Source organism: Silene latifolia, chromosome 11 (assembly GCF_048544455.1).
Source record: "Silene latifolia isolate original U9 population chromosome 11, ASM4854445v1, whole genome shotgun sequence".
Classification (NCBI taxonomy): domain Eukaryota; kingdom Viridiplantae; phylum Streptophyta; class Magnoliopsida; order Caryophyllales; family Caryophyllaceae; genus Silene; species Silene latifolia.
In genome coordinates this window covers 101,595,696-101,667,784 of record NC_133536.1, presented here as the reverse complement: position 1 = coordinate 101,667,784, position 72,089 = coordinate 101,595,696, and the positions used below count along the sequence as shown (strand labels likewise).

The 72,089-nt window shown below is 39.7% G+C and overlaps 2 protein-coding genes and 1 long non-coding RNA gene across 3 annotated transcripts; 1 reads left to right on the top strand and 2 right to left on the bottom strand.

Moving 5' to 3' along the window:
* Positions 1-17,797: 17,797 nt before the first annotated feature.
* LOC141613731 (uncharacterized) lies at positions 17,798-24,069 on the bottom strand. The gene is made up of 7 exons (XM_074432477.1): positions 23,935-24,069; positions 19,128-19,306; positions 18,877-19,000; positions 18,653-18,779; positions 18,399-18,559; positions 18,182-18,298; positions 17,798-18,079 (listed from the first exon to the last, which is right to left on the bottom strand). Exons 2-7 carry the CDS (start codon positions 19,151-19,153, stop codon positions 17,798-17,800), a joined length of 837 nt encoding a protein of 278 aa, XP_074288578.1. The 5' UTR covers positions 19,154-19,306; positions 23,935-24,069.
* A 9,312-nt stretch (positions 24,070-33,381) lies between these two features.
* LOC141611832 (defective in cullin neddylation protein AAR3) lies at positions 33,382-44,248 on the top strand. Its single transcript, XM_074430470.1, has 9 exons — positions 33,382-33,665; positions 36,978-37,110; positions 38,659-38,710; positions 38,849-38,924; positions 39,078-39,160; positions 39,413-39,509; positions 40,315-40,360; positions 42,131-42,225; positions 43,762-44,248. Exons 1-9 carry the CDS (start codon positions 33,605-33,607, stop codon positions 44,058-44,060), a joined length of 942 nt encoding a protein of 313 aa, XP_074286571.1. The 5' UTR covers positions 33,382-33,604; the 3' UTR covers positions 44,061-44,248.
* A 371-nt stretch (positions 44,249-44,619) lies between these two features.
* LOC141614999 (uncharacterized) lies at positions 44,620-46,811 on the bottom strand. Its single transcript, XR_012529532.1, has 3 exons — positions 46,079-46,811; positions 45,852-45,957; positions 44,620-45,272 (listed from the first exon to the last, which is right to left on the bottom strand). It is a non-coding gene; the product is annotated as an uncharacterized LOC141614999 (long non-coding RNA).
* Positions 46,812-72,089: the final 25,278 nt, after the last annotated feature.

Genomic DNA, 72,089 nt, shown 5'->3' with positions numbered 1-72,089 from the left:
AAGATACATAACAAGATACGAAAATCTTGCGTCAGATAGAAAAGTACTCGATCGAGGACTTTAGAACTCCTCAATCGAGTAATTCCTAGCAAAAACCTCTCGATCGAGGACTTTAGGTAATCGATCGAACACTATCAAAAAGGCACCATTCGATCGAGGACATTAGGTACTCGATCGAACAAGATAGTACTCGATCGAGTACTTTACAGCACATAATTCCTACTTCGCGCACTGAACTTCAAACGGCCGCCATTTCTTCGTTACTTGGGCAAACATAGCGTTTCCGGTGGCGTTGGAAAGCTAATAGGACAAGCTTTCATCTTCAATTAGAATCACTTGAAAATCCATTGTAGAACTCGAGATATGGCTCTTTAAAGTTGGAACTAGCAATATGAAGCTCTTCCTTTGCTCGCCTAGCTACCTTACTTCTATGCGCATCTCAAAATAGTAGTCTCCAAGCTCCGACTCAATTCATCTCCTAAATGCATGCATAGGAACATGTTTTAGGCTTGATTACGCTCCTCTCCGGTTCATACCTGCAAATAATACAAGAGAAACCAAAGTAGACAATTCGGGGGACATTTGTAGCTAAACACTACACAAAATGCATAGAGATACGTGCAAATATGGTACAATAAGTCTATATAAAATGCACGCATCAAAATTCCCCAAACCAAACCTTTGCTTGTCCCAAAGCAAACTAAATGCAACTAACTAATGGAACGGAGTAAAGCTCAGAGCTAGCTACAAATCGTCCACCTAAACCAATTTAGTGCAGCAAACTAACACTTATAACAAAAACTGTCAAATGCAAACGAGTTGTAAGATGTTTATAATAACGCTGAACGTCGACCTTGCAAGACCTCTAATGATGGACTCTCATGGGTCACTCTTCTCTCATGAAGCAAAGGGTAAGCAATTAAATGTAAGAGAGAAAGAAAAATAGTCACTCACCTAAACTACGACCCACATAAACATGCATGCAACTAATATGATAGACAATTCTAACTACCATACACATACATTCCAACCAATCAATGTCTGTCACAGCCGAGGGCTTACAAAAATATGGTTTAGTGAGGTAATGGGTAAGAAAAGGCAAAATATTTTTGGAAATGTGAGGGTATAGGCGGCCAAGCTAGTACCTGAACAGAACCAAATAGAAAAATATCCATCTCTAATCCATCAAAATTAAGCATAGTGCCCTTTAATTGGCATACAAACTCACCAAACCAAAGTAGTACTCCTCATAAGATAAAAATAATGCGTAGGAGAAAAACCGTTCTTATTCAACCTCTTTTTTTTCTTTTCTTCTTTTTTCACGGTTTTTTTTTTTCATTTTTTTTCTTTTCGAATTCTCCTTTTTTTTCAATTTCCGCATCCTCCTTCTTCCTTTTCTACCAACTCCAAATTAATATAATACAACCAAACTCGGATCAATAGACAAAATACCGCAAAAGCATACATTAAACTAGCTTGACGTGGCAGGCTAAATTTGGGTGTAGTTAAGGGTCAAAAGGCAAATTTGGCTAAATGTAGAGTTTATGGGTAAAAATGGAAGAAAAGGAAATGTAAGCACCTCCCTACATGTGACACCAACCACTAACCTGAATGTATGCAGGTAATAAGCAACTGAATTTCATACTTGTGCAAATTAATGTAACATGTTATGCAAGGAGTAACTACTCACAATCCTACATGAAACTGGTCATAAATGAAACCAGTTATACGGCTCTAAATCTTAGAAATTATAAGTAGTTTGCCAAAATTATCAGGTCAAGTCTATTTGTTCAGCTGAATTTCAACATTAACTCGTAGATATGCAGAAGACAAAGCTAAAAGATATTAATTTATGCAAGGCTTAAGCAAAGTGACAAATCATAGTGCAATATCATCATCGAAATCTACCGTTCCGACTCGACCTATATGCAAAAGTAAACATGAAATTTTTGAGTTTAATAAATTTTTTTAATTTTTGTGAGATTTTTGAATTTTTATAAAAATAAACAACAATGCATACAGAAATTAAACGTGATAACAGAAATGCAGTAAAAACGACATGCAGACATAGATATGGATGCATAACCTCCCCAAACCAAACCGTACAATGCCCTCATTGTACCCAAAAATAGGGAAAGGAAATGCAAACTAAAAAAGAGAGAGTGAAGATGCGGAAAACTCACAAGAATACGCGAAGTAGAGACGTCCCCAAACCAGCCAGCAACATGGGAGGTCGCAAACAGCTCCATAACAGCGTCATTGGAAGTAAATCAAGCCAACTTACTCGATGGTACTCGATCGAGAGGATTTAGTACTCGATCGAGGAACAGGAGCTACAAAAGTGGTCAATCGAGGAAAGGGAAATAACTCGATCGAATGGTCACCATCTGTGGTTCCTCAATCGAGAAGATAAGTGTTCGATCGAGGGAGTTAAAAACTCGATCGAGTAGAATATTACTCGATCGAGAGCTCCCTATTACACAACTCTTAGGCGTCAATAAAACACCAGCAAAAACGCAAATATCAGCCACAAATACGACCAAAAACCAAGTCTAAATTGTTCATAGTCTATGGTTCAAAAACCAATTATTACACACAACAAAACTGAAATGTAAATCAACTAAAACCTTAAACTCCGGGTTGCCTCCCGGACAGCGCTAGTTTCAGACAGGTCCCAGCTCGACCTTCTTTTCTTTATCCAGTTGCTCCAGTTAATCATAATCAAAGCAACTCAAAGCTCTCAGCAAACGATCATATATCTGCGCATGTGCTACACAAGAGCATAAGTAGCACCAAAATAGAAGAGGAGTATATGAATACAATCTAAAGTGTCGTCTCAGCCTAACAGATTTTCGATGACAAATATGGTGAAACATTATTAACTTATTTGCCCAACTGGGAGGGGGTGGAGTATTGAAACATAAAGCATAAGTCATATGCGGTAATTTACTGTTAGTCATAGCAATAATCATGAAGTTATCGTTAATTACCTCAGGTCGGTCGCTCCTAACGTCGGAATAATTGATAAAAGAATATATTACCTCTACCGTGCTAGGAACATTCTCGGACTCAGCTACCTTCTCGTTCCCCTCCTTTATGGGTTCTGTCCCGTAAATCGCAGCTTCTAGAGCGTCCAGCTCGGGTTTCCAAATGGGGGATTCACCATAACCATTGTCTTCTTCAAAATCGTAATCTGAAAGGAACCCATATGACATAGCAATGCTCTTCGTGGCCAATGTGTTCGATCGAGCAAAGATAGTACTCGATCGAGAACTCTTCTCCTGAATTGTACTCGATCGAACAAAGAGATCTGCTCGATCGAGGTCTTCCTCATAATAGCTGTTTGATCGAGTGGATAATTCTGCTCGATCGAACACTTCCTCATTTAATCCACTCGATCGAACATTGTAACTAATTCGATGGAGTGTTTGTTTCTGTACAGTGCAGAAGTCTTTGTATGATGCTTCGTTTTCAGATAGATCTTTTGTACTCCGAGTCATACAAATCATTATTGTCGATAGGCAACTCAGGTCCATCATAGGAAAGACCGCTTTCGGTGTAGGTAGCGTAAACCTTCTCTGCGTGCCTAAAGTTCGTCTCAGCAGCTAACTGAGCTATTTGAGACTCAAGCTCATTGATTTGGGCTTCCATAAATCTATCATATTCTTGCAATTGAAGTGCAAGTGCCTTCACCAAAGACTTCAACTCAGCAATCTCTTCTTTCTGTTTATCAAGAGGAGGAGCTTGTTGTTGTGGTGGCCAAACGAATGGAGGCTTTTGATAGCCTCGTTACTGAATTGGATATGGCGGCATATATGCAAAGGATTGACTAGCTTGTCTATGCTGCCTAAATGCATAGACTTCGCCGTCCCTTGTCAAGCAAATAACAGCATTGTGCCCAGCAGCACCACATCTCTCGCAATGCACCACCTGTTGCGCCATAGGATGGAACATAGGTGGAAGATCAAAGGTACTCAAGCCTTCCCTTTGATGATCTTTTACCTAGATCTGCCTAGGTAGAACCTGTAGGACCTATCAAAACAGCACTAGAGAAAAAGATATGAATTGCCTCGAGGAATAAATTGTAATACTACGGTTTTATGAGTCTCTGGGTACTCTATCGAGTGGGCCTTACTCTGTCGAGTAAGGGTGTTTTGCATTTTAAAATAGTTTCTGACCTGTAGGGTACTCGATCGAGTAGCCTTGGTACTCGATCGAGTAGCCCGGTTTACGGGTAGTGTTTTGTCGGGTTTTGTTAATAATGCGATTTAGTATTTAAACCTTTCCGTCACTTTCATAAAACGCTTTTACAAACTTTCATAAAACGCTTTTACAAACTTAATTACTTTGAAAAGAGATTGCAACCTACGTACTTCGCATCCGTCGCATTATTGACAACTCCCGGAGCTTGGGAGGTCGGAATTCATCGTTCTTTACACTCTTGTGTTCCTTGCATCGAGGGTAAGATCTACATACTGTTTTTATGGTATTTCGTTAAGGTTGTTTAAACCCTAATTTAGGGGTTTGGGGGTTTTGTTGTCTTTTGTGATTGTTAGTAATTGTATGATCGTATGTTAGGAGGAGGATTCGTAGCAGAGGCCTTTTGATAACAAAATTGTTGAGACCGTCTGATCAGCATTCCAGGTAGGGTTTCCCTACTCAGTATTAGTCACATGATGTGTTGGTTGTGTTTTGTGATTATTGTATATTATCATACGAGTATTGTGACGGTTGTTGGTTTTGATTGTTGATAGTAGTTGTGGTTGATTGTATCTGTCTGTGTTCTTCGGGGTGCGTCCCTGGCTGAGTGGAGTCACTTGCGGGAGTGGCTTCACGCCCATTATTCGCCTTCTGTGGAACCCGCCACAGAAGGGATGTTCACATTAATGGATTTGGGTTTATCGCTCGACGGAGATGAGCGGGGCTTAGGTGGGAACGGCTGCGGTCCCCCACTGGCGGCGAGGAGTAACCTGTTGCGATGGGTACTCTGGCAGGGCTACACACTTTAGTGTGTAGTCAGTATTGTGGAGTTGATGATGGAGTTCGGAGTATATCTGTGACAGTTGAGCTATGTTATTTGTTGTGTTGTTGAGATTATATAAATTGTGTGATTAGTACTGACCCCGTTTATTGTTTTAAAAACTGTGGTGATCCATTCGGGGATGGTGAGCAGTTGTTGAGTAGGTATGAGTCGAGATACATGGGATAGTTGGGATGTGTCACCTTCAGATGATAGAGTCTTCCGCTGTAGCTTGAGTAGTTTATCAGACATTTCATTTAGTTGTTTAGACAGTTGTTTGGGAACTTGTAACCCGTATTTTGGGTATTTGGTTTGGATTGTATTTTATCCACTAAACTTATACTATGTAAATGTTGTTTCGTTATTGTCTTATGATTATCATTGCCTCGGGAAACCGAGATGGTGACATCTTTATACCTGAGTGGTCCTGGTAAGGCACTTGGAGTATGGGGGTGTCACAAAATGGTATCAGAGCGACGATCCTGAAACCTGTAACTAATGAATATAATGAACATAGGGAGTCAATTAAAATAAACCCGGAGTAAAGGTTGTAGGAGCTAATGCAAAGGCTTGGGAGACGTCCTAAAGTCGCGAACTCGCCCTACAACTTTGAACCGGTCACATGGGGGGTATATGTCAAGGTCGTATGTGGTGTCCGTTAGTTTGTATGTGAACGTAACAATACATGTTGTGAATTGCTGTAGTATGTGAATTGTTAGTTTGGATGTTGGGAGTGGAGGATTGAAATCGTGATTGAAAAGTTGGTGGGGTGTATATATGTTGGTTTGCATAAAGAAGCATGATGGTTGTTTATTATGTGGCATTTAATAACATGAAGTAGATTATTTTGTTGATTGTATGAGGAATTGCGTAGATTTGCATGCGTAGTTTTTGTTATAACGTTGAGATTATGAAGTTGCATAGTATGTTGGGTTATGTGAGATAACATGCGGGTAGTATTCTCGAGTCTGCATGACTCGATCGAGAAGGGGGTACTCGATCGAGTGGGTGAGGTACTCGATCGAGGGGGCCTGACTCGATCGAGTGGGTATTTGTCGTTTTTATGATCAGAATCGTGTTTTTGGGTACTCGATCGAGTACATAGGGCACTCGATCGAGTAGGGGGGTCACTCGATCGAGTGGCTAGGCTGCTCGGTCGAGTATGTCAGAGATCAGAAGGTCTGTTTTGGGTCTGGAGTCAGGGCACTCGATCGAGTACGTGGGGCACGTACTCGATCGAGTAGCCTCTACTCGATCAAGTAGGTTTAGGCACTCGATCGAGTGGGTTCTGGGCAGGTTGTTTTCGTGTTTTGGGTTATGGTATGTATGTTTATATCCACCTTTTCTTATATAGTTTTAAGATGCTGCCAAAGAAAACCGCTTTGTATGCGAGAGCTGAGAGCATGAACATCGACGATATAGTTAGCATCAAGATGCTCTTACGGAGGCCCTAAAGAGAGTGGGGAAGGATAAGGAGGTTGATCACTCTAAGATCAGTCTTTATATAGCGAGGTTTAACCCAAAAGAGTATAAGGGAACCGGGGAGCCAATTATTCTTGACAATTGGCATCGTGAGATGGAGAACATTCTGGATCTGGTGCATTGTCCTGATGAGATGAAAGAAGAACAAGCTGCGTTCTACTTGAGGGAAGCGGTTGGTGAGTGGTGGGATAAGGTGAAGGTGAGTGCTAGGGAGATGTATACGAAGCAGGATCTGCCTGTTATACCTTGGGAAGAGTTCCGGAGGGCTATGAGGAGAGAGTTTGTACCTGAGCATGTGAGGAATAAGCTGAGGGAGGAGTTTGATGGGTTTAGGATGACATCTGATATGTCGGTTGCTGAGTACTACAAGCAGTTTAATGAGAAGTCTAGATATGCTGAGGACATGGGTTTGAGTGAGGAGAACCTAGCGCTGAGATTTGAGAGGGGGTTGACCCCCAGGATTATGGACAAGTTACCCGTTGGAGTCCTTACTGATGTTAAGGAAGCTTATGAGAGGGCTGGGAGAGCTGAGAGGTTGGTAGAGATGGCCCGAGAGAGAGGAAGTGAGAAAAGAAAGGCTGAGAGTGAGGGTGGTGGCCAATCTAACTACAAGAAAGGCAACCACAATCAAGCTAGAGCGTTTTCTTCTGGCTCGGGGTTCAGTGTTGCGGCTTCCTTTGGGCTTGGCCGTGGGAGCGGTAGTGGTAGTTGGGGGATGACCTGCTTTGGCTGTGGCGGTGTAGGCCACAAGAGACATGAGTGCACGAGTGTACCGGGAGCTTTTCGGAGATCGGCTCGGGGAGCTATTCTCGGGGGTCGGCACGAGTTATGCGAGTAATGAGACCGGGTCATGGTCTAACCGGGGAGGTCAGAGCAACCAGGGTGGAGGTAACCGCAATGGCGGTAATTCTTATCGAAAACCACTACGAACAACAACAATCGGGGTCGGGTGCTAAGCGACCACTTGACCAAGATCTTGTCCGGGCGGTGGATAGAAGACCAGTGGAAAGCTGTATATGATGGATAAGAAAGCAGCTGAGGACAACGCACATGTTATCACTGGTACTTTTCTTGTTAACGGTATTCATACCTTTGTTTTGTTTGATTCGGGGGCGTCTCAGTCGTTTGTATCTTCGAGTCATGTTAAACGGTTGGGTCTGAGGGTATATGAGTCTATAAGTGAGAAAGTTTTTATACCTTCGGGTGAGTCTGTATCATGTGGGAGGTTGTATAGAGATGTATTTATGATAGTTGGGCAGGTTGATCTACCAGTGGACTTGCTAGAGTTTCCTTTAGACGGTTTTGAGATGATAATCGGGATGGATTGGTTGGGAAAGTACAAAGCTAAGACAGACTGTCATCAAAAGAAAGTGTCTTTGAGAGGTCCTAAGGGCGTTAGTGTGTCTTATCGTGGGTTTGTGGTCAAACCCAATGTTAAGTTGATTGCAGCTGTGACCTTGAAATCTTATCTGAGGAAGGGGTGTCCTTTCATCTTGTGCCATGTGAGAGATGACCGGATAGAGAGTCCGACAGTTGATCAGATACCAGTGGTGGATGAGTTTGCAGATGTTTTTCCAAAGGAGATTCCGGGGCTGCCACCGAAGAGGGAGATAGATTTCACGGTTGAGTTGAAATCGGGGACGGGGCCAATCTCTAAGGCACCGTACCGGATGGGTCCTAAAGAGTTGGAGGAGCTCAGGAAGCAGTTAGATGATCTGATAGAGAAGGGATACATTAGACATAGTGTATCACCGTGGGGAGCACCAGTTCTTTTTGTGAAGAAGAAAGATGGGAGTTTGAGGTTGTGTATAGATTACAGAGAGCTGAACCGAGTGACGGTGAAGAACAAGTATCCTTTGCCAAGGATATATGACCTGTTTGATCAGTTGAGTGGTGCATCTGTCTTTTCCAAGATCGATTTGAGGTCGGGGGTACCATCAGGTGAAGATTAGAGAGGTGGATATACCAAAGACAGCTTTCACGTCGAGGTATAGCCATTATGAGTATGTGGTGATGCCTTTTGGGTTATCTAATGCACCGGCTGTGTTTATGGATTTGATGAACAGAATCTTCAGTCAGTTTTTGGACAAGTTCGTGGTGATGTTCATTGATGATATCTTAGTCTATTCCAAGACTAAGGAGGAGCATGAGGAGCATCTGAGGATTGTGTTGCAGACCTTGAGGGAGCATGAGTTATATGCTAAGTTGTCCAAGTGTGAGTTCTGGTTAGAGAGAGTTGCTTTTCTGGGGCATGTGATCTCTAAGGATGGGGTAGCCGTGGATCCGGCAAAGATTGAGGCAGTGACCAAGTAGGAAGCACCAAATAATGTGGCTGAGATCAGGAGTTTCTTGGGTTTAGCTGGATATTACAGACGGTTCGTGAAGTATTTCTCCAAGATTGCTAGACCTATGACAGCTTTGATGAGGAAAGAGAACAGGTTTCGTTGGGATGAGAGTTGTGAAACGGCGTTCCAAACATTAAAGGAGCGTTTGACCACAGCTCCTATCTTAGCATTACCTGAAGGGAGTGAGAACTTTGAGGTTTATACAGATGCCTCAAAGAATGGGTTGGGATGTGTGTTGATGCAGAACGGTAAAGTGATTGCCTATGCTTCTAGGCAATTGAAGCCTTATGAGGAGAATTATCCTACACACGATCTAGAGTTGGGTGCAGTAGTGTTTGCTCTCAAGATTTGGAGACATTACCTCTATGGGGCGACCTTTAAGGTATTTTCTGACCACAAGAGTCTCAAGTACATCTTCACTCAAAAGGAGTTGAACATGAGACAGAGGAGGTGGATGGAGTTGATTGGCGATTATGACATGGATATTATCTACCATGAAGGGAAAGCCAATGTTGTTGCAGATGCTTTGACCATGAAGAGTGTACATTCTTTGTGTACAGCTTTATCTTTGATGAGGTTGAGAGATGAGGTGGGGAAGTTTGGGATACATATGATGCAGAGAGGGGATGCCATGGGAGATTTGACAAGATGCAGATCTTTATGATGATATTCGAGGTAAACAGGTGTTGGATCCTAAGATGGTAGAGTGGAGAGCTGGAGTAGAGAAAGGGACAGTGTCTAGATTCTCTATTCATTCAGATGGTAGTTTGAGGTTTGATGGGAGGTGGTGTGTCCCTAATGATGAGGAGCTGAAAAAGACAATCATGACAGAGGCACATAGTACACCATATTCAGTACATCCAGGTGGTGACAAGCTATACAAGGATTTAAAGAACACGTTCTGGTGGCCTGGGATGAAGAAAGAGACAGCTGAGTTTGTGGCCCGTTGTTTGACATGCCAGAGAGTTAAAGGGGAACAGCGACGACCACAAGGTAAGATTCGGTTTTTAGAGGTACCTGAGTGAAAGTGGGAATCCATTTCTATGGATTTTATCGTGGGTTTGCCGAAGAGTCAACAGGGTAACAACATGATATGGGTAATAGTGGATCGACTGACCAAGTCAGCTCATTTTGTGCCAATGAAAGATACATGGACTAAGGCATAATTAGCTATGGCTTATTGGAAGAATGTGCTAAAGTTACATGGGGTCCCTAAGGACATAGTATCTGACAGAGATGCGAGGTTTATCTCAAAGTTTTTGAAAGAGTTACAGGAATCTTTGGGAACGACTTTGAAGATGAGTACAACATTTCATTTTGCGACAGATGGTCAGATAGAGAGAACAATCAAGACTCTTGAGGATATGTTACGAGCTTGTCTGATGGACTTTGGTGGTAGCTGGGAACAGAGATTAGATTTGATTGAGTTTTCTTACAACAACAGCTATCACACCAGTATTGGCATGGCACCGTTTGAGGCCTTATATGGGAGGAGATATAGGAGTCCGATTTGTTGGGACGACAGTCTTTGAAAGGGTTCTAGGACCAGAGATGGTACATGAGATGGTTGAGCGATTAAGATGATCGGGGAAAGGATGAGAGCGGCTCGGAGACGAAAAAGAGTTATGCAGATCTAAATCGCCGGGATATAGAGTTTCAGGTTGGGGACAAGGTTCTTCTGAAAGTGTCTCCTATGCGTGGGGTTATGAGATTTGGGAAGAAAGGCAAGTTGAGTCAGAAGTTCATCGGACCTTATGAGATCTTAGACCGGGTTGGAGAGGTTGCTTATCGTTTGGCTTTACCAGCTGCGTTGGAAAGAGTGCATAATGTGTTTCATGTATCTCAGTTGCGCAAGTATGTGAGCGATCCGTCACATGTGTTAGAGGCAGAGAGCATAGAGCTAGATGAGTCCTTGTCTTATCTTGAGGTGCCTAAGCAGATTCTTGACCGGAAAGTTAGGAAGACTAGGAGTGGTGAGATAGTTTTTCTTAAGATCCTTTGGTCTAACCACGAGGTTGAGGAAGCTACATGGGAGGCAGAGGAGGCCATGAGAGAGCGTTACCCTTTTCTTTTTGGGCAGGTATGTATGGTTACGGGGACGTAACCTTGTTTCTTTTAGGGGGTAGGAGATGATCGCAAAGAGTTTTAAGAGTTTTCACACCCTTTTTGTGTTGTGTCGGTATGTTTTGTTGTGGTTGAGTCGGGTTGAGTTTGGTTAGTAGCATGCTTTTATGATGAGTTTTGTTTTGGTTGTTGTGTCGGGAGTGTAGTAGTATGTCTTTGTTTTGTTGTGGTTTGAACTTCGGGGACGAAGTTCTTTTTAAGGAGGGAAGACTGTAATACTACGGTTTTATGAGTCTCTGGGTTCTCTATCGAGTGGGCCTTACTCTGTCGAGTAAGGGTGTTTTGCATTTTAAAATAGTTTCTGACCTGTAGGGTACTCGATCGGTGGTACTCGATCGAGTACGTCAGTTACTCGATCGAGTAGCCCGGTTTACGGGTAGTGTTTTGTCGGGTTTTGTTAATAATGCAATTTAGTATTTAAACCTTTCCGTCACTTTCATAAAACGCTTTTACAAACTTAATTACTTTGAAAAGAGATTGCAACCTACGTACTTCGCATCCGTCGCATTATAGACAAATCCCGGAGCTTGGGAGGTCGGAATTCATCGTTCTTTACACTCTTGTGTTCCTTGCGTCGAGGTAAGATCTACATACTGTTTTTATGGTATTTCGTTAAGGTTGTTTAAACCCTAATTTAGGGGTTTGGGGGTTTTGTTGTCTTTTGTGATTGTTAGTAATTGTATGATCGTATGTTAGGAGGAGGATTCGTAGAGGAGGCCTTTTGATAACAGCTGTTGAGACCGTCTGACTGTATTGCATTCCAGGTAGGGTTTCCGTACTCAGTATTAGTCACATGATGTGTTGGTTGTGTTTTGTGATTGTTGTATATTATCATACGAGTATTGTGACGGTTGTTGGTTTTGATTGTTGATAGTAGTTGTGGTTGATTGTATCTGTCTGTGTTCTTCGGGGTGCGTCCCTGGCTGAGTGGAGTCACTTGCGGGAGTGGCTTCATGCCCATTATTCGCCTTCTGTGGAACCCGCCACAGAAGAGATATGCACATTAATGGATTTGGGTTTATCGCTCGACGGAGATGAGCGGGGCTTAGGAGGGAACGGCTGCGGTTCCCCACTGGCGGCGAGGAGTAACCTGTTGCGATGGGTACTCTGGCAGGGCTACACACTTTAGTGTGTAGTCAGTATTGTGGAGTTGATGATGGAGTTCGGAGTATATCTGTGACAGTTGAGCTGTGTTATTTGTTGTGTTGTTGAGATTATATAAATTGTGTGATTAGTACTGACCCCGTTTATTATTTTAAAAACTGTGGTGATCCATTCGGGGATGGTGAGCAGTTGTTGAGCAGGTATGAGTCGAGATACATGGGATAGCTGGGATGTGTCACCTTTTGATGATAGAGTCTTGCGCTGTAGCTTGAGTAGTTTATCAGACATTTCATTTAGTTGTTTAGACAGTTGTTTTGGGAACTTGTAACCCGTATTTTGGGTTTTTGGTTTGGATTGTATTTTATCCACTAAACTTATACTATTTAAATGTTGTTTCGTTATTGTCTTATGATTATCATTGCCTCGGAAAACTGAGATGGTGACATCTTTATACCTGAGTGGTTCTGGTAAGGCACTTGGAGTATGGGGGTGTCACATAAATTCCTCGAGGCTAAAGACAGACAAAAATAAAACAAGTAAGTAAAATAGTTGCTTCCCCGGCAACGGCGCCAAACTTTGACTCGGCTGTCGCAACCCTATCAAATATAAAACCAACCGGCTCTAACTAATGCAGCAGAGGCAAGTCGGGTATCATATCCACAGGGAGGCGGTCATTATCTACTCGGCACTCGGTCTGTCTATGGTCACACAATGGGGGGTTTGAGTTGATTTCTAAACTAAAAGCAATAAAAATAGTAACAAGGCAAAAGTGAAAGGGATTGAGAGGAAATATAGAAAGAGATACTAGGATGTCGGGTTACCATGATATTACACAAATCAGCTAGAGATAAAGTCAGTCGGTCTGATGTGAGAAGGGTAAAGGAGAGGACCTTCCGGTCCACAATCCGCCCTAAAATACAACTAGCTTAGCTTCCACCCTCACTAGTGTAGTCTATTGCTTATAACAGGTCTATTCATTCAAATCTTCCGATCTAGGTCTGTGACACCCTCATACTCCAAGTGCCTTACCAGGACCACTCAGGTATAGGGACGTCACCATCTCGGTTTCCCGAGGCAATGATAATCAAAAGACAATAACGAAACATAATTTAAATAGTAATAAAGTTTAAGTGATTATAATCCAAAACCAAACTGATAAAATACAATACAAGTTCTCCAAAAACTAAATGTCTAAAAACTAAACAACAATGTCTGACAACAGCGAAAGACTCTTCTAACTGCAAGTGATGACTCATCCCAGCTAGCCCATAAGCACCATATCAAACCTGCTCAACAAATGCTCACCATCCCCGAATGGATCACCACAGTTTTATAAAACAATTAAACGGGGTCAGTACTAATTACACAAAACAAGATACAATACAACAATTACCAAACAGCACAATCGTCACATCAAACCCCGGTCTCCATAAACAATCTCCACGTAACTGACTACACACTAAAGTGTGTAGCCCTGCCAGAGTACCCATCGCAACAAATACTCCACACCGCCAGTGGGGGACCGCAGCCGTACCCACCAAATCCCCGCTCATCTCCATCGAGCGATAAACCCAAGTCCATTAATGTGCACATCCCTTCGTGGCGGGTTCCACGGATAGGCGAATCATGGGCATGAAGCCACTCCCGCAAGTGACTCCACTCGGCCCGGGGACACGCCCAAGAACACAGACAGATAAACAAAGAATCACAATACAACCTCAACAACCGTCCGAAACAATCAACAATACTAACTACAGCACAATACACCACACATATCATGTAACTAATACTGAGTAGGGAAAACCCTACCTGGAATGCAATCACAAACAGCAGACGGTCTAGCAGCTGTCTCAAAAACGCTCTTCTACAAATCCTCCTCCTATTCACATAATCATATAATTACTAACAATCACAATTAACCATCAAAACCCCCAATCCCCCAAATTAGGGTTTTAACAAAGTTCATTAAATGCTTTAAAATTGGTATGTAGATCTTACCCTCGACGCAAGGATCACAAGGACACAAAGAATGATGAAATCCGACCTCTCAAGCTCCGGGATTTGCCAATAACACGGATGACGCGAATAACGTAGTCTCAATCTCCTTTTTAAGATTATTAGGTTTGTAAAAGTGTTTAATAAAGATGACGGTATGAATTATATACTAATCCGTGTTATTAACAAAACCCATCAAAATAATACCCGTTAACCGACCTACTCGATCGAGTAACTAACGTACTCGATCGAGTGCCACTTACTCGATCGAGTACCCAGGCTACTCGATCGAGTACCCTACAGGCAGAACACTGTTTCTAAAACCAAAACACCCTTACTCGACAGAGTAAGGCCCACTCGATAGAGTACCCTGACTCATAAAATAGTAGTATTACAGTCTTCCCTCCTTAAAAAGAACTTCGTCCTCAAAGTGCAAACCACAACAAAATAAAAACATACTACCACACTCCCGACACTACAACCAAAACAAAACTCAACACAAAAACTCCGACACATGCTACCAACATGCTACCAACCCAAACTCAACCCGACACAACTCACTACTAACTATACCAAAAACAACATAAAAAGATGCAAAAACTCTTCGCGATCATCTTCTACCCCCCTAAAAGAAACAAGGTTACGTCCCCGTAACCATAAATACCTGATAAAAAAGAAACGGATAGCACTCTCTCATGGACTCCTCTGCCTCCCATGTAGCCTCCTCAACCTCATGATTAGACCAAAGAATCTTAAGCAAGACTGTCTCGCCATTTCTAGTTTTCCTAACCTTCCTGTCAAGAATCTGCTTAGACACCTCAAGGTAAGACAAGGACTCATCTAGCTCTATGTTCTCTGCCTCTAACACATGTGACGGATCACTCACATACTTCCGCAGCTGAGATACATGAAACACATTATGCACCCTATCCAAAGAAGACGGTAAAGCCAAACGGTAAGCAACCTCTCTAACCCGGTCTAAGATCTCATATGGTCCTATGAACTTCTGACTCAGCTTGCCTTTCTTCCTAAATCTCATGACCCCACGCATAGGAGACACTTTCAGAAGAACCTTGTCCTTAACCTGAAACTCTATATCCCGGCGATGTAGATCTGCATAACTCTTTTGCCTATCCTGAACTGCTCTCATCCTTTCCCTGATCATCTTAATCTGCCCAACCATCTCATGTACCATCTCTGGTCCCAAAACCACTGCCTCAGCGCTGTCGTCCCAACAAATCGGACTCCTACATCTCCTTCCATATAAGGCCTCAAATGGCGCCATGCCAATACTAGTGTGATAGCTGTTGTTGTAAGTAAAACTCGATCAAATCTAACCTCTGCTCCCAGCTACCACCAAAATCCATCACACAAGCTCGTAACATATCCTCAAGAGTCTTGATTGTTCTCTCTGTCTGACCGTCTGTCGCAGGATGAAAAGCTGTACTCATCTTCAATGTCGTTCCCAAAGACTCATGCAACTCTTTCCAAAATCTTGAGATAAACCTCGAATCTCTGTCAGATACTATGTCTTTAGGCACCCCATGTAACCTTAGCACATTCTTCCGATAAGCCATAGCTAATTGTGCCTTAGTCCATGTATCTTTCATTGGCACAAAATGAGCTGACTTGGTCAGTCGATCCACTATAACCCATATCATGTTGTTACCCTGCTGGCTCTTTGGCAAACCCACGATAAAATCCATGGAAATGGATTCCCACTTCCACTCAGGTACCTCTAAAGACTGAATCTTACCTTGTGGTCGTCGCTGCTCCCCTTTAACTCTCTGACATGTCAAACAACGGGCCACAAACTCAGCTGTTTATTTCTTCATCCCAGGCCACCAGAAAGTCATCTTTAAATCCTTGTACAGCTTGTCACCACCTGGATGTACCGAATATGGTGTACAATGTGCCTCTGTCATGATTGTCTTTTTCAGCTCCTCATCATTAGGGACACACCACCTCCCATCAAACCTCAAACTACCGTCTGTATGAATAGAGAATATAGACGATGTCCCTTTTTCTACTCCAGCTCTCCACTCCACCATCTTGGGATCTAACACCTGTTTACCTCGAATATCATCATTTTGATTAGGCTGCACTATCAAATCTCCCATGGCATCCTCTTTATGGATCATATGTATCCTAAACTTCCCAACCTCATCTCTCAACCTCATCAAGGATATAGCTGTGCACAAAGAATGTACACTCTTCCTGCTCAAAGCATCTGCAACTACATTGGCTTTCCCTTCATGGTAGATAATATCCATGTCATAATCGCCAATCAACTCCATCGACCTCCTCTGTCTCATGTTCAACTCCTTTTGAGTGAAGATGTACTTGAGACTCTTGTGATTAGAAAATACCTTAAAGGTCGCCCCATAAAGGTAATGTCTCCAAATCTTGAGAGCAAACACGACTGCACCCAACTTCAGATCGTGTGTAGGATAATTCTCCTCATAAGGCTTCAATTGCCTAGAAGCATAGGCAATCACTTTACCGTTCTACATCAACACACATCCCAACCCATTCTTTGAGGCATCAGTATAAACCTCAAAGTTCTCACTCCCTTCAGGCAATACTAAGATTGGAGCTGTGGTCAAACGCTCCTTTAATGTCTAGAACGCTGACTCACAATTTTCATCCCAACGAAACTTGTTCTCTTTCCTCATCAAAGCTGTCATAGGTCTAGCAATCTTGGAGAAATCTTTCACGAACCGTCTGTAATATCCAGCTAAACCCAAGAAACTTCTGATCTCAGCTACATTCTTTGGTGCTTCCCACTTGGTAATTGCCTCAATCTTTGCAGGATCCACAGCTACCCCTTCCTTTGAAATCACATGCCCCAGAAAGGCAACTTTCTCCAACCAGAACTCACACTTGGACAACTTGGCATACAACTCATGCTCCCTCAAGGTCTGCAACACAATCCTGAGATGCTCCTCACACTACAACAAATAAGGTAATTGGCGACCATATAAGGCGACTGAGAACAGTCGCCATTTAGAATAAAGCGACTAAGGCCCGTCGCCCGCACTTCGTAGCAAGGTTTGGTCGCTTTTGGCGACAGAGCGTTAAATCGCCAATTTTGGCGATCAATTTTTTAAAGCGGGCGACAAATTGTCGCCAAAATTGGCGATCGTCATTAGTCGCCAATTTAGCGACTGCCATTTGTCGCTTTTTAAATATACACGTCATCTCCATATCCTCCAAAATGGCGACGGGTAATGGTCGCCATTTTGGCGACAGAACTTGGTCGCCATTTTGGCGACTGATTTCCGTCGCCAATGGCACTGATTTCCGTCGCCAACGTCCCTAAAATTAATTCATGATCAGAGACTTAGCGACGGAATGCCGTCGCCAAATGCCCGATGTCCGTCGCCAAAATTACATGTTTTTTTGCCTAAAAATCGTTTTTACCTAGCCAAATACGTAAAACCCGCAAATAAACCAACACTTCCAAAGAGAGAACACATGGGAAGCCAACACAACCAAACTTGATAAAGAAAATCAAGTTCCATACACACAACTACGAGTTCTACGAGTTTGGTCATCTAACATTATCCTGAATAACTACGAGTTCTACTACATAACTACGAAACAGGGAAACTTGCTCCCGCTCCACTACCACCTCCATGATTAGGATCTCTAGGATCCTTTGGTTGCGGGCGCCACCCAGTGTTGCAATTGGCGAAGAAGGAGTTCATCCGTTCCATTTCCTCCTTCATCCTCCGAATTTCAAGATCTCTCTCGGCATCCCGCCTCTCCCTCTCGCATCCCGCCTCTCCTTGGCGGCTAATTGAGCTTGGAGCACACTCACGACACTTGGGGTATAAGGTTGTTGTTGGGAGGAAATTGACCCTCTTCTTCTTGTAGGAGGGTAGAAAATCTCCTTTGCCGACCCAGCTCCATACACATCTCCTCTTTGGAACCCCTCAACAAGATCAAACCATAGCTCATTGTCATCAATTTCCGGGTTGTTCTTCCTACGGACAAGGAATTGTTCCTAAAAAATTGATAAAACATTAATGGTTAGAGGTTACTTATCTAAAAATTGATAAAACATATACTTTAAAAAGCTAAGAAATTTTTATTTTTTGACACTTACATATAACTGTTGATCTTTTTCCTTCGCGAAGATCAACTTGCCCTTGCTTGTCTTCTTTGCGTGAGTGTCAACAAAGAGATCAACAATCGTGGGTACCTTACCCTTATTCTTCTTGGTCTTCCTAAAAAAAAAGGGAAATTGTTATTCAAACATGATAATTAATGAGACTAATTAAATTAGAAGACTATTAAATTAAAAGCTAAGACAAATAACTTACATCTAATACCACACGATCATGAAAAGATTGAGACCCTCCATAATGAGTAGGCTCAACTTCCGCATCCTTATCTCCTCCTTTCCTGTTGATCTTGTTCCGGGCCGATGCTTCCTTGAACTCAGGACTGTTCCGGTACTTGGTATATTCTTCATATGACGAACCTGTAATCAATAAAATAACAATTATTAATTAATATATTTTCAAAATATGTAATGAATTTTAACTAATTACGGGTATTAAAAGAAACTAAATACCTTTCATGAAAGATGGCGCCTTCTTCCTCTTAGACACCTTATACATGTTGTCCCTTAGCCTCTTCTTGCCAATGTCATTATACCTTTGCCAAACACGCTCAAGGTTGGTTGGCCAATAGAACACACGCTACAAAAAGTAAACACATAGATGAGAAACAAATTAATAATAAGGTAAAAAGTATAAATAAATTATATTTAATAATATATATTTTATAAATAGATACCCGGAAGTTGTTGAACCACATCTCCTTATCTTCATCACTAGCGTTACTCCAACAAGTAACGCCGTGTGTCATGTTCTCTTGGGTGCTATTAGTCACACCACGAACAACTGTTTGACTTCTAAACCTGAAATCAAACATGTTAAAAACATAATTATATAGGAAAAAAAAATAATGTATAATTAACATATGTCTAAAAAAAGTCATTTATTACTAAATAAAAAAATTACAAAATAGAATGAATAAAAAATTACCAAAGACCATTCGGATCAAGGATCATCCTGTTTGTCGGTATGTCGGGGTATAGCAACCTCCTCCTCCTCCTCACTCACCTCCGTAGTAGAACGGTCAACGTCCTCCTCCTGCTCTCGGGAGCTACTACCTCCCTCACTATAGCCTCCGCGCTGCCTACTTCCTCCAGGAGCCATGTGTACTACAATTGAATAAAAAGTGTTAGCAAATATTACAAGATAATTATTATAAGATACAAAAAAATAAAACCTAATAAACAAGTATAAAAGACAAAATAAAACGCTAATAATTGTTTCCAAATTTTGATATGTATACTTTTAATACCTTCTCTTACTCATCATCATCATCATCATCCTCATCTTCTTCTTCTTCTTCTTCTTCTTCTTCTTCTTCTTCTTCCTCTTCCTCCTCCTCTTCTTCTTCTTCTTCCCCCTCTTCTATCCCATCCCTCTCCTTATCATTCTCTTCTTCTTCCTCTTCTAACTCCTCATCCGCTTCTATCTCATTTGCATAAATAATTTCATCATGATCAACTGGGGACAAAACTGTTTCTGATACAACCTCTTCTTGGAAAAAAGATGTATCAACTTCTGATCGTGCCTTTGTTTTAAAAACGGCCCACCATTGCTTTTGTTGTCTATCATTGCTTGTGCTCGGAAGAGATGCAAAATAAACTTGATGAGCTTGTTGTGCAAGTATAAATGGGTCATATTGAGAGTAGGTTCGAGTATGATTCACTTCCACGAGTTTGTAACGATCATGGACTCTCGTTCCAGCTACGGAATTATCCCTCCATTGAATCTTGAATAAGACGGTTTTATAACTCCTATCCCGGCCATTGTAGCACAACTCAAAGATATCCTCTAATATGCCATAATAATCATTACCATCAAGAGAAGAAATAGTAACGCCGTAGTTGCATTTAGCCTTACTTTTGCCATAGTCAAATGTTTGAAACTTAAACCCATTAATTGAATATCGATTCCACGTCACAACCTTTCGAGAAGGACCCAAAGCCAAGCTTCTTATCACATCATCTTGAATATTTAGCTTACATACATGCTTCCAAACCAGTGGAAATTGATCCTCATGCTTATGCCAAACATCCTCTCTGTTCACATTAGGGTGGTCTTTAATGAAATCTATCACAAATTGAGCTTCATATGGCTCCAAAACCTCACAATTAGATAGCACATAAAGGTGGGCACGGTTATACTCCTTGTCATCCGTAAATCTTGTTCCCCCAACTGATGAACACCCTATTTCATCCTGCATTTGGAAACACTTGGGTATACTTGTGTCTAGTTCATCCGCTTCATCAATATTCAAGTATTTTGCTTTGGTCTCAATATGTTTTTCAAAATAAAGAGAGCAAAAATTGGCAATCTCTTCCGTTAGGTAGGCATTGCATATAGAACCTTCCACACGAGCTTTATTACCAATTTTTTTCTTCACATGATTAAGAAACCTTTCGAAAGGATACATCCACCTATATTGGACGGGTCCACCAACTTTAGCTTCATATGGCAAATGGATAGGTAGATGCTCCATCGAATTGAAAAAGAAGGCGGAAATATCATCTCAAGTTTACACAAAATTTCTGGTATTTGGTCTTCTAAACGACTCATGTCCTCAACCGATATCGTGGAGGAACATAAATCTCTAAAAAATTGACTTATTTCTCAGAATCGCATTCCAAATCGTAGTCGGAGTAAATTTTTAAAAGCCACGGGTAATAAGCGCTCCATGAAAACATGACAATCATGACTTTTCAACCCTTTCAACTTCAGTTCCTTCAAATCAACACAACGGCTCAAATCGGATGCATATCCATCTGGAAACTTCAAGTTTCCTATCCAATCGCACAATACCTTTCTTTGAGCTTTGTCAAGAGTAAATATGGCTTTTGGTTTAGCCCCATCCTTACGAATATGAAGTTTAGGACGATCACAAAATTTCTTCAATTCTATTCTTGAATTAATATCATCACGTGTCTTTCCTTTTACATCCATAATCGTATGAATAAGTAACTCAAAGAAGTTCTTCTCTATGTGCATCACATCCAAATTGTGTCCGATCAACATTGTTTTCCAAAGGGGAAGCTCCCAAAAATACTTCTTTTAAACCAACCATTTTTTTTTTTCTTTTTCAACTCTTTAAACTCTTCTTCATCCCATCGACATTGTTGGCAAATCACGTACAACCTCCCATATCTCATCCCCTTAGAGTCGAACCGGAGCATTGTCACGCACCTCCTTACCTTTTAAGAAAGATTTCTTGTTCTCTCTATGAATATGTCCATCCGGTAAGAAACATCTATGACAATCAAACCAACTAATTTTTTTGGAATTAGGAAGATAAAATGCTTTACTCCTATCCATGCAATAAGGACATGCCTTTCGCCCGGCAGTAGCCCATCCCGATAGCATACCATATGCGGGAAAATCATTTATAGTCCATAACAATGAAGCTCTTAGTTGGAAATTTTGCTTCTTCGACACATCAAATGTTTCTACACCAACTTCCCACAAATACTTCGATTCCTCCAAAGAAACGGTTGTAAATAAACATCCGGATGGTTTTTTGGGTTATCGGGGCCGGAATAAGTAAAGAGAGGAAAATAAATTGTCTTTTCAGACAAAGCCAAGGAGGTAAGTTGTACGGCGTGGTCATTACGGGCCAACAGAGTAGTTTCTACCAAATCGACCAAAAGGGTCAAACCCATCCGTACACAAGCCAAGTCTCACATTGCGAGGTTCCTCGGCAAAATCGGGATATAACCTATCAAAACGCTTCCACTCCTCCCCGTCACTCGGATGACACATCTTTCCTGGTGTACGAGGATTTTCTTTGTGCCATCTCATTTGGTTGGCAAGATTTTTCGTGGCATACATTCTTTGAAGTCTAGGAGCTAATGGAAAATAAATTAATGTGTTTTCTGATATTGGTTTCTTTCTCTTTCCACTCCTTTTATTACCCTTCTTCCCCTTCAAAACAATATTTCCTTCACTTGTCTCATATCTATCCCTTTGACATTTCTTACATTTGTCAAGCAAAGCATCATCTTTCCAAAAAGCATACATCCTTTAGGACATGCATCAATCTTTTCATGTGGAAGTTGAAGACCTTTGACCACTTTCTTGGTATTATAGAAATTTCTGGTCATAACATTATTATCGGGTATAACATCCTCAACCAACGTAGCAATACTATCAACGGCTTTAAATGGCATATTATACTCACATTTTAAAGAAACTATCCTGGATGCAACTTGTAACAATGTCATTCTACTCCCCTCATATAAGGTTTTTTCGGAAGCACTTAGCATGTCAAAAAAGGCTTTTGCTCTTGGGTTTGGTTGTTCTTCATCAATCATTGGTACACGGTCGTCATTAATGAAATCATTAGACTGAAAGGCATCAAGTACCATTTCTCTATATGGGTTCTCATTTTGTTGGATTTGAGGTTCTTCGGGATAATATTTTTCTCCATGGGAGATCCAATTGTAGTAGTTTGGAAAAAAACCATTTGTAACAAGATGCTCTTCTACTTCAATGTCAAATAAATATTTTAAGTTTTTACATTTAGTACAAGGACACCTAAGTTTATGTTGTTCCAAATCATATGAATCTTGACATCTAGCAAATTCAATAAATCCACGAACTCCCTTTACAAATCTAGCGATAGGACGTTTCTTCTTATCTACTCTTTCTTCGTACATCCAAATACGTTCGATCTCTTCATTTTAATCTATAAGCAATATATAGCAAACTAACCATTTTAAATAATAATATTTAATTTCAACAAAAAAAGCAATGGTTATCTCATCCTCCATTTTATGCTAATTTCAAGATTTCAATTGGGTCCTTATCACTCCAACCTAAACCCATCAATGTACGTTTCAAGTCACTAGCAAACACACATTTGTGAATTATTAATGAGAAAAAAATTCGGCAATTCCCCTTAGTTCTCCAAATACACAATGTGGAAAAGATACATATTCCACATATGTATTCAGAGAACATTGGAGAAATTTGCAACCAAATTCTTTTCTCATTAATAAAATCACAACTATGTGTTTACTACCTAAGTGACTTGAAACGTACAAAGACAGTCCCAAAATGGGGACTATTCAAGAATTGCTCCTAATGAGTAATTCTTGAACGGGTACTAGGTCATTATATATTAAACAAGTTGTCAAAATTATAAGGCAAATTTATACAATCCCCTAATCAAATGACATTACTAATTCAACAAATTTATACATCATGCTCATTCCATTCAAGAAAAATGCTAATTAATTTTTTAAAAATGCTAATTAAATCATTATAACTTAATTAATTTGGTTAATTATACAAGTTGTCAAAAATGCTAATTTCTAACCCTAACTCAAATTAATTAACAAAAATGCTAATTAAATCATTCTAACTTAATTTGGTTAATTATAAGGCAAATTTATACTACCTTCATAAAACTATACTACCTTCAACAATACTACTTCAATATTACTAAAACTAAGCATCACTAATCAAATCACATTACTAATTTAACAAAAACCCCAATTTCTACCTTCTTAAAACTATACTACCTTATACAATCCCCTAATCAAATCACATTACTAATTTAACAAAAACCCCAATTTCTAACCCTAACTCAAATTAATTAACAAAAATGCTAATTAAATTACAACTACATACAATAATAAGCATCACTAATGTATAAATTACAACTAGATACTAAATAAACATCACAACTTAAACAAAATATGAAGGATTGAAGTAATTAAATCGATTTGAGTCGAAAACAAACCTTTATTATAAACAAAGGGTCGGTAGGGATGTAGTGTGCGGATGGCGGCGGCGAGTGGTGGCGTCCGGTGGTTGTAGTTGGTGGTGGCGTCGGATCGTCGGACAAACTGCTGCGTTTTTTTTTTTTTTTAAGTTGTGATTGAAGTGAATGAAGGGGACGGGGTGAAGAAATTGGCGAAAAAAAAATAAACAGAGGGTTGGCGACCGTTTTTGGTCGCCAAATTGGCGACGGGTTTTGGTCGCCAAAATTGGCGACTGATTTCGGTCGCCAATTTGGATAATATTGCGTCGCCCGTGGATTTCATACGGATTTTTGGATAAAAAGGTATAGTCGCCAAATTGGCGACGGATAGTGGTCGCCCGCTTTTTTTTTCCTGTCGCCAATTTGGCGACTGTAGTATGTCTGTCGCCTTTATCGTGTTTTCTTGTAGTGTCATGTTCCTCCTTAGTCTTAGAATAGACTAAGATGTCATCGATGAAAACCACTACAAACTTGTCCAAAAACTGACTGAAGACTCTGTTCATCAAATCCATAAACACAGCAGGTGCATTAGATAACCCAAAAGGCATCACCACATACTCATAATGGCCATACCTTGACGTGAAAGCTGTCTTTGGTATGTCCTCCTCTCTAATCTTCACCTGATGGTACCCCGACCTCAAATCAATCTTGGAAAAGACTGATGCACCACTCAACTGATCAAACAGGTCATCTATCCTTGGCAAAGGATACTTGTTCTTCATCGTCACTCGGTTCAACTCCCTGTGATCTATGCACAACCGCAGGCTCCCATCTTTCTTCTTCACAAAAAGAACTGGTGCTCCCCATGGTGATACACTAGGTCTAATGTATCCCCTCTCTATCAGATCATCTAGCTGCTTCCTGAGCTCCTCTAACTCCTTAGGACCCATCCGGTACGGTGCCTTAGAGATTGGCCCCGTCCCCTGGTTTAGCTCAACACTGAAATCTATCTCCCTCTTCGGTGGCAACCCCGGAATCTCATCTGGAAAGACATCTGGAAACTCCCCCACAACTGGTATCTACTCAACTGTCGGGCTCTCCATCCTGTCATCTCTCACATGGCACAAGATCATCGGGCACCCCTTCCTCAAATAAGACTTCAAGGTCACAGCTGCAATCAACTTAACTTTGGGTTTGACAACAAACCCACGATAAGACACACTAATGCCCTTAGGACCTCTCAGAGACACTTTCTTTTGATGACAGTCTATCTTAGCCTTGTACTTTCCTAACCAATCCATCCCGGCTATCATCTCAAAACCGTCTAAAGGAAACTCTAGCAAGTCTACAGGTAGATCGACTTGCCCAACTATCATGGATACATCTCTATACAACCTCCCACACGATACAGACTCACCCGAAGGTATAAAAACTTCCTCTCTTACAGACTCATACTCTCTCAGACCCAACTGTTTAACATGACTCGAAGATACAAACGATCGTGATGCCCCGAATCAAACAAAACAAAGGTATAAACACCATTAACAAGAAAAGTACCGGTGATAACATGAGCGTCGTCCTCACCTTTCTTCTCCATCATGAACAACTTGCCATCGGTCTTCCGCCCACCTCCCTGGACAGTACTAGCTGAAGTAGCCGGTTTAGCTCCCGACCCCTGGTTGTTGTTGGTGTTCGTAGCAGGTTTCTGATAAGAGTTACCGCCATTGCGGTTACCCCCGCCGTTGTTGCTCTGACCTCCCCTGTTGTTCCATGACCTAGCTGGTCTCTTGCTCGCATAACTCTGTGCAGGACCCTGAGAAAAGCTCCCCTGTCCCGGCCTCTGAAAACCTCCACTCACCGCACTGGTGCACTCATGTCTCTTGTGGCCCATACCGCCACAGTGGTAGTAGGTCATACCTCAGCTACCCCCACTACTACCACGGCCTCTCCCGAAAGAAGCCCCAGCGCTAAACCCCGAGCCCGATGAATATGCTCTCGCCTGAGTGTGGTTACCCTTCTTATAGTTGGATTGGCCACCTCCCTCACTCTCATCCTTTCTTTTCTCAGCATCTCTCTCTCTCGGGCCATCTCCACTAGCCGCTCAGCCCTCCCAGCTCTCTCATAAGCTTCCTTAACATCCGTAAGGACTCCCACAGGTAACTTCTCCATGATCTTGGGGGTCAACCCCTTCTCAAACCTCAGAGCTAGGTTCTCATCACTCAATCCCATATCCTCAGCATACCTAGCCTTCTCATTAAACTGTCGGTAGTACTCAGCCACCGTCATGTCAGCTCTTATCTTAAACCCATCGAACTCCTTTCTCAGCTTACTCCTCACATGCTTCGGCACGAACTCTCGCCTCATAGCCTTTATAAACTCTTCCCAAAGAATAGCAGGTAACCCCTACCTTGCATACATATCCCTAGTGTTCACCTTTACCTTGTCCCACCACTCACATGCCGCCTCCCTCAAGTAGAACGCAGCTTGTTCCACTTTCATCTCATCCGGGCACTGTACCAAATCCAGGATGTTCTCCATCTCTCTGTGCTAATTATCCAGAAGAATTGGCTCCCGGTCCCCTTGTACTCTTTTGGGTTAAACCTCGCTATGTAGACACTAATCTTTGAATGATCAACATCCTTATCCTTCCCCACTCTCTTTAAAGCTTCCGTAAGAGCATCTTGGTGCTCCAACATCTTAACTATGTCATCGGTGGTCATGCTCTCAGCTCTAGCATAAAGGGCATTTCTCTTTGGTGGCATCTTGTAATTATATAAGAAAAGGTAGATATAAACACGCATACTATAACCCAAAACACGTATACAACCTGCACAGACCCCACTCGATCGAGTACCAGAACCCACTCGATCGAGTTGAGGCCACTCGATCGAGTGCCCAACCTACTCGATCGAGTGCCTCGACTCCAGAACCTAATCAGACTCCTGCCCAAAAACATACTCGACCGAGCTGACAAGACACTCGATCGAGCGCCCCCTACTCGATCGAGTGCCCCTATGTACTCGATCGAGTACCCAAAAACACGGTTCTGTCCAGAAAACATCAAACTACCTACTCGACCGAGTCACACCCACTCGATCGAGTGCCTCACCCACTCGATCGAGTCATGCAGACTCGTATAAACTACCCGCATGTTCATCTCACTTCCCAACATAATATACAAGTTTTATAAGTTTAACAAAATAAACGTAACTACGCATGCAAATATGCGCAACTCCTTATATAATCATTAAAACGATCTATTCATGTTATCAAAATGCCACATTATAAACACGCAACATACTTTTCATTCAATTCAACATGCAAACACGTCTCCTTCAACTTTTATCCATACTTCCAATTCTCCATATCCAACATCCAACAGTTCACAACACATGTTATTAGGTACACATACAGAACAAAAGACAACACTTACGACCCTAACATGTACCCCATGTGACCGGTTTAAAATTGCAGGGCGAGTTCGCGACTTTAGTACGTCTCCCAAGCCTTTGCATTAGCTCCTACAACTTTTACCCCGGGTTCATTTTAATTCACTCCCTATGTTCATTAGATTCATTGGTTACAGGTTTCAGGATCGTCGCTCAGATACCACTTTGTGACACCCCCATACTCCAAGTGCCTTACCAGGACCACTCAGGTATAGGGACGTCACCATCTCGGTTTCCTGAGGCAATGATAATCAAAAGACAATAACGAAACATAATTTAAATAGTAATAAAGTTTAAGTGATTACAATCCAAAACCAAACTGATAAAATACAATACAAGTTCTCCAAAAACTAAATGTCTAAAAACTAAACAACAATGTCTGACAACAGCGGAAGACTCTTCTAACTGCAAGTGATGACTCATCCCAGCTAGCCCATAAGCACCATATCAAACCTGCTCAACAACTGCTCACCATCCCCGAATGGATCACCACAGTTTTATAAAACAATTAAATGGGGTCAGTACTAATTACACAAAATAAGATACAATACAACAATTACCAAACAGCACAATCGTCACATCAAACCCCGGTCTCCATAAACAATCTTCACGTAACTGACTACACACTAAAGTGTGTAGCCCCGCCAGAGTACCCATCGCAACAGATACTCCACACCGCCAGTGGGGGACCGCAGCCGTACCCACCAAATCCCCGCTCATCTCCATCGAGCGATAAACCCAAGTCCATTAATGTGCACATCCCTTCTGTGGTGGGTTCCACAGAAGGCGAATCATGGGCGTGAAGCCACTCCCGCAAGTGACTCCACTCAGCTAGGGACACGCCCCGAAGAACACAGACAGATAAATAGCAATCACAATACAACCTCAACAACCGTCTGAAACAATCAACAATACTAACTACAGCACAATACACCACACATATCATGTAACTAATACTGAGTAGGGAAAACTCTACCTGGAATGCAATCACAAACAGCAGACGATCTAGCAGCTGTCTCAAAAACGCTCTTCTACGAATCCTCCTCCTATTCACATAATCATGTAATTACTAACAATCACAATTAACCATCAAAACCCCCAATCCCCCAAATTAGGGTTTTAACAAAGTTCATTAAATGCTATAAATTTGGTATGTAGATCTTACCCTCGACGCAAGGATCACAAGGACACAAAGAATGATGAAATCCGACCTCTCAAGCTCCGGGATTTGCCAATAACACGGATGACGCGAATAACGTAGTCTCAATCTCCTTTTTAAGATTATTAGGTTTGTAAAAGTGTTTAATAAAGATGACGGTATGAATTATATACTAATCCGTGTTATTAACAAAACCCGTCAAAATAATACCCGTTAACTGACCTACTCGATCGAGTAACTAACGTACTCGATCGAGTGCCACTTACTCGATCGAGTACTCAGGCTACTCGATCGAGTACCCTACAGGCAGAACACTGTTTCTAAAACCAAAACACCCTTACTCGACAGAGTAAGGCCCACTCGATAGAGTACCCAGAGACTCATACAACCGTAGTATTACAAGGTCTGAACTTAACCAGATTAACTAATTCAGTTGAATGCATTCAACCAAACGATTATAATTATATTGCTAATTAAACAATTCTCACATTAAATCTCCTAAACCAACTATTGCATCATCGCTATACTACCATGGCTCCCCTAATCCTAGCATTAGGGGATTAGCTATGCATAAACATAACAAGAACAAAAGATGAAGAAATAATAAACATCGCAGATGGAAAAGAGTAAAGAGAGAATTACAAATTAAGATCCGGAAAAGGAGAGTAGAACAATCGTCTGAAAGAGGGTCCAAAAAGAGAAAGAAAAGAGAGAGAGAAAAGAGTGTCTAAACCTAAAGGCGTCCTTCCTATTTATAGGAAATATAATTATTTGACCTAAGATACATAACAAGATACGAAAATCTTGCGTCAGATAGAAAAGTACTCGATCGAGGACTTTAGAACTCCTCAATCGAGTAACTCCTAGCAAAAACCTCTCGATCGAGGACTTTAGGTAATTGATCGAACACTATCAAAGAGGCACCATTCGATCGAGGACATTAGATACTCGATCGAACAAGATAGTACTCGATCGAGTACTTTCCAGCGCACAATTCCTGCTTCGCGCACTGAACTTCAAATGGCCGCCATTTCTTCGTTACTTGGGAAAACAGAGCGTTTCCGGTGGCGTTGGAAAGATAAGAGGACACGCTTTCATTTCCAATTGGAATCACTTGGAAATCAGTTGTAGAACTCTAGATATGGCTCTTCAAATTAGGCACTAGCAATATGAAGCTCTTCCTTTGCTCGCCTAGCTACCTTACGATTATGCGCATCTCAAAATAGTAGTCTCCAAGCTCTGACTCAACGCATCTCCTAAATGCATGCATAGGGACATGTTTTAGGCTTGATTACGCTCCTCTCCGGTTCATACCTGCAAATAATACAAGAGAAACCAAAGTAGACAATTCGGGGGACATTTGTAGCTAAACACTACACAAAATGCGTAGAGATGCATACAAATATGGTACAATAAGTCTATATAAAATGCATGCATCAAGTAGTATGGGTGGGGGTATATATAAGGCTAGAATGGTAGGTGGGAGTATATAATATATGTATTATGTATTACTATTATTATTATTATTATTATTATTTATTATACCGTCTCATAACATAACATGCATAATAATATAAAATATACTCTTTGCAAGGTGACAAGTAACACACTTACTTATAACATTATGCACATCGCCTTGCATCTTAGGCCAATAGAAATGCTCTCGGAGAACATCCAATGTTTTCTGAACACCGAAATGTCCAGCTAAACCTCCATTATGTGCTTCTCGAACCAATAAATCATGAACCGAAGGCTTACGAACACAAAGACAATTACCTTTAAACAGAAAGCCATCTTGCAATACAAAGTCTTTAAACGCACCAGCCTTGCAACTAACATACAATTCGTTGAAATCTCCATCTTCGACATAATAATCCTTTAAAGTTTCAAACTCAAGCAATCGAACATCGAGTGTAGAGAGCAAAGAATAACGGTGAGATAGAGCATCAACAACAATGTTACTCTTACCGTCCTTATACTTCGAAGAAAAGTGAAACGATTGCAAAACTCAACCCATTTAGCATGCCTCGGGTTTAACATCTGCTAGCCGTTTATATACTTCAACGATTCATGGTCCAAATGTAAAATAAAATGACTCGGACGAAGATAATGACTCCAGTGGTCAAGAGCTCTCACAATAGCATAAAACTCCTTATCGTAAGTTGAATAATTAAGCTTCGCAACTCCCAAATTTTCAGAAAAGTAAGCAATGGGACGTTTACCAACTCTAACACCGCTAGCATCACCTTCAACTTCGAAAGGTTGTGTAAAATAAGGTAAGGCCAAAACAGGAGCCTCACAAAGCCGCCTCTTGATCTCCTCAAATGACATTTGGGCTGCTTCACTCAAAACGAACGCTCCCTTCTTCAAACACTCCGTGATGGGGCTGGTTACGGTGCTAAAATCTTGAATAAACCTTCGATAAAATGAAGCAAGGCCATGAAACGATCTCACCTCAGTCACAGACTTATGACTCGGCCAAGACTTGATTGCTTTGATCTTAGATTGATCAACTGATACTCCTTCTTTCGAAATGACATAGCCGAGAAACACCACGCTATCACCAAGAATGTACACTTCTCCACCTTCCCGTAGAGTTGTTGTGCTCTAAGGGTCTCGAATACTTGTCTAAGATGGACAAGATGATCCTCCAAGCTTTTACTGTAAATAAGAATGTCATCTAGAAAAACAACAACGAACCTGCCCAAGAATGGTTTAAGCACCTCGTTCATTAACCTCATAAAAAAGTACTTGTAGCATTTGTAAAACCGAATGGCATCACGGTCCACTCGTACAACCCATACTTAGTCTTGAAGGCTGTTTTCCATTCGTCGCCTTCTCTCATTCGAATCTGATGGTAACCGCTTCTTAAATCGATCTTTGAGAAAATAACGGATCCATGGAGCTCATCTAACATGTCAGCAAGTCTCGGAATTGGGAGTCGATACTTGATTGTAATGTTATTCACTGCCATACTATCAATGCACATTCTCCAAGTCCCATCTTTCTTAGGTACAAGCAATGCTGGAACAACCCATGGACTTAGAATTTCACGAAAAAAGCCTCGACTCATAAGCTCATCAATTTTGTTTGCTTCAGAGCTTCGGCTCTTGATTTTCTTGAATTTAGATGGTCCTAGGCGTGTCAAAACCAACTTGTTAGTTGAATTCTAATTGCGATTGGAGTTCAAGGGTTAAAACTCACGCAGGTAGTTGGACGGTTAATCGATTTTGCATCTCAGGAGCAAGTTTCTAGTAACTTGTTTTTCAAGGCATGACGGTTCCCAAAAAAAAAAATTACTAGTCATCCGGGAAAAAAAAAGAGGCAAAAAAAAGAGACATGGTAAAAGTGTTCCAACTTTGAAAGCATCTATGAGGGCAATGTTAACTTTGATCCGACATTGCCTCCTACTTTCGACGATTATCATGATGGGGGAACATTTGATATTGTTGATTATGAAGTTACACGATATATAATTTTTGATAAAGTCAATTTTCCAGAGAAGGAACGATATCAGCTTTTGTTTGATAAGATTATAGGTGACACGCGTTATGGCTATTCAATGAAAGTGAGAGTTGACTTTGATAATCTCGTGCAATGAGGGCGGCGGGGTGGAAGGCACGAGTTGAGATGACAAAAGAGGACTTTGAAGTTATGAGGGATTAACGAGCAAGATTGCATCAAAGAATATTCAACACTATGTTCCAGCTTATTACTAATTTTTGTCATCAATTTCGCATCTGGATTTATAAGGTTCGTATTTGATCCCGGAGGGTTTAGACTCAAATAATTGAAGACAATTCCTTCTAAATAGGGAGGGGATGATGCGAAATGGGATTGCCTCAAAGACATGGAGCAACTATTGGGGTCTATGTCCGAGTCAAATAAGGAAAATCGGAGTCCTACAAGTATTGGGACTAGAATAACTTTCCTAATTCGATTAGGAATCACAAGTCTTTTCTAGTTCGAGTAGTATTAGGTTTATTATTTCGTAGTCATAATAGAAGTTGTTACTTTCCTAATTGCAGTAGAAGTATTTATTTTCCTAGTTATATTAGGAAGTCTAGTTTATTTCCTAATTTTAGTCAGATTAAAATAAGACAATTATGCCATCTAATAATCGGTTAAGGAGATGTTATTGTTTGACGCGTTTTCAAGCATTAACCCGAGTTATAATCAATAGGTCTTGATTATAGTTCACCATTGTTCGAGTTATAGGTCTAACTCGAGCAAATATCCCATTGTTTCGATTTCTAGACAGATTTCGAAGCAAATATCCTTATTTCATTATTGTTCCTTATTCTTTCGTATCACCCTTCCACCATAACCAACCGTGGGCCATCTTCCCTACAACCACCCACTACGAGTTCCCCTCCGGCCAATGCGACACAACCACTCCCATCCACGCGCCTCCCTTCCGACCCATCCTCACACACTGCCATCGACCCCATTGTCGACTCCCACCCACCTATGTCGTCAACCACCATCAAATACCAAGCTAACAACCCTAAAACCCTAACTTAAATAAAATTAATTAAAACCCCATGGGAAAAGTATTAATTTGATTTGTACCAAAAAAATTTATTAATCAGATTGATTACTTGCGATTAATGAATCAAATACTTGTTGTGCATCCAAATTATCGTTCATGATTGAAGAAATTTGATCAAGCAAGATGTTGTGTTGTTAGGTTTCCAAATAATTAGGCTTGGAGCTTTTTTAGGCAGAGATAAGTAATGGAAAAGACTGCGTAAAAAGTATTAAAATGAGTAAAAAACGTAGTGCGAAAATAAATTACGCTATTGAAGCTAAACCTTTGACAAATTGAATCGGGTCATGACTCATGAGAACCGCGAGAATTGAATCGGGTCATGACTCATGAGAACCGCGAGTTAAGTAAATAGATAGAGTGAAAAGAAAAGAGACGAGGCAGTTTTCCCGGACAACGCAACCTCCGCCCTCTCTACTCCTCTCTCTATCCCCATTGTTTCCATTGTTTCCCTGCTTATAAAGTATAAACAACAGTGAGGGAGAGGAGAGACAAAATCCGATTGCGATTTAATTAGGTTTTACATTTGAATTAATTTAATCCAAATCTCTGATGGATTCCTCCACTTCATCTCTTCAATTCGACATCTTTCACATTTATCGTCTATATTCTGGTAATTTCTTTTTTTTTTTAACTTTATTTCATTCTTGATTTCATTTACTTCTTCTTCATCTTGGGTCATATCTTGTTTACTGTTGGGTTATTCGGAAACAGCCTTTTATATTACTAATAGGGCTACGCTGCGTACTTCCGACCCCTCTTACTCCGCAATTTGCAGTAGCAATAGAGGCACTGGACTAATGTTTCCTGATTCAGTCGCTCAATTTCGCTTCAGCTTCATGTGGTGAAATTTTGAAGGTCTCTAGGTTTAACTACATTTAGTAATTGTATTTGGGTGTTAGAACGCTGTTAGTGCGAGGGATACTTTTATCATAATAAGGATGAGGCACAGTGTTTACCTTACTTGCTATTGCTTGTTTAATTTTCGACGATAATATGGTCCTTCATTCACAATTGCATATGCATGTCGGTGTATGCAAAATTGCAGGACATGAATTTTCGCTTAGTTGGAGTTTGGACCTTAACTAGTTTTCAAACGTTGTCATTTTTTCCCTTTCTGCAAGATAGGATCATGAGGGTTACATTCACTCTTACAGTTTAACATACGAGTTTCACTATTTCATTGGTCCATCAAAGCCTCAGGTTTCTAGATATTTAAGTTTGATAGATACATGATTTCTCGACATACATGCGATTTCTAGTTTAGTATTGATTGGGAAAGATTGACGGGGAGTGATGTCTGCCACTGAGTGTGTCCTATCTTATCACATTCAAATGAGACACTTAACTAGATTTCTCGATCATAGAAAGATGAGAGGTAGCGGTCTCCTAGTTAAAATTCAAACTCCTTTAATTGAGAAATGGTAATCAATACTGATCATATAGATATTATAAATATTTACATTATGTTATACATATGCTGTATATAAAGTATAAACTATCTAAAGTGTTATGGGAATCAGGTATGTCTAGTGTTATTGATTTCATTTGTTCTCAACTAAAAGTTATTGTCTAAGTCGGTATCAGTTACTACTCTCACATTCTTAATCTCACCATTTCCTTTTTTGTGACCTCTATTTGCTTTGTCATGTCTACTCATATATCCTAATATCAGATATCATGAATAACCAATTTGGATTTATGTCTGGGAGATCGACTATGGATGCTATTTTTATCATGAGACAATTGATGGAACACCATCGGGACAAGAAGAAAGACCTAAGACCTACATATAGTTTTTATTGACTTGGAAAAGGCATATGATAGGGTACCGGGAGAAGTACTTTGGTGGGCTTTGGCGAGAAAGGGTGTCTCTTGAAAATATATTGACCTCATAAATGAGGGGGCTAGTGAAGTGTTCGCAGTAATGTTGGGAGAACGGAAGAATTTCCCATTACCATCGGGGTGCATCAAGGTTCCGTACTTAGTATCTTTTCTCTTTGCTATAGTTATGGATGAGGTGACACGGGATATTCAGGACGACATCCCTTGGTGTATGATGTTTGCTAATGATATTGTGATGATATTGTGTTGACTGATGAGACGAAAGAGGGGGTGGAGAGAAAGTTGGAATTGTGGAGACATACTTTGGAGACTCGTGGGTTTAGGCTAAGCAGGATTAAGAACGAGTATTTGAGGTGTCGGTTCAGTTCACTAACGTGGACGTGGCCGGGTCGAGATCGACAGAGGTGGGGAGTATTATTTTCGATAGGAATGTTGTTGAGGGGTCAGATTTCTTCAGATATCTAGGATCTATTATTCAAAAAGATGGGGAGTTAGAAGGAGATGTGACTCACAGAATTAAAGCGGGATGGTTGAAATGGAAGAGTGCTTCCGGGTTTTTATGCGATAAAGATATGCCCCAAAGATTAAAGGGAAAAGTTTATCGCACGCCTTTGCGGCTCTGAGTGTAGAGTGTAGTGTTGGGCTGTGAAACATTGTCACATTCAAAAGATGAGTGTGGTGGAGATGCGTATGTTGAGGTGGATGTACAGCCATACAAGAAAAGATTGATTAAGGAATGAGGTGATTAGGGAAAAGGTAAAAGTAGCGCCAATAGAGGACAAGATGATGGAAAATCGACTAAGATGGTTTGGCCATGTGAGAAGACCTATGGACGCACTAGTTAGGAGGCTGGAGAGTTGGGGAACGGAAAAGGTTCCTAGGGGTGGAGGGAGACCGAGACAGACATGGCTGAGAGTTATAGAGCACGATATGAGAGTTCTTGGGCTTGAGGAGAGAATGGTGACGGAGAGTGCACAATGGAGGGAAAGGATACATGTGAATTTTTAGTATTTGATGTTATTTGACATATTTAGTGTTTTTATTTAATTTTTAAAAAAATTATTTGTCCTTCTTGGATTTATTACACTTTTTTGCCAACAACTTTCTTATATATTTTACTTGGTTCACTTTTAAGGTATTTCGGACCCTTAAATTTTACTTAGATTTTCAAAAACGTTTTTAATCTTTTCTCGTTTTAAATTTTAAGTTTTTACAAAAGAAATTCGGACTTCGATTTTAAACCTCTAAGTTTACCTTAACTTTTGTATTATGTTTCACTCCCCTTTTGTTTTTCACTTTTCCTTTACTATTTTTTTCGCATTTTGAGGTGTGCGTTCTCCCATGAGCAATTTTAAAGGATGATTCATGTCAGCTAGCTGACCTCAAATCATATTGGGTACGGGTGTTGGACACGGGTACGGATCCGAGTGTCGGGTACTCCGAGGTTGGAAATTACATACACGGGGACACTGTCCATAAATGGACACTGGGACGGGGACACGGTTGATATTTACAAAAAAAAAAATATGTAATTTTCACACTGAAATCCAAAAATACTAATAATAATGTAATGTATAGATTTTTATTAAACTGAAAAAACGGACATCATAGTAAATTGTTCAAACAAGTAGCTGCCTAGTAGCAGCAAGCAAAAAGCAGGGATAATGTTGTCCATGTTTACAAACTATGTTCAGTTGATACTTGTATTGTTTATTTCAAGTTAACATCATTATTGAGAATATTATTAAGTCACTTTTATGTTTAATAGCTTGAGACCAAAGGTTATTTCTTAGTAGCAACTTTGTTGGGTGATTCTCTGTTTGTTGTAGTTTTCTGGTGAGAATGCACGGGTAGCTGTCCTTTTTTACATAAATGGTTCAATATGTGCTTTTTCTAACAATTCTCATGTGAAGTATTCCTGTCAAAGCACTCGTTAAATATTAAAACTTTTTTTTGCTTTATGCCCCTCTTCTAAGTTCCAGCGCTCATCTCATCTCCATTCCCTCGGGTGCTGTTAGCATTTCCTGATCATTATTTCCACCATTCAGCTCTGAACTACACCTTTTAACTCATTATGCAGAAATCAAGTCAGGGAAGGGCTATTCTTGCTGGGAAGCAGAAAATTCATACAGCAACGATTCAGAAAAGGCCAAATCCTCAAGAGAGACAATGTCACAGCTTTCCAAGATTGTGGACTCTAGCTTCAGTATGAGGTGAGATCTTATGCAAAATATCACACTGTTCGAGTCCAGGACTCCAGGTTAAATGATGTGTTTTTGGATCTGGCTGGGTTTTCTTCAACTAATGATTACTTAAAAAGTCTTTGGGTATGCTGTGTAATGAGGATACACGAAATGGCCAATTATATAGTATTGAATTGAAGTTATCATCTTAAGGTCAATGCTTTATAAAATATTGCTATTTAGTAAATTCTTTTATCATAATGTTATAACTTACGAGGAAATTATTACTAAAAGTGGCAAGCTCTTAGACCTCCTATAACTGCCATCATTCTATGTGCTTTGCATTACTAAATTGCTAGATACTTTCTTCATTTCACTGAGCTCCATGTTTCATTTTAGGGCATTCTTCATTGAGCCCATAATTCTTTTGCCAAACACTACCTAAAATTCCGTTCTTTTTGTCCAACAATAGTGATTTATAGCAACAAATTTTAAAAACTGGCATTGACTTAACAAGATCATGACCTCGGGGTTTATTTTTGACGAGTAATACTAATACTTTTCTTTTTCTCCATCAGATGGTATTAAAACTTAGAGAAAGATAAATATGGATGACAAAATTCGACGGTTATCTAATTTTGGGTAGAAATAGGAGGTAGGTACTTTCTGGAAAAGATAAAATGCTAAGTAGTTTCTTGCAAATAGAAATAAGTCAATGTCGGGAACTTAGCTTGTTTATCCGCACAAGGATTTTGACTTGTAATCAACAAATAGAGTTAAAAATTTTAGGCTAAAAGAAAAAACTTGAGGTAGTGCTTCATAGAGTGATCTAGTTTAGGTTTTTATTTGACACACCACTTTTTTTTAATGTAATATTGAAGCATTTTGCAGAAAAAATGACCCAAGATTCCTCATTGATGTTACCAAATGTTCATTCTGAGTCATGTGCAATGAAAAATGATCCCTGTGTTCGCTTGTAGTTATTCTCCTAAAACTTTCGGGCAAACAACAATCGGGCAAAATAAGTGAAATGTCTCATTGGATTTTCGTTTCCGTTTTCCTTTTATGTTGTGCTAGTTTGTTCTTCTTTTGACTCGATCTTAGGTATACCTAGCAAAGCCCACCGAACCTGAATGATCCAATTTTAAAAAGCTGACCTGAAATCGAAAATTTCCTAAATTACATAACCTAAATAAGACCCGAAACCTGAATTGACAATCGCACTTAATACGATCTGTATTATAATAAAGATCAATTGTCAAACACTGCCTTATCAATAACTGATTCACTAAAACACTCTTTTTTTAGTAAATTAGTAATTAGTAATAAAATCGCTCGACTCGGACTCGACCTGACCCGTTTACAAGGTTAGTCGTAGGTTCCGATCTTTTAGCCAGCCATAGGGCTAGTATTGGTTGCATATTTGTATCAGCCTCATATCAAAACTAAGCATTGGCCGTATGGGCTAATTTGGCAGCATTTATGTATCATAAAATTTGAGCTGAATTTGGTTTTAGTAAAGCTCGACAAGTTGTGTAAGATATTTAATACTGTGGTGCTACATTTTTGTTTTTGCAGAGTTTCAATTTTGGATGAACTACAAAAGCTGATGGCCAGCCTTAAAACAATGGTAGATAATACTTTTATATCTTAGTCCAAGGAGAAATAATGTGATATAATAATATAGTATGCTGGTGTATAGTGGTTCATATAGTTGATGATTATTATATTTATCTCAATATAACATTACGTTCATTTATATTGACAGGGGGACTTCTCTGAATTTTCTAAATTCTATGACTTTGTATTTTTCATGTGCCGTGAAAATGGTCAAAAGAACATCAGTGAGTATTATTCATTTTCCTTCTGTTATTTGAAGTCAATGCTTCAAAAAGACAACTTCCGAGGATAATTTGATTATATTTCTTCTTGTCAAGAGAATAAGAGCTCTCAGAAGCAGTTTTATGACGCCTACATTTTTTTTTGAGCCATATTAGCTGTAAGTAGGGCAATTGGTGCATGGAAGTTAACTCTTGCTGGAAGGTTTCGGCTACTTAATCAGTTTTGTGGATTTGTTGAGGTACACTTATGCTGCTTTTGGCCCCCCCCCACCCCACTCTCTCTCTCTCTCTCTCTCTCTCTCTCTCTCTCTCTCTCTCTCTCTCACAGAGAGATTCTGTTAGTAATCGATCACACACACACATGCACACCCAGATTCCATTTAGTGATTGTTGTCGCACACAATGAACAGATTCCATCTAGTTATCGTAACCTTCTTCCTATTTTCAGAAGTTTACATTAAGTAACTTTCTCCAATGGCTACCAATTTCAGGAGAACCATCGGTACAACATATCAGAAGATACTTGGCATCAAGTTTTAGCTTTTAGTCGGTGTGTACATGAAGACCTGGAGGGGTATGATCCTGAAGGTAGTGATTTCTGTAATGCTTCCATTTACCAAAATGAAGTGTCGTTGATGGGTCATGTTTGCCTTCTATCCTTTTGAATTTCTTTGTTATCGAAAATCTTACATTCAGACCCAGTTTCCTTCTCCTATACTACAGCTCGTTTTGTTGCTTCGCATAGGTGTTTCTCTGAAGCAAACTTTCTAATTGTCTCATTGGTTTGAGGTCAAGCGTGTATATATTTTAAGCTGCAAGAATCCCAACAGCTGGATGTGTTTATTTTTTTTTTTTGCATAACTTGATATGTATATAATGTTAATTTTGTATTATATAGTCCCTTGTGGAACAATAATTGTTTCAGCATTCCTTTGTTTGTTGTTGTTGTAGTCCCATGGCACCCGGCAAGTTGGCTGGTAGGTTCAGGGTAGCTGAAATGGCTTCAATATTTCTTTTCATTTCTCTCATAATTTAGGGCTTTAGATTGACAAACATTTTTGTTAATGAAAGAAGGCTGACATAATTTTATTGATGTTTACGCTGACATTACCTGGAATGCGGACAAGTCATTCTACCCATTTCATACTTCCAAAAGCTGTTGGTAAAGATGGAATTAGGCTGAAAAGAGTTCACTTTATGGAGTTACATATTCATAAAGTGTTATGAGGCTGAATATTTGAAAGGCAGGTGGGTGGGTAGGTGGGTTTGGAAAGAAGCGTTTTGGTGGTATGTAGGCCTCAAGACCTAAAAGTCTAAGAGAGAACCAATTTCACCAGATTAAGTTTCAGCTAACACACAAATGTAATATAATATTTGCATTATTGGTTGACAGGTGCTTGGCCCACATTAATTGATGACTTTGTCGAGCATATGTACAGGTATGAAGTCGATTTTCAATATTCTTTGTCAAAACTTCCTATGCATGACTGTCTATATTTTGCACTGAAAGAGCTGCACCACACCAAAACTTCTTATTCTCTGAACTGCCACAAAATACAAATACAAACAGTTAATATGTTTACCTGCTTTCTAGTTATTTGTCATTGCTAGAGGAGTTATCTTGCTTAATCCATCAATTATTTAATATAAGAATTTCAAGGGAAGGGCCATAAGAGCCTCAAAGTGACTGGGCATATAACACGTTCCCATTTTCTCCTTCCAGCTAAAAGCATGGCTTATTTGGAGTGTCGTTAGAGGCATTGGATTATTCAACGGGCATGCAGTAGGAACTTTAGTATACAGTTGGCATGAATATAGTGTGGGTCAGAAGGGCTTCTGGGTGTAGAGGAGATATTTGCGGGAGGATGTATTAAACTGGTTGGCGGTGAGTTGTATTTTAGTGTTGAATGACGGAAGGGTTAGATGTGTTTATGCGAAGATAGCGGCGATTGAAGGCTGAGGTGGTTGGAAAAGTGAGTAAACTAGTTTCCATAATTAGCCTACCCTTTCCCTTATCAATCGCTCAGTCCACATGCTTTTCATGATATATGTGAAAAAAGCATATGGGGCATTCCAAATAATTGGAGTGAATAGTTTTATTCTACTTGTATTGATCTGAATTCTATGATAGTTCTAGATAGCATTAGATATGTGCAAGGTTGCATATTCCCCCCTCCCTTCCTCTAATATTGACTTAAGGTTAGTTTAGGGGAAAAGAAGGTTAGGATGGCAAACATGTTGTGAAAGCTTGTGCAGAGCTGGAAGAGAGGCTCCCTGATGATATTATTTAGGGGTCGACATCCAATAATTAACAAGTATCCACGTTGAAGGTAGGGGACAAAGGGATTATGTTATTTTCAGAGGGAGAAGGAGAGGAGGAAGGGGGATACATCCATATTTGTTTTGAATGTACCCCCTGCCTCATTGAGGCACTAAGCAAAACGAGGGCTACCAGATTTGTAATACGACCCATTTGAATTCCTAATAGAATACTCAATTTGCTCAAAGTAGAGCATAATTCGGTTTAATAACAATTAAGCACCATAATTTGTCGTAGTTGTACGAATCGATTTGCGATTCAGTAGGTGATTGAGCGAATCCTGTAACCCAAGGCAAACAGCTAGGGCACCTCACGTGTGCTTCTGCATTGGGTGTAACTATTGAAGCGCACTAGTTTGAAAATTCAATATTTTGTTTCAATTTTTTAGCCCTTCCTATGTTTCATGTCAGCAATCCTTATATCTGTAAAATCTTTGTTGCTTGCAAAAAATTGTGCACTAAATGGTCATTAGGTGCGCTTGATATGGGATTGTGTTACAAACTGGGTCAATCATGAGCTCCATATCGAGACTTCTAGTTTCTGTGCTGATCGACGGAGCCTTTTATGTGATGCAAATGGGTCATCCGTAACCTTAATATCTGCAACTATCTTTTGTGTATCTGTCTTAGACATGTAATGGATGTGGTTCTTGTATATCAGTGCATGACCTGCATGTATCTTGAAAAATAATCAAGAAACATCAAGTTTTGATGATATCTTAGTACGACTAACCAGCCCAAACTTGTGAAGTTTTTGATTAGCATGGTTTTCTGTCGCCCATTTTCAATGTGAACATCAATCATATGAGCTCCTTCACGATTTTAGATTGATTTTGTATTGTCAGTTTTGTTTATAGTTATCTCTGACTTTTTCTTATTCTGTCGCATAGAATTACTGGATCTAATGACGGCAGTAGTCACAATCTCACCTGTCATTGTGGTGATCCTGAGGATGACTCCTCTGTATATGAAGAGCCTCTTCCAGGTAAATTGTTTGTTTCCAGTAACTTTAAACATTTACTACAAGGTTACAGACTGAAGTAGGGGAAATGTAATGCATTTGTGTGCAGCTTTATTTGATTTCTCTCCAGTATGGTTTATTTTTGTTCACATCTTTAACCTCCTATGCGGTAACATCCCTTGGTGTATGATGTTTGTTGATGATATTGTGTTGATTGATGAGACAAAGGAAGGATTTAAAAGGAAATTGGAATGTGGAAACATACTTTGGAGACTCGTTGGTTTAAGCTGAGTAAGAGTAAGAATGAGTATTTGGGGTGTAAGTTTAGTGAAGTGGGAACAAGAGAAGCAGGAAGTATCAATTTTGATGGAAAGGTTGTTCATGGATCAAATTCCTTTCAATAGTTAGGATCTATTATCTAAAAGACACTGAATTAGATGGGAATGTGACTCACAGAATTAATGCTGGGTGGTTGAAACTGAAATGGAAAAGTGACAATGGTTTTTTATGTGATAACCGTATGCCTCACTATAGACTAAAGGGTAAATTCTACCACACGACAATTACACCCGTACTATTACCGTAATAGGTTAGGTTGGGTAACATTATCATTTTGAGATTTGTTAAACACTTTACTTAAAACTCCTTATATAATCATCCTTTGTTTACTTTTAAGGTTTTCCGAACATGAATTTTTTGCTTGGCTAATTTGTATTTTATATCGAAATTTTAAAAACTAAAACCGAGCTTTTGATTTTTATACCTATAGGCTATATGTTTATCTTGACTTTTGTGTTGTGTTTTTATACGTTTTTCACTTTTTTTTTGTTTCTATCCCTTTGCATTTTGAGGTGTCCGATCATACAATAACGGTTCTAAAGGATGATTCATGTCAGCCGTCACCACATTTTGTGATTAAGGCTCTGATGTTGTTGTTATGCAGTAGTGATGAATGCAATAAGCATGAAGGGTGCTCCATCACCCTGTATATCTTAATGGCACAACTCGTATAAACCAAAAGTCAGCAAAATACAACTGGTATGAGGGGTCAGGACATGGAAATTGTTTGGATCAGATCATGTATCTGTAACTTTAGGATATAATTTTCATGGTTATGGGCTGAATTTTAAAGTAAAATTTGGCTCTGATGTGTGCTCAGCCTTAACATTAGTCGTTTTGGGGGCTAAAATTTCATTTATAATTTCCTTTTTAGGCCATTCCAAATTTCCAATAATTGTTTTTGTCTCTGTTTTTGGCAATTTGACGTAGAAATGACCAAAATGCCCATATTTTCTTTCTGTGATTTTCTTTTGCTCATCATTCCATGTCTTGTTGGCTCAATTAAACCCTCATTTTTTTTTCATGTTATTGAAATAGTTCGCCTATTCAAAATTCCACTACCCAAATTGCATGCATTCTTCTAAATTGCTCTTTCAAAACCGAGTGTAAGCAATCAAATGAAATCGATGGAGTGATAAATTGAAGATATTGTTTTTTGTTTGTTGGTTCTGAATTTCTTCCTGGCATTTAGATCTTTATATTGCTTTAACTTTGTTGCAGGATTGAAAGAGCTGCCTGGTTTTAAGAGGAAGTATCGTGATGATCTCCAAGGAATTGGCATATCAATCAACAGCTCTCTACCGTCAGATGTCATAAACTCCATCGTCAACTTGAAACGAAGAAAGCAGCAATCACAGCGTAAATATGTGAGAGGCGGGGAAGGAAATGCTTCAAATGAAGAGTTGACCACCGTAAAAGTTAACAGTCCATTATTTTCATCGAAATCACCTTGTGCTGTGGAAGGGTGCCTCTCTAAGGGCTTTTCTGGACTTTTCTCAGCACCTCGATTGAGGAATTAGAATCAGATGCTAACATACTGTAGTGCATAGTTATCATATACGAGCCATATTTTTACTGTTACTTTCAGGCTATCAAATGAGCTTTCTGGGTTACTCTTTATAAGGATTTATTGTACCGATTGGCAAGAAAATAAAGTGTCCCAATTTGACCCCGTGTTTGCCCCGTTGATAAGCTGGTGTTAAATCTGATTTGATTATTTGGAAGCTGCTGCAATGACAAGGGTCTGAGACTTCTTTATTATTATTATTATTATTATTATTATTATTATTATTTTGGATAAAGTAAGAAAACTAGGTTGATCTTCTAGTGTAGAACCAACCTAGATCATCCTTTCGTCCTTTCGGATGAGCGAGGTCAGTTGAAACCACCGACTTTAAAACCACTTTGAAAGAGTCTGACAAGAGTGTCCAATAGAGGTCATAAAGTCGGCAACTTTGTTAGCATTGCGAAAGTAATGTTTAATTGCCACTTGTTCAAAGAAATGTAGGTCTAATTTTACGTCTTTAATAACACTTCAAATTTCCCACAAAATTTGCCAAGTTGTATGAATTGCATTGGTAACACAAAAAATTTCACCTTCTATTATCAATTTTGAAATTCTTAAAGATTTAGCCGTAAGAATACCTTCTTTTAATACAAGAGCTTCTCATTTCTTTATTATTGTTAAATTTCTTTTTGAGGAGCAGGAAAGACGGAGTCAGAGAAATTTCTTGGCGATGATAACGTTTATCAAAACTTTTAAAGTAATGCTACAACCACTATTTCTTCGGCTTTTTATCGTCACAATTCCCAACTTCTCATGCCATCTTATTTTCCACATACAATACAAATGGTGGTGATTTTCACAGTACGCATTGTACCCCTTTCATTAACCACTTTCATTTTACCTTTTATTTCTCTCTATTTTTTCCTTCTTAATCCCCATCTCCTTCCACCACCAACTTTGACCACCCTCCCCCACTCTCCACCGCCAGGCACCACCGACGTCCGAACCCATTAGGCATCGCCGGCTGCTGGACCATCTACCACCACCACCACTATCCCCGCTTCCTCTCCTCGTCCGTTGTCTCCTAATTCCAGCCATCCTCGTCCTCTCTTTCTCCCGCCCCATCGTCGTCGCCGTCGCCGGCCACATTCCTTCTCCCACCACTCTTGACGGCGACACGAGTCACAGCCCTTGTCGTCCCTAACGCCAGGCAGCTACCATTCCTCTACCATCAATTATCACAAAATTTGATTAATTGCTACACAAACCCGAAGCTAACTAAAAACCATACAAAATGGAAGAAAAAACGGAATTTGATTAAAATTATTGCAATTAATGTATTGATATTTGTTCTATAATTAAATTATCATCCATAATTGAAGAATTTGTCTATTTTGAGAAACGTTAGGCTATGAATAGAGAGAATTAGGTTAGTGTCTTTTTTCAACAGGGGTAGCAAATGAAAATAGAATAGAAGACAAAATATACTACGAATACAAATCATTTATTTTTAAGTTGTTTCAAAGTCAATTAAATAGTTTATGCAAATGTACTAATTTCTACTTTTTAGGCTAAAAAATCCAAATATGCAAGAATATATTTCAAAAATGAGCAATTTTAAACCATAGGATGAAGAATTTTTTTTGTTTTTTTTGTGGAAGGTAAGAATATATTGATATCAATAAAAGAATACATCCCAGAGATGAGTTCATAACAAGTATACTATCTAAAGGCAAAAAAAGTATACAATGTATAAGACTTCTCATCTAGTTTGAAATATTCTGTATCCATTCACTATCCCTACCAGAGTAGTTACGACTCCAGAATCTATTAAGGGCTGATTGTATCACTTGATGCACGACTGTTTTTGGTTGACGAACATGATGCTCAAGCCTAGCCTTGTTTCTGACCTGCCAAATGAAATAATTAAGCAATACCCACAGGACAAGCACACACCACTCTTCTGATCAAAAGGCTCCTCATTCATGTATTATTACTCCATTGGATGAGAAGTTTAGGGGAAAAACTCACCTGCAAACGTTGTTGTAACAGAGAGACACACAAGTTGCTGAAAGAAGAGTGATAAAATAAGTGAGCATGTGATTCATCATCACTACCACATAAGAAACAAGAGGGGTCGTGAGGGATCCCCATAGCCATTAATCTATCCTTGGTGAGGAATCTTTTGTGTTGAATAACCCATAAAATAAAGGACCATTTAGGAATATTGAGTGAGCTCCAGCACACAAATAATATGACTCATATTTGCACACATTTAGTCCCCGAACTAGCCTCGTTCCTATGCTTTCTTACTTATATTAGGGTCGTTTCTATCTTTAGCTTCATACTTTACATATTCTTTGAGGTTTTATGCCCTTGGTAGGGAAGGAGCGCTAGCCTTGCGTGCATGGAGCAAAAACGGGGCTAAATTGATCGCATTTAACGACCAAGCATCAAACGGGAGACCGATACTAAAGGCCTAAGTAGATAGAACGAGTAGAACGAGTAGAACGGGTAATGATGAAGATCCCCACGACCCTCAATGATCCCCACGGATCTTGAGGCAATCAAAGAAGAGGAAACTTTGCTAACCCATAATCCGGGCGTCCTGAGAGCAGCCCGAGCGACCTGAAGATCAGCCCGACCGTCCTAAAGCACAACCCGGGTGTCCCGATACTAAACCCGAGCGTCCCACAAGCAGGACGGGCGGTTCCCTATGTAGCACGAGCATCTAACGTAGTGAGGTCGTGAGGCTCCTTGAGGACTTGCAAGGCGTTAATCTTATTCTTAGGGAGTTAATCGTCATTTAAGCCCTTAGTTACCCTAATATTTGTACTTAGTATAAATACTCCATGGTATTAGAAGATTAGAAGGAGGTCAGAAGATTAGATTAGAATCAATTAGCTTAATTATATCTTAATCTTTTCCTAATTATTGTTCAAGAACTTTAGATCTAGTTGGGTAATTTGAAGATTATATTGAGATTATTGAAGAATTGACAACTCTTCATCATCAATCAAGTTTCCTTCTATTATTCTTTGCATTCTATTCATCCTAAGTTGGTACCATTTCCTTACTCTTTATTTAATCCTTGCTTAGTATCTTGCTCTTCTATCATGTTCAAGTTTGTTAATATGTTTGACATTTTTATTAGCATGCTTTCTATGATCATGAGTGAGTAGTCTCTTAACTAGGGTTAATGGGGGATTAGGGGAATCAATCATGGGGAAGGTCTTTGCTTAATAAGTCCATAAGATTGCTTGCTTGTTGTAGTTTCAACTTATGCATTTGTCATGTTTGATTGACAACCTAGCATGAATCTTTTATCCATTCAACAAGGCTTGTAAGATATAAACCAACTCAAGACTTGTTAGACCTTGCATTTTAGTTGACTAGGAAGGACTAAGTCAATTGTAGGTGTTGTACAGTCTTGACCGACTCGGCTCCGAGACCTAAGTTTGCCTAGGTATAGTAAGGCCTTCACCAACTTGATTCCACTAAAACAATAACTTGCTTGCATCTATAAAACTTGTTTTTGTGATCTTTCCATGATTCCCTTTTGACCCCATGACACCCTAGTGCCTTTTATCAATTGTTTACATTCCCATTTACTTTACTTTGCTTGCTTTGACTACTTTTACTTGTCTAGTAGTTTAGATAACCATCTCAACCCAAACTAAATTGTGATACCCTAAGATATAGCTAATTGCATTCGGTAACTTAATCCAATACCCGTCCCTTGGGATCCGACCTCTACTTACCGCTCTACTAAGGGTAGTTTGTCGAGACTATAAATATTGTTTGAGGGCATACAACGACACGCACCATCAAAATGGCGCCGTTGCCGGGGACGATGTTCAATTGAGATGTTATTTGTTGCTTTTAGTTGTGTCTTTCTTTGCCTTGGGGAAGGGCATTTCCTCAAGGTATTTCTCACCTTTTTCTCTTAGTTTAAATTGCAAGATGGACCTTATAGATTTTTGCGTAGAGGACCATGCAAATTCTACTATCTTCAAATACCCTTTGGAAGCATTGGAGGCCTTGGAAGTAAGTAAGGCCAACGTTAAACAAAGAGCTCACCTTTCAACGTTGCATGATGAGTGTCTTTTTCGATTACTTAGAAACCACAATGGAGGTTTTTATGGATGATTTTAGTGTTTATGGGAAAGACTTTGATTCGTGTTTGCACAATTTATCTCTTGTCTTACAAAAGTGTGAAGATGTTAGTCTTGTGTTAAATTGGGAAAAGTGTCATTTCATGGTCAATGAAGGTATTGTATTGGGTCATTTGATTACGGAAAAGGGCATCGAGGTTAACAAAGCCAAAGTTGAAGTGATAGAGAAATTACCGCCACCTGTGAATGTCAAAGGGGTGCGGAGTTTTCTCGGTCATGCGGGGTTTTACCGACCATTCATAAAAGATTTTTCTAAAATTGAAAAACCCCCCACTCAACTTTTGCTTAAGGATGTCCCGTTCCAATTTACTCATGAGTGTGTTGAAGCTTTTGATAGGACCAAGGAAGCTCTAATTTCGGCACTAATCAATCAACCCCCAAATTGGGAGTTACCTTTTGAGATAATGTGTGATTGATGGGGTGATGTCGTCGCTCATCCAATCAAACACATTTATAAAACTCAACATACAACTAGCTAGTGGTAAGTCGAGGTCGATCCATGGGACGATGGTTACTCAAATTATTCAATCTAATTATGGTTATGCTTGGGGTTGTCACAATTATAATGGGTTGATGATTCTAAGTTAATAAAGGCAATAAACAAGAAACAAAAGGAAAGATGTAAACAATTGATTAAAAAGCACTAGGGTGTCATGGGATTATAGGGGAATCATGGGATATGATCATACAAACATGTTCTCAAATTATAAGCAAGCAATTATTGTTGTGATGGATTGAGTTGGGTTATATCTTACAATCCTAGGAAAGTTTGGGTCCCGGAGCCGAATCGATTAGATTGTACAACACCTACAAGTCGACTTAATCTTCCCTACTCAACAACATGCATGGTCTAATGAGACTCGAGTTGGGTTATGTCTTACAAGTCTCATTGAAAAGATAGGAGATGATAGTAAATGCAAGGATTCATAGGCTTAGCATTTCATCAAACATAACATGTGCATGAGTTGAGATCAAAACAAGCAAGCAAATAAAACATGAAAGCATATTAATTTAAGCATGAATCATTCCCCATGTTGGTTTCCCCTAATCACCCATTAACCCTAGCTAAGAGACTACTCACTTATCATCATATTGAACATGCTAGCAAGGTTGTCAATCATACTAACAAAGTGAAACATGATGAACAAATAAAAGTAATTAGCAATAATTAAAAAGAGATTAAGAGATTATACCTACTAATGATTCCAATAACAAAGCAAGAATAATAGAAGAACTTGATGATTGATGGAAGGTTGTCAATCTCCCAATAAACCCAATAATCTTCTAATTACCCAATAATAAACTTGAATTCCTCAATAATAAACTTGAACAATGATTAAAGGAAAGATTAATGTATATTTTGTGGAAAGATTAAATGATAATCTATTCTAATCTACTACTAATCTAATCTAAGGAAAGATTGATTCCCCCTAATGAAAACTTGATGGTTTGATTATTACAAATGGGGTATTTATAGTGGAAATTAGGGAGGATGCATTAGGGTTAACTAAGGGCTAAACTAGTAATTACACTTTTTAAGTTGAGCAAGGAGACTCCGGGATTCTCCGAGAGAAGGGCTTCTCTTATCGTTGCTTGAAGGATGAAAATCTCGTGATGTGAAGAAATCTGGGCGTCCAAGGGTGAAGACGGGCTGATTTGTAGTTCACGTAGCAAGGAAAATCCCCCTGTCCAGGAATACGCCCGTCCCGAGCGAAATCCGAGCGTCCTGAGCTTCAACCCGAGCGGGTTGAAATCGACCCGAGCGGGTTCACAGTATCCCGCTCCAGATAGACTTGACCCGCGCGGGTTGAGCTGCTATTCCCTTTCTTTTTGCTTTTAAGCCTAAGATTCCTCCAAATACTCTTTATTTATTCTTCCTTGGTCATCATTCTTGCTTTCTCTTCATACTTAGTCCATCAAATATCGTCAATTAAGCTTCCAAATATGCACGAAAGACGGGAATTTCCGCCTTATTATCTTCTTTCCTACAAAACATGTAAAATGCACTAGGAAAGCAAATAGGAAGGATTTGACGGATAAAATGGTCATGAAATGTTATAAAAGTATGCAAAATAGGCTCAATTAGGGGACTAAATGTGCGCAAATAATGTTCACATCAAATATCCCCAAACCGAACCTTTACTCGTCCCGAGTAAAGAGGTGACAAAAACTAGACCTTTATTTAAACTAACCTAATAATATAGCCGATATGAGACAATTAGCGGGTCTCACTCCGCCCCTTCAACTCACAACAAGACAACCATGAGGTAGGATGCCTTCTTGCAAGGCAAGGTGGGTCTTGCCAAAATGGCGACACATCCAAACTTTAAGCACACAAAAACACATAATGGATGCATCTACAAAAAGAATAGCCACTTTCCTCATCTAAGTGGCGGAAATTATCTACAAGGGAAGCAATTCAAGGGTACACAATCCTTCATAGATGCAATTTGTTCAAACTACTAAGCCTAGAAGGATACCAATAAATCACCTCCAAAAGGTGTCAAGCTAGGGTACCTTTGTCCTCAATCGTTAAATGCTTTTGTCAAGAGTAGACTCCCTATGGTGTTAGAAACACTGGAGGATCGCGGAATTCCCCCTCTTGCCTAAACAAGAAGAAGGGTCGTCCCCTCTCTACCATGCACAAAAATGGATATGATGGATAAAGGGATCAATAGATATTTGAGTTTCACTTTGGGAGTTTGCTTTTGTTTTTGTTTTTCCCCCCAATTTCTTGTGGTATTTGACATTTGAGAACACTTTCTTTGCCATTTCTTTTTGATTTTTGGCATTTCAATACTTGACAACTTTTTGCATTTCTTTTTGAACATTTTCAAAGTCACCCCAATTAGTAACGAGGGTGCCTTGTATTTGAAGCTTTAGGAGTTCTATTTTTGCTCCTCTTTTCTTTTGATGCATTTTTGCAAACTTTCTTTCACTTTTCATTTCATTGAACTCAAATTGATTTCTTTTTGTTTTGTGCCCATTCCCTTTGATGACAAAAATGTGGTAGAATATGGATGAATGATAGAAGTATGCATGGTTTCAAGGGTCACCTTGGAATAAACGGTAGCCAAGGAGTTATCACACCACAAGGTACTCTTGACTAGGCCTTAAACCATGGGTCAAAGGATACTAGCATGACACATCCTAGGGTGTTTTACAAGTATTCTAACAAGCAAAGTCTTAAGAATAAAAAGCATCTACTAGGGCCTATATACACTTGTCAAGCTTCCCAAATAGACGGTTTCGCAAAATTTTCTAACATGCAAACTACATGCCATGATGCAACTAACATATAAACATCCTAATGCAAATGATTCTACCAACTAATATGCCAAATAAACTAAATGTAAGTCCTAAGTTCACATTGTTATACCGCATCAATCAAAATAAAGCCACATAGTCATTAACATAAAGAGGAAAAAGGAGATTGGAAAGATCATACCATGCGGTCTTCAATATCCTCATGTCTCGGATGTGGCGTAGTCAATCAATGTGAAGAAGGATAGAACAAACACAATATGTACAATAATGACTACACTACAAAGGAAATGAACATGTTTTTGGTTTTTAAATTTTTCAAATTTTTATGGTTTTCGATTTTATGAAATTAAAGAACATATTTTTGGGATTTTTCGAAATTTTTCAATTTTTATGTATTTTTGGAATATAAATTCCCATCCCCCACTTTATTTTGGACATTGTCCTCAATGTACATGTAGGAGTAGGAAAGAAAAGCATGTTTTTGGATTTTTGATTTTTTGAAATTGAAGTACAAATGCAATGATATGGTATGAATGAATGCATGCTCTAACTAAATGCAATTCTATATGACATATATAACAAATGAATGCAATCTAAACTATACTATATGATGCATGATAAATGCTTAAGTCACCTATGATCAAACCTCCCCAAACCGATTTAAACACTATTTCTAGTGTAGAAATGAATAGGTTTGGCCATTAGTAACTAAGCATGAATTCTAGTCTATATGCAACTATCTACATGAATCATGTGGGATAAATACAATGCAAACTAATCTAATCATGTGAGGTATAATACAATGCAAACTATACATGAGAAATAGGGAAAGAAAGGTCTCACAATCACGATCTCAATCAAAGCCTCTATCATTAAGGCTATCATCATCTTCATTACTTTCTTCTTCTTCTTCCTCTCCTCCTCCTTGGTCATCTTCATTCAAGCCTTGGTTTGGGAACACAAGGTGCGGTTGCACCCAAGAAGGCCTAGGACCATTAGGATCAATAAACCCTTGTTGTGCCATATGATAATATTGAGGATAGAGGGCGAAATAGTTGTCTTCTTGCCCTCGGTGCATCCTAACATCCATGTTGCTTATCATACCCATCAATATATCCATGGCCGATGGCGGGCTACTCGGGCGAGGGGAGAAGGTGAAAAGGGTCGGTAGACATGGGGGTATGGAGGTATCTCCGCATATGAGGGCCGAACACCATGAAGGAATGGTGGAAATCCAAGGCTTGGACCTTGGGACGGTGATGGTGCATGGGAAGGAGTAGAAGGTGCCTCCTCACGTCTCCTAGGTGGTGGAACCCTAATCCTCTCAATGGGGAGGAGGTAGCTCGGCATGGGTGCAAGGTAACTCGACCTAGGTGTGATAGGAGGAAGGTCCCAACAAGGAAGGGTGAATGTAGTGCTTCCCTTGGTGTACCAATCAATACCTCCCAAATCATTATGTTTGCACCATTTGTGATGCCTAAAGATGACCCTCTCATTAAGTAAAGTATCTCCGGGTAGAGGCTCATATCTCCCATCATCATTAAACCCCGGACATAAAGCATTGGCCATCCTAGTCACAAGACCACCCATCACAATTCCCTTTGATTTTGTCTTACCCTTTGATAGATTTCAAAATCGGACAAGTAATTCAAGAGCGGGATTAAAGTTGTACTTTGGCAAACCTTGGACATTCAAATATGACTCAAGAAAAGTCATGTCAAGTTGACTCACACATCCCGTGTCACTTCTACCATGAATAGTCCCCGCTATAAATTGATGCCACATTCTAATAACCGGGTGATGAATGTAAAAGGCATGACACCTCTTAAAACCCTCTAATTCCAACCCGGTGATTGCTCTCCACAAATGTGACTCCGTGAACCCCACGGGCTTTTCAAGGTCGGTCTCGGGTATCGCAAGCCCAAAGATTTCACCAAAGGTACCCAAATGCATTTGATGGGTCTCATTACACAACCTAAATTCCAAAGACACCCCATATGTCTCTCCTTCAAATACTTTGAGACTAGACAAGAATTCCAAGGTGAGGCTAAGGTAGGTTTCCTCATGCATATTAAATAAAGTCTCAAGACCCATTTCTCTAAATAAGGACTCGGTTCGTCCTTCAATACCAAGTTTATCCAAAGTTTGACGACAAATGAAACGAGTGGGTTCGAACTCCTTACCAAGTAGTTTCAAAAATCGCTTCCTTTGCTCATTTTTGATGAATACTACCTCCGGGAAATCATCAAGTTGCTCAATCTCCGGTACTAACTCCTCTTCTTGCATTTGGTACTCCGGTGGAGCATTAGAATTGCTTCCTTTCCTTCTTTTTGATCCCTTAGAAGTAGTAGCCTTACTCTTGCCCCAAAAATTCATTGTTGTAGCCTTGAAATCCACCAAGTATCACTACCCAAGAATGCCACAAATCTTCACAAATAAGAGCCAAACAACCTTGAAAATGCCTTACTAGAACACTAAAAGCAATGTAGTGAAGCTAGAAGGCAAAAATCAAACCCGAAAATCAATTGTTGCTCACGGATTTTTGGAGCTCCAATTTTTGAAATGATGAAAATGGGTGATTTTGAGCAAATAGAAGGTTGGAAAGTTGGTTTTTATTGTGTAGAAATGGTTTAGAATGATTTTTAGAGTAATTAGATGGTGATTTGGTTGAATTTTGTGGTTATTTGGGTGAGTTTTGTGAGTTGAGGTTGAGTTTGAAGGTAGAAGATGAAGATGGTAGGTGAGCTTTGAGTGAAGAGTGATTTTTATAGCTGAAAACAAAGAAATCACGGGTTAAAGGCTGAACACGGGTGGGGTAGCATTGTTCTGCCCGTGTTTCGTGAAAATGCAGATTCGGAGGGTGGACCCGCTCGGGACGAAATGAACCCGCTCGGGTTGTCCGGGAACCCGCTCCAGATAATTTCAACCCGCGTTGGGTTGAGAGCAAAGAAGGGCGTTTTTCTTAAAATCCGCCCGGATTCTTGGGCAGAGAATTTTTCTTCTTTTCTTGGCCTTCAACCCGCCCGGATTTATCTCGGGATGGACGTCTTTTTTGAAATTATGGCCCAACACCTTTCCCTTGATAACACACTTACTCATAAGCCCAATTTTTCCATTTTCTTCATTTCTTGACATTTTTCATCTTCTCATTTTTATGAATTTCCTTCAAAAACTCAATTAAAAATATGAGATCCCTCCCTTTCATCTCTCATGCAATTAAAAAACTACACTAGATGCATATATACAAATTAATGGTTATTGAGGGACTCCATCAAACCAAGGACTATCAATTAACAATTTCATTGAAAATTATCACTAGCACTCAAAGCACGTAGAAGTCGGTCAAATTCTTGGGAGTGGGACATGAATAGGCATGCATAGCAACACAAGATTATGCAATGAAATAATGCCCAAGTAAAAGACCGAACAAGCATGTCAAGAGTATTATGACAAAAATCATAAGAAAAATGGATGGAAGGAACATGAAATGGGTAGTTGGTTGGCAATTGGCTCAACCCATCCTCCAAATAGTCAAAATCACCACATTCAATGCAAGTGCTCTCATTATCATCCAAGGTGATTTTAAGGGTGTCTATTTGAGGTTCCCAAATGTCCTCATCAAATTCCTCATCCCAACAAGGTCCATTATCAAAGGGGTTGTCATAGCAAGGCTCACCAAGCTCAACACAATTGTCTCCCTCAAATATGTCATCCTCAAAGGGTGAGTTTTCACTCAAGCTCTCATCCATATCACTCTCACTTTGCCCATTAACATCAAATTCCATGGAGGTTGATTTCATTGAAACACAAGAAGAGTAGGATGACGGCATCCAAGCATTAGTTTCACAATCAAGAATGTACTCCTCCTCATCATCACTCTCCTCATCAAGCACTCCATCTTCCCAAGGTGGGGTAATTTTGTGGGCATAGTAGGTTGGCTCAAGGTTATAGGAAGGTTTCTCATCCTCACAAATCTCATTTTCATCATAGTTTTCCTCAATGAATTTTTGAAATGTGATTTTTATCGCTTCCATACCCTCCTTGGCATTCTCAAAGATGTCATGTATAGTTTGCTTAAGACAATGGGTGGTCATGAACTCAACAAATTCCCAAAATTCCTCACAACTCATCTCACATATCCTACCACCACTCAAGTGAAATGCCAAGTTGCGGGTTTCAAGGTTCATGCCATTATAAACAACACAACATGCTTCATAATTTGAAATAGTAAAACCATGATGCCAAGCATGAGTCATATAATCTTCAAATCTTGCAACATATTTATCAAATGATTCATTTTCATATTGCCAAAAAGTGAATGTAGACATGTTGGGCATGTGAAAAAGAACAAGTACAAGAAATAAATTCCCAAGGAACCAAAATTCCTCAAGAAGAAGCACAACTAAAACTAGACAAAAGAACAATTCAAATAAACAACACCGTCCCCGGCAACGGCGCCATTTTGATGGGGTGATGTCGTCGCTCATCCAATCAAACACATTTATAAAACTCAACATACAACTAGCTAGTGGTAAGTCGAGGTCGATCCATGGGACGATGGTTACTCAAATTATTCAATCTAATTATGGTTATGCTTGGGGTTGTCACAATTATAATGGGTTGATGATTCTAAGCTAATAAAGGCAATAAACAAGAAACAAAAGGAAAGATGTAAACAATTGATTAAAAAGCACTAGGGTGTCATGGGATTATAGGGGAATCATGGGATATGATCATACAAACATGTTCTCAAATTATAAGCAAGCAATTATTGTTGTGATGGATTGAGTTGGGTTATATCTTACAATCCTAGGAAAGTTTGGGTCCCGGAGCCGAATCGATTAGATTGTACAACACCTACAAGTCGACTTAATCTTCCCTACTCAACAACATGCATGGTCTAATGAGACTCGAGTTGGGTTATGTCTTACAAGTCTCATTGAAAAGATAGGAGATGATAGTAAATGCAAGGATTCATAGGCTTAGCATTTCATCAAACATAACATGTGCATGAGTTGAGATCAAAACAAGCAAGCAAATAAAACATGAAAGCATATTAATTTAAGCATGAATCATTCCCCATGTTGGTTTCCCCTAATCACCCATTAACCCTAGCTAAGAGACTACTCACTTATCATCATATTGAACATGCTAGCAAGGTTGTCAATCATACTAACAAAGTGAAACATGATGAACAAATAAAAGTAATTAGCAATAATTAAAAAGAGATTAAGAGATTATACCTACTAATGATTCCAATAACAAAGCAAGAATAATAGAAGAACTTGATGATTGATGGAAGGTTGTCAATCTCCCAATAAACCCAATAATCTTCTAATTACCCAATAATAAACTTGAATTCCTCAATAATAAACTTGAACAATGATTAAAGGAAAGATTAATGTATATTTTGTGGAAAGATTAAATGATAATCTATTCTAATCTACTACTAATCTAATCTAAGGAAAGATTGATTCCCCCTAATGAAAACTTGATGGTTTGATTATTACAAATGGGGTATTTATAGTGGAAATTAGGGAGGATGCATTAGGGTTAACTAAGGGCTAAACTAGTAATCACACTTTTTAAGTTGAGCAAGGAGACTCCGGGATTCTCCGAGAGAAGGGCTTCTCTTATCGTTGCTTGAAGGATGAAAATCTCGTGATGTGAAGAAATCTGGGCGTCCAAGGGTGAAGACGGGCTGATTTGTAGTTCACGTAGCAAGGAAAATCCCCTGTCCAGAATACGCCCGTCCCGAGCGAAATCCGAGCGTCCTGAGCTTCAACCCGAGCGGGTTGAAATCGACCCGAGCGGGTTCACAGTATCCCGCTCCAGATAGACTTGACCCGCGCGGGTTGAGCTGCTATTCCCTTTCTTTTTGCTTTTAAGCCTAAGATTCCTCCAAATACTCTTTATTTATTCTTCCTTGGTCATCATTCTTGCTTTCTCTTCATACTTAGTCCATCAAATATCGTCAATTAAGCTTCCAAATATGCACGAAAGACGGGAATTTTCGCCTTATTATCTTCTTTCCTACAAAACATGTAAAATGCACTAGGAAAGCAAATAGGAAGGATTTGACGGATAAAATGGTCATGAAATGTTATAAAAGTATGCAAAATAGGCTCAATTAGGGGACTAAATGTGCGCAAATAATGTTCACATCAGTGATGCAAGCAACTATGTCGTTGGCGCGGTTCTTGGCCAACGATTTGGGAAAGCTTTACATGCTATATACTATATAAGCAAGACCCTTGATCCATCACAAGTCAACTATGATACCACGGAAAAGGAACTCCTTGGCTATAGTGTATGCGTTGGACAAGTTCCGCTCCTACCTAATTGGATCGAAGGTTATTGTATTTTTGGACCCCCATGCTCTTAGACATCTCCTGGTGAAGAAAGAATCGAAGCCACGCTTGTTGAGGTGGATATTGCTATACAAGAATTTGACTTAGAGATAAGAGACAAGAAAGGAGCCGAAAATGTAGTAGCGGATCACTTGTCAAGAATTCGATTTGACAACAATGAGGAAAATACACCGATCAATGATTCCTTTCCCGATGATGTTCTAATGTCCATCCACACACAACTTGAGGGACATACCACGCTATTGTTTGCCGATTTTGGAAACTACATTATAGGAGGAGTCCTACCTCCTAAATTGAACTACAATCAATGAAAGAGGTTCTTGTTCGAAGTGAAGAGATACTTTTGGGATGATCCCAACCTCTACAAAGCATGTAGTGATGGCCTTTATCCAAAGTGTGTCGCACAATGGGAAGTTAAAGGGGTTTTGGAAGGTTGTCATTCATCCCCTTATGGAGGACATCATGGAGCAAGGAGAACGATTGCCAAAGTCCTACAATCGGGCTTCTATTGGTCCACCATGTTTGAAGATGCTAGAGAATTTATCATGCATTGTGACCCTTGCCAAAGAACCAACAACATATCTTGGAGGAATGAGATGCCACAACGAGGCATTTTCGAAGTTGAAATCTTTGATGTTTGGGGAATTGATTACCAAGGTCCATTTGTATCATCTCAAGGCAACAAGTACATTCTAGTTGTCATTGATTACGTGTCCAAGTGGGTAGAAGCAATTGCTACCCCAACCGATGATGCAAAAACTGTGACCAAACTCTTAAAGAAAGTGATCTTCCCAAGATTTGGAGTTCCTAGAGCAATTATTAGTGATGGTGGATCACATTTCCATGAGAAGAAACTTGCATCTCTCTTGACAAAATATGGTATTCAACATAGGACCGGCTTGGGATACCATCCTCAAACAAGCGGTCAAGTTGAAGTTTCCAATAGAGAGATCAAACAAATCCTTGAGAAGGTTGTTAACAAGACCCGTAAGGATTGGAGCATGAAGCTTGGTGACACTCTTTGGGCTTATAGGACGGCCTATAAGACACCCATAGAAGCTTCACCTTACAAGTTGGTCTATGGAAATGCTTGTCATTTGCCACTTGAATTGGAGTACAAAGCCTTTTGGGCAATCAAGACTCTCAATCTCGATCTCAAGTTAAGTGGAGAGAAGAGGATCTTGCAAATCGAAGAATTGGAGGAATTCCGGCTTCACTCTTATTGAAAATGCTAAGATCTACAAAGAACATACCAAATTGCTTCATGACATGAGAATCAAGCAAAAGGCCTTGCACAAGGGAGACAAAGTCCTTCTATTCAACTCTCGATATCAGCTCTTCCCCGGAAAGTTGAATTCACGATGGACGGGTCCCTTTTTAATCACAAAATTTGGAAAGTATGGAGACTTTGAGCTAATGTCCGAAGATAGAAATCGATTCAAATTCAATGGTCAACGTATCAAGCCTTATTATGAAGGATCTTTTGTAGGAGAGGTTAAGGTCACTCGCCTTGAGCCTCTCCCACCATGATCTAGCATTGAAATGGAGGAGTGTTTGGTAGAGTCCTCTCTAAACCACCATTTGTAAATATACTAACTTACTTACTTGCACTTAATTTCTTCTGCATTACATTTTAAATTCTCACTTTAAATCAAAATTTTTTGACATGAGTGTAAGTGAGGGAGGATCACTAATCAAGTCTGATGTGTGAAGGATTTGAGATTCAAGTGTGGGGAAGCTTTTGCCTAGGCTAAGAGAGAGCCTATGTTACTCATTCAAGGAAGAAGAAACTATAGAGGAGCTAAAAGGAGGATCCCCACGAGTTAGCCTTGACCCGTGAGAGCTGGAGCTAAGAGGATTAGAAGATTTTATGCTGAAAAGAAATCTGGGGGTCCCAACATCGGGACGGGTGTCTCGAGTACTCAAGACGGGCGAACCACCCTTAGGGACGCGCGTTCCTATCTGATCATCCATGAGAAATTTTTGCAGTGAAAAGAAATCCGGGCGTCCTAACTTCAGGACGAGCGTGCCAAAACTCGAGACGGGCGGGCCGATTTCAGGTCGCGCGTTTCCAAAAAGGAAGAAGACGCCTAACTCCTTAGATGAACCGCACGTCTCCCTCCCGTGCCGCACTTCTATTGGCCAAAATTTCTCTTTCTTCTCTTAATTTCTACCATACATATCAAGCCACATCAACTCCTCTCACTTAGTAAACCCAAAACCCCCTCACAAAAACACAAAATCACCCCACTTCATCCTCAAGAAAACAAATCAACCTCTCTAAACTTGAACTCACCCAACCTAGGATTTTCAACAAAGCAAAGAGATCTATTTTAGAAGGTTTGATTTCACTTTCACTCAATTGCATTCAAAGCCCTCATAACTTCAATCAAAATGAGTACACAAAGGAGATTCATGACAAGGGAACAAAGAAGCACAAGGATTATAGGGAGTTCTTCTACCTCACATATCAACACAAGGAGGAAAGAAAATGAAGAAATTATTGATCTTTCAATACTTAACCGGTTCCCTCATATAGAATTTGTTAATGATGCTCAATGAGTCGTCTTTCATCGACTACTAGGTAAGAACATCCTTCCAACCAAGTTTCTTTGTCATGAAACACTTAGAAAGCTAGGGATCTATCACCAAACTGAAGCTTTGTTCGACTTATTTGGACTCTCTACCATGTTCCATATGCATGAGCTTACTTACAAATCACTTGTTTTAGAATTCCTAAGCTTTCTAAAAATTTCAACTCTCAACAACACCATATGTATAGAATTCCGATTGGAAAATGGTAACATTGGTTGAGTTTGCGGATATTTTGGGTCTAGATGTATCACCCTCTCGATCATCTAAGCCTCGAAAATATAGTGTAGAACCACTTTGGAGAGCCCTAGCGGGCCGTGACTTGACAAAGATTAAAGATTGTTTGGTCTCTTTCATCCAAAATCCGATCATACGACTCACCTACCGTTTTATAACGAGCACCCTACTTGCTCGAATTGATCCCGCGGTGGTAAATGAGCTTGATTGACCTCACTTTTATGGAATCATACTTATAAATCCAAGGTAAAAGTGGATACTACTTCAATGCTCCTTTGATACTGAGAGATGGGCACATTTTCGAAATAGGTGTGACAACGGGATGAAGCATATTGTGAATGGAGGCTTGATCACAAGGATTGTAAAGTGGTTTAACCCAAACTTCAACAACAACAATTTGTATGTTCCCCTCCCGGGCAAGACTAGGATTAATGAATGTCTTCTTTTCAAACAACATCATTGGATAGCCTATGAGGGCTATGAAAGAAATATCAAATGGCTAACAAAGGGAAGTGATCCACAAATCCTTCCAATGGAAGGTTTGACAAGAATTTCACCAAGAAGAGGGGCCTCATTCCTGTCTACCTTCTACCTAGTACCCGGAACCTCAAGGCAAGAGAACCAAGCGCCATCCCCTCCATAACAACAAGAGAAGGAAAACAAGAATGAAGGGGAGAAGATCACTATTCCTTCTTACCCCTCCCTTACCAACCCTACAACCACCCTAACCCGTTCATTCTTCCAAGGAATGACTTTGCCACGGGTTTACTTCAAGCCTTACATCAACAATAATATAATGATAGAGTGGATGCGTATTATGCTCTATACCCCAATTTCCATCAAATGGTCCGTCAAGGGTGCATAAATGAAGAAGGAATGCTTCCCTCTTGGGCACAAGTCGATATACTCTTTCCAAATTTGGCTTATGGGAATGGTGGAGCCAATGGCAATGGCGAGGGTCGGGAGAGTGATGACGACACCGTTGAGGTTAATAGTGAAGGGGATGAATTCATGGACTTCTATGAAAGTGATGAGTCTAGAGCGGAATGGAATGATGAAGACGGAGGAGATGATGACGATAATTGTAGAGTTCTTTGGCTAGATGGAGCGGGCAAGAGGCACCCATCAAAGCTTATGTGAGCTCTTTATTCCTCTCTCATCTCTATGATAAAATTTGATTTGTTTAACTAACTTGTTTTGAATAATCATTGTTGTTTCGAATTTTTGCTTAGTGAAGTGTCCTAGCATTATCAAATGACTTTTTCCACCTTAGCCACATCAAGGTGATCGATGACAATTTTTTTTCCCACTAGGAAAAATCCAAAATGACAATTATCATAACATTGCAGGCATGGCCTTATGGCCAAACTTCACCCATAAATATACCCGGTTTGGGGAAGTTTAGTCACAAGCATCCCGAGTTAATCTAAATTAGCTCTCCGAACAATAGAAAGCATGCATCACTTAGATTAGTTTAGTTTGCATCATTTTGTAATATACTCCTTATAGCTTGCATTTAGTGTAGACTCATGCATCTCATTTCTTTGCATTTGCATAATTCCCTATTGTTTTGTCCATTAGGGACAATGTCTATTTTAGGTGTGGGGATAGGGAATACTAACACTTTCTAACACTTATTTCAAAAATGATAAATATTTGAAAAATTTCAAAAATTCCAAAAACATGTTCCTCTTTTGTAGGTAGAATTTTATATATTGTATATATTTGTTTATTTGTTTGTTGTTCACTCCTATCACTTGGGACCGACTATGCCACATTTGAGGCATGAGGAATATGAAGACCACATGGTATGATCTTTCCAAATCTCCTTTTTCCTCTTATATGTTAATGACAATGTGGTTTCTTTTTGTCTGATGCGATACAAACCAATGTGATTATAGGAGTTGCATTTAGATTATGTGGCATACTAGCGATAGAAGCATACACATTAGGTTGTATATATGATAGTTGCATCATGGCTTGTAGTTGCATTTTAGAAAATTTTTGTGAAATACCTATTTTTGGAAGCTTGACAAGTGTATATAAGGCCCTTGTAGATAAGTTTTCTCCTTGAGACTTTGTTTGTTAGAATACTCTCAAAACACCTTAGGATGTGTCATACTAGTATCCTTTGACCCATAGACCAAGGCCTAGTCAAGAGTGCCTTGTGGTGTGATAACTCCTTGGCTACCGTTTATTCCAAGGTGACCCTTGATGACTTCTATCATCATATTTTTGACAACAAAAAGGGAATGGGCACAAAAATGTCAAATTGAGTTCAAGTTACCAAATGCCAAATGTTTGCAATTGCATCAAATGAAAGAGAGGAGCAAAAATAGACTCATATGCTTATAATAGAAGTACCCTTGCTACAAATGGGGTTACTTTGAAAAATATTCAAAGAATATGCAAAAAGTTGAAAAATGCCAAACATCAAAGAAAATGGCATGATCTTAATCGTCAAATGCTACGAAAATGGGGGGAAAACAAACCCAAAAAGAAACTACTATCAATGAAACTCATGTATCTTGAAACCCTTTTTATCCTTTGATGATCCTACTTTGTTGCATGGCGGAGAGAGGACGACCCTTCTTCTTGTCTAAACAAGAGGGGGAATTCCACGATCCTACAGTATTTCTAACACCAGGGACTTGGCTCTTGATAAAAGCATTTAGCGATTGTGGATAAAGGTACCCTAGTTTAACACAACTTGGAGGTGACTTGTTTGTATCCTCTTGGACTTAGTAACTAGGAGAACCAATATCTACGATGGAGTGTGTGCCCTTGAATTGCTTCCCTTGTAGGTGATTCCGCCACTTAGATGAGGCAAGTAGCTATTATTTTTGTAGATGCATTGCTTACTTGTTTTTATGTGCTTAAATGTTAGGATGCATCGCCATTTTGGCAAGCCCCACCATGTCTTGCAAGAAGGCATCTTACCTCATAGGTGTCTTGTTGTTAGTTGAAGGGGCGGAGTGAGACCCGCTAATTGTCTCACGTCGGCTAGTAGTATTAATAAGGGTCATAGTTTTAGCCACCTGTTTACTCGGGACGAGCAAAGGTTCGGTATAAGGATATTTGATGTGGTTCATATTTGCACACATTTAGTCCCCGAACTAGCCTCGTTCCTATGCTTTCTTACTTATATTAGGGTTGTTTCTATCTTTAGCTTCCTACTTTGCATATTCTTTGAGGTTTTGTATCCTTGGTAGGGAAGGAGCGCTAGCCTTGCGTGCATGGGGCAAAAACGGGGCTAAATTGATCGCATTTAATGACCAAGCATTAAAGGGGAGACCGATACTAAAGGCCTAAGTAGATAGAACGAGTAGAATGGGCAATGATGAAGACCCCCACGACCCCTAAATGATCCCCACGGATCTTGAGGCAATCAAAGAAGAGGAAACTTTGCTGACCCATAATCCGGGCATCCTGAAAGCAGCCCGAGCGACTTGAAGATCAGCTCGAGCATCCTGAAGCACAACCCGGGCGTCCCGATACTCAGCCCGAGCATCCCACAAGCAGGACGGGCGGTTCCCTATGCAGCACGAGCGTTAAACGTAGGGAGGTCGTGAGGCTCCTTGAGGACTTGAAAGGCGTTAATCTTCTTCTTAGGGACTTAATCGTCATTTAAGCCCTTAGTTACCCTAATACTTATACTTAATATAAATACTCCATGGTATTAGTAGATTAGAAGGAGGTCAGAAGATTAGATTAGAAATCAATTAGCTTAATTACATCATAATCCTTTCCTATTTATTGTTTTTTTTGCTAAAATGTAAGCATTTCATTGATATAGCAAAGTTTACAACCATTTTTCCAAACAATACAATTTTCAAACAAATACAATTTTTGCCCCCTAAAACATAATATTAAAGAACACTTGCCAACCATCTAGAATCAGCTTGCTTAATTCCAGACGGCATACAATGGGAAAACCTAGCTTTAAGACAAACTTTGACCTGGGTAGCAACATACTCAGGTTTGCCAACAACAAATTTCAGACGAGCAGAATTCCTTTGAAACCACATAGCATACCAACAAGCTAGCAGAGCTGCTGTAGCCATAGTCTTCTTAAGTCTACTCCATCTTCTTCTATTAATGGCTGCCAACATATTATTCTGACTGAGATCAACCAAGAGCCAAGAACCAACCTGCTGCAAAACTGCTTTGCTGAACATACACTCTGAAAATAAATGTTCCTGGGTTTCAGAGCATTGCATACAGATGCAGCATAAGTCATCAGTACAAACTTGAAAACACTTCAGCCTGTCCTTCAACATAAGCCCCTAGTGAGCAATAATCCAGGCAATAAAAGAGTGTTTAGGAATTGCCATAGGGCACCAGACTGCATTATACCAGTCCACCTGAGCCCTCTTCTCTCGCACCCATTCATAACAGCTCCTGACAGAGTACTCTCTCACACCAATACTCCACTGACCATTCACAAAACCCTCCTTTATAATCACCATCACCCTGCACACTTTCTTCCAGTACCAAGTGACATCAGTAGAAGGATTATAATCCAAACAATCAGCATTTTTAATATAGATGTGGTTCACCCATTGAACCCACAGTCTGCCAGGCTTACAAAATAACCACCAAACAAGTTTACCAACCATTGCCACATTCCAATAATAACTTTGATGCAATCCTAGGCCCCCCTCCCTCTAAGGGACACAAATTTTATGCCACCCAACAGAGGGTACTCTATTAAACTCAGTGTTTCCTTCCCAAAGGAAGTTCCTACAAATGGCATCCACTCTATTAAGAACTCCCTTAGGTAAAACAAAAATAGAAGCCCAGTAATTATGCATAGTGGATAAGACAGAAGACACCAAAGACAAGTCTTCCAAAGATAGGACAAATTTCTAGCCCCCAAACATCTGATTCTTTCCACTATCTTGTCAATCAGTACTCCACAATCATTTTTCTTCAGCCTACCTGCAGTAATTGGTACCCCTAGGTACTTAAAAGGCAGTTTACCTTCTGAAAACCCAGAGACAGAGAGGATTTCCTTCCTGAGACTGTTACTTACACCATTAAAATAAGCACAGGATTTCTGAGCATTCATCTTAAGACCTGATGCTACAGAAAAGGCAGAATAAGCTCTTAACAACACCATAATGGAATGTGCATTCCCTTTGCAAAACAAAAGAAGATCGTCAGCAAACATAAGATGGGTTAACTTCATTGATTTGCACAAGGGGTGATAATTGAAAGGAAGCTTCTCAGTTGCACATTTGATAATTCTACTCAAGTACTCCATACTCAAGGTAAATAAAAGAGGTGACATGGGATCACCTTGCCTAAGACCTCTCTTTCCAGGGAAGAAGCCAAAAGTATCACCATTAAGAGCAATTGAGAATGAAGCACTAGTCACACAATTCATTACCAACTCTTTGAAATGAGGGGGAAACTTAAAAGCATTTAATAAATCTCCCAAAAATTTCCAGCTCACTGAATCATAAGCCTTCATCAAGTCCATTTTGAACATACACCTAGGTGAGCAAGCTTGTCTATTATACAACCTGACAAGATCCTCACACACTAGAATGTTCTCAATAATACTCCTACCCTTGATGAAGCCCCCCTGGTTCAAGCTAATTAGATCAGGTAGAATCTCAGAAAGTCTAGCACAAATTAGCTTAGAAACACACTTGTATAACACATTGCAACAAGCAATGGGTCTAACTTGAGTAACATGGGTGGGCATCTTGCACTTAGGAATTAAAGTAAGGATAGTGGTATTGAGTTGTTTTAGGAGCTTACCAGTTCTAAAAACATCCTTGATAGCATCACAAACCTCACCACCAATTACACTCCAAGAGTCCTTGAAAAAGGCACTAGAAAAACCATCTGGGCCAGGTGCCTTATGATCAGGAATAGAAAATATAGCTGCCTTAATTTCCTCACTTGTCACAGGCTTCAGCAGAATAGCAGCATGAGAAGCATTGCACACACTCCCTTTCCTGATGATCTTGGTATTAACAGAAACAGTATGTATTTCAGTCCCCAACAGTTGAATGTAATAATCCAGAAAAGCAGCTTGAATTGCTGAGGGTCATCATGTTCCTTACCATTAGTATCTTTGATAGACAAGACTTGATTTCTCAAAAAACGACTTTTAATAACCCCATGGAAATATTTGGAATTGCAATCCCCATCCTTCATCCAACTAGCCTTAGCTTTTTGCCTCAGAAATAGAGTACAGGCTTCTTTCAATTCTTTGTACTCATTTAAAGCCTGTGTCTCTTTTGTACTCCAGTAAAGATCACCTGGGTTATTAGCAAGTTGGATCTGAATGTACTCCAAATTCTTCAGGGCCATAATAGAACTCTTCTCAATATCACAAAAATGTTCCTGATTATACTGTCTAAACTTGCCTTTCAACTGTTTAAGCTTGGCCACCAGACAGAACATTTTTGTCCCTTTGAAATGCATATTCCACCAGTTAGAAATAGAGTTGAGATAATGAGGGGCTTTCCCCCACATATTATAGTACTTGAAGGGTTTTTTTATGATGCATATGCTGAGCTCTACTCTTCATAATACATGGAGTATGGTCAAAATCACCTTCAGGTAGAAAGTGAGCAAACATATCATGCATCTGATGCCCCCACTCTCCATTAATCAAAGCCCTATCCAACCTACTGTAAACTCTAGTTGTAACATCCTGCTTGTTATTCCAAGTGAATAAAGACCCCATAGCTGGACTGTCAACTAAACCACACTTAGACAAGCAGTCATGAAAATCATCTATTTCAGCATCACTACAGCTACCTCCCAATCTTTCAGTATGTGACAAAACTGTGTTAAAATCACCACAAGCCAGCCATGGTCCATTAACTGTAGATGCAAACTTTACAAGCTGTTCCCACAGCTCATGCCTAGCAATAATATCATTGAACCCATAAACCATAGACAAAAAGAATATTTTCCCAGTAGAAATTTCCAGAATTCTCATATTGATGCATTGAGCAGAATAATCACAAAAATCAACCTGATAAATGGTAGGATTCCAAAGAATCCAAATCCTACCCCCTTTGTGCCACCTATTGTTAGTTGATATACTCCAACCATCCATAAGAATTCCAGTGAGACTATTCAGAGACAAAGACGTTATCTTTGTCTCTAGGAGACCAAACAAACCTACTTTGTTCATGTGCATAAACCATTTGACTTGTCTCTGTTTGGTAGGCTTATTCAGTCCCCTCACATTCCAAAAACCCAGATTATACATTCCCCACCACAAGGTGAGGAACACTACCACTTGTCCCAATGCCTACCTTGGGTGTATTCCTATTTATTGTTCAAGAACATTAGATCTAGTTGGGTAATTTGAAGATTATATGGGATTATTGAAGAAATTGACAACTCTTCATCATCAATCAAGTTTTCTTCTATTATTCTTTGTATTCTATTCATCCTAAGTTGGTACCATTTCCTTACTCTTTATTTAATTCTTGCTTAGTATCTTGCTCTTCTATCATGTTCAAGTTTGTTAATATGTTTGACATCATTATTAGCGTACTTTCTATGATCATGAGTGAGTAGTCTCTTAACTAGGGTTAATGGGGGATTACGGGAATCAATCATGTGGAGGATCTTTGCTTAATAAGTCCATAAGATTGCTTGCTTGTTGTAGTTTCAACTTATGAATTTGTCATGTTTGATGAATTGCTTGATTGACAACGTAGCATGAATCTTTTATCCATTCAACCAGGCTTGTAAGATATAAACCAACTCAAGACTTGTTAGACCTTGCATTTTAGTTGATTAGGAAGGACTAAGTCGATTGTAGGTGTTGTATAGTCTTGACCGACTCGGCTCCGGGACCCAAACCTTCCTAGGACTCATTAATGATACCTTACCATGAATAGGGAGAATCAAGTCGACTTGTAGGTGTTGACCGACTCGGCTCCGAGACCTAAGTTTCCCTAGGTATATTAAGGCCTTCACCAACTTGATTCCACTACAACAATAACTTGCTTGCATCTATAAAACTTGTTTTTGTGATCTTTCCATGATTCCATTTTGACCCCATGACACCCTAGTGCCTCTTATCAATTGTTTACATTCCCATTTACTTTACTTTGATTGCTTTGACTACTTTTACTTGTCTAGTAGTTTAAATAACCATCTCAACCCAAACTAAATTGTGACACCCTAAGACATAGCTAATTGCATTCAGTACTTTAATCCAGTACCCGTTCCTTGGGATCCGATCTCTACTTACCGCTCTACTAAGGGTAGTTTATCGAGACTATAAATATTGTTTGAGGGCGTACGACACGCACCATCAACAAATTTCCATTGAACCTTGGGAATGGGATCCTTAAGCTACTGGTAACCAGCAGCAACAGTGTAAGGAGCATCCTTTTTCAGCAAGTGATTGTTAGTATAGGCAGACTTGAAAGTGGACATAATGTGAGCAATTTTTTTCCAAGACCAGCTACAGTCATTAGGAGGGTTGTAGTTGGTCCAGGAATCAGTATTTATATAAATATGATTTATCCACTTCACCGAAAGATGATCTTTCTTACTAGCAATCCACCAAGTGTACTTGCCTAACATAGCCTTATTCTATAGTTTAGAATTTTTTTATCCTAGTCCACCTACTTCCTTTGGTCTGCAGCAGGTTGTCTAATTTACTTTGGGAGTTTTCAGTTATGTATCACCCCCCCCCCACATAAAATTTCTACATAATGCATCAACTCTATTCATAACACCAGCAGGAATGAGGAAAATGGCAGCCCAATAGGAATGTAAATTTATAAGTACAGAATTGATAAGGGCAAGTCTACCTACATAAGAGAGTTGCTTGACCCCCCAAGATCTGATTATAGGAGTGATCTTATCAGTGAGTTTAGCACACTCATTCTTTGATAGCTTCTTAGAGGAGATAGGAACTCCAAGGTAATGAAATGGTAAGGTGCCAAGCTTGAACCCAGAGACCTGCATTATATCCTCCATTATACTCCCAGGGACTCCGTTAAAACAGGTATCTGATTTCTCCTTACTCAAACACAGACCACTGGCAGCAAAGAAGGTAGAGAAATCACGCAAGATGCACATAATAGAGCCACGATCTCCTTTAGAAAAAAGCAGAAGATCATCTGCAAAAAGCAGATGATTCATTTTAAGAGGTCCACATAAAGGATGGAACCTGAACCCTTCCTGCTCCCCTACTACTGTTAGGATTCTTGAGAGATACTCCATACAAACAGTAAAGAGTAATGGTGATAAAGGATCACCCTGTCTTAGTCCTATTTTACCTTTGAAAAATCCAAAGCTATTCCCATTCAAGGCTAGTGTATAAGTTGGAGTAGTGACACAGATCATGATTTTTTCAATGAAATCTTTAGGGAATCTCAAAGCTTCAAGCATTTGTCTCAAAAACACCAATTTCACTGTATCATAAGCCTTTCTAAGGTCTATTTTGATGAGACACCTAGGAGAGACATTCTTTCTCTTATAAAGTCTGATTAAGTCCTGGCAAATAAGGACATTCTCAACAATGCTTCTCCCTTTTACAAATCCCCCCTGACTAGAATTCATAATATCAGGAAGAATATCTCCAAGCCTGGTGAATAAGAGCTTTGCAATGCAGTTGTAAATTAGGTTGCAACAGGCTATTGGCCTAAACTCCAAGACTGAAGTGGGATTATCAACTTTTGGAATGAGAGTGACAGTTGTGGTGTTAAGCTGTTTTAGAAGTTTTCCAGTGTGAAAAAAAATCCATAACAGCTTCACACACATCATGTCCAATGATATCCCAAGAGTCCTAAAGCACTGACTTGTAAGGCCATCAGGGCCAGGTGCTTTAGTTGAGGGAATAGAGAAAACACACTCTTTAATTTCCTCATAAGTGACAGGTCGAGATAAGATATGGATATGACGAGCTTCTACCATTTTCCCTGTCTGAACAGTAGGCAGATGTACATCTTTAGTCCCCTGACTGGAACCCAAAAGCTCAGTATAATACTCCAAGAAGGCATTTTCAATGGATTGAGGATCAGTATGAAGCACACTCTTCATATCCTTAATATTGAGTACCTTATTATGAGACTGCCTTGCTTGAATATGTCTATGAAAAAAGGCAGTGTTCTCATCTCCTGCTTTGAGTCATTCCACCTTGGACATCCGCTTTAGAAAAATGAGTTGGGCTTTATGTAAATGGTAATAGGTAGCTGCTACCCCTTTCTCCTCATGAATAAGATCTTCATCAGAGAGATTTAGATGAAGCTTCGTTTAAATATCATCTAAAATCACTCTGGCAACCTCAACAGATTTTTTAATGTCAGAAAATAGATTCCTATTAATGGCTTTCAAAGGTCTTTTAAGGTTTTTCAAGTTAGTGATGACTTGAAATATTTTAACCCCAGTGACATTGACACCTCACTCATGTTGTACAATGCTTTTGAACTCAGGTGTAGACCCCTACATATTGAAGTATCTAAAATTAGATTTCCTAGTAGGGCTCTCATTTCTCATGTAGCACACATATGCGGTATGGTCAAAAAGCCCCTCATTCAAAAAGTAAGCATCGCTTTTAGGATAGAGTGAAAGCCAATCATTATTAATAAGAAATCTATCTATTCTGGAGAAGACTCTAGTTTCAGGATCCTGCTTGTTAGTCCAAGTGAAGAAGGAGCCTTTAGCTTTAATATCCATGACTTCACAATAATCCACACAGTCTCTGAAATCACTTATTTCAGTCCATAAAACATTGCTACCCATTCTCTCATTAAAGTTGAGTAAGTTATTAAAGTCACCACCAATGCACCAGGGTCCTTGAAAACAGTCCTTAATATCTTTAAGTTGCTGCCAAAGCTCTAATCTTTCAACATCAGAATTGGAGCCATAGACAACAGTAAACCATAAATTATTCCTATAGGAAATTTCAGTAACTGCTACAGTCAGTTGCTGATCAGAAGTAAAAAGTAACTGGACATGAAACACATGAGGCAACCAGATGATCCAAACCCTTCCCCTAGGATGATGATTATTATTATTAATACCATTCCACCTTTGACCAAGATTATTTAAAATAGAAGAAACATTAGGAGTTTTGATCTTAGTTTCTACTAAACCATAGAGACCAATCTTATTCTGATGTAAAAACCACTTAATATCTATCTGCTTATTAATACTATTCATACCTCTGACATTCCAAAACCCCAAATTATCCATTCCCTTGATTGTTAGGTGGTACAATGCCCTCTGTCAATTGTATAGGTGGATCCTTGGTAGTGTCCTCTGTCATTTGTTGTTGAGAGACAGTATGCAGAGGGGGAGTCGTTTTAGAAGAGGAGAGTATTGCTGCATAAGAAGGTCCAGCAATACACTCACCCCCAGACCTCTGATGTTCCTGTCTCACAATTTGAGTAATATTTGAGG

Coding starts and splice junctions, on each gene's coding strand:
- LOC141613731 (XM_074432477.1), bottom strand. CDS start 19,153: ATGATCCTTGATCCGAATGGTCTTTG. Junction 18,560..18,652: donor GGCGCCATCTTTCATGAAAG/GTATTTAGTTTC, acceptor TATTGATTACAG/GTTCGTCATATGAAGAATAT. Junction 18,080..18,181: donor AAAAAGATCAACAGTTATAT/GTAAGTGTCAAA, acceptor TCAATTTTTTAG/GAACAATTCCTTGTCCGTAG.
- LOC141611832 (XM_074430470.1), top strand. CDS start 33,605: ATGGATTCCTCCACTTCATCTCTTCAATTCGACATCTTTCACATTTAT. Junction 37,111..38,658: donor GACTCTAGCTTCAGTATGAG/GTGAGATCTTAT, acceptor TTGTTTTTGCAG/AGTTTCAATTTTGGATGAAC. Junction 40,361..42,130: donor TTTGTCGAGCATATGTACAG/GTATGAAGTCGA, acceptor TCTGTCGCATAG/AATTACTGGATCTAATGACG.